The sequence below is a fragment of the Monodon monoceros genome, unplaced genomic scaffold (genome assembly GCF_005190385.1).
Source record: "Monodon monoceros isolate NGI ecotype Baffin Bay Population unplaced genomic scaffold, NGI_Narwhal_1 Super_Scaffold_11, whole genome shotgun sequence".
Lineage (NCBI taxonomy): Eukaryota > Metazoa > Chordata > Mammalia > Artiodactyla > Monodontidae > Monodon > Monodon monoceros.
In genome coordinates, this window is record NW_021703767.1 from 129,893,312 (window position 1) to 129,965,400 (window position 72,089).

At 40.4% G+C, this 72,089-nt stretch overlaps 1 protein-coding gene and 1 pseudogene across 1 annotated transcript; one reads left to right on the top strand and one right to left on the bottom strand.

Moving 5' to 3' along the window:
- Window positions 1–228: 228 nt before the first annotated feature.
- ACPP (acid phosphatase, prostate) lies at window positions 229–39,336 on the bottom strand. The gene is given in 11 exon segments (XM_029214816.1): window positions 229–418; window positions 3,903–4,006; window positions 5,948–6,030; window positions 10,767–10,841; window positions 10,844–10,898; window positions 12,223–12,315; window positions 14,927–15,025; window positions 19,304–19,456; window positions 19,897–19,983; window positions 20,302–20,397; window positions 39,223–39,336. Coding segments are annotated over 11 exon segments (1,149 nt in total).
- A 23,836-nt stretch (window positions 39,337–63,172) lies between these two features.
- On the top strand, window positions 63,173–63,927 carry LOC114891314 (annotated as a pseudogene).
- The last annotated feature ends 8,162 nt before the right edge of the window (window positions 63,928–72,089 follow it).

A 72,089-nucleotide genomic window follows, 5' to 3' on the forward strand; every position in this document is an offset into this window, starting at 1 on the left:
CTTCATTACTGCCTCCTGGGTTTATGTAGGTTGACAAGGTTTATGGCAAGTAGGGGCAGGGCCAGATAAAGAGGTAGGAGTTGCCTGAACTTGAGGTCTCTGAAACATACAATTATTGCCCCAAACCTATTTCCCCCAAAGATGGGGTTGAAGCCAGTTTATATGCTCAAAGCACCAACCGTCTGGAGAAAGGGTATTCTGCCCTCTCTGCAGAGCTCTGTGTGCACCCTAATCCATAGCGTCCTCAGTACCTTCATGGTTGCTCATGGCACACTCTGTGGACCAGTCTTGGGGGATCACAGGGGCAACCAGCTCAGCAAACTTTGTCAGAGGGCAGCTGGGGGTGCAGCCAGGCAGCGTGAGGGGATGTGGTTCATGCTGCGTCTCATTCCGATAGTACATCTCTATGAAGTACTCCCTGGTGGAGGAAGGTAGAGGAACAGGAGGAAAGACCTCTGTTAGTTCTGTGTTGTTGGACTGCCATTGAATTTCTTTCTACTTAGCCTGTACCATGTCAGCTGAAGGACTAGTGGAAGAATTTATGGGAATGAGTAGATATTAGCCAATTTAGCTGTGGGAAGAGGGGGACTGGGGCAGGTGGGCCAGATTGGGAGGGTGGAAATGGGAGGCCTGGTTTGTTAGATGACCAGGGGCATGTGAGGCAGGGACTGGGATGCTTAGTCAGAGAAGGAGCTGAGGGGCAATGGTTGGGGGAGTTGGGGGTGATTTGGTGAACCTTCAAGTAAGAAGTGGGGCGCAGGTGGGTTGTTGGGTTTTCTTTCTCCTATTCTCTCTCTTTCATGCTTCACATTTGCTCTTTCCTTTTCTTTTTCCTCTCTCAATATTTCTTTCAGTCTTTCCCCTGAATGAATGTATCTTCCCTCTCCTTAACCAGGCCAGAAACATGGAACTGAATAATATATAACATATGTGCTTGAATATACAGCAAGACTTATAAAAATGATACCTCAGAAGGAGGGGGTGGGTGTGTATTCGAGTCCTTACATTTGCTCGTGTTGAGGAGGGCTCTCTCACCACTTTATTTTTTTAAAAAAATACACTGTTTAGGGAAGGACCACTGGCCCAAACCAACCTTGTAAAGCTAGTACAAGCTGCCTATGGAAGTCATTTGCCAAAGAGACAGGAGAGAAATTCAAGTACAGTAACCTCACAACTGCAACTTTTGGATGTTGTTATAAACAAGCCTTTCAAATAAATCACTTTAAGAAACCATATAAACAGTAGTAACCACAAATATTCATTTATATGTTTCTAAAACTTCCCTAATATTATATGAATGAGCACTTATATCTTGGAATAACTTTTTCAGTGGCAGTATCCTTTATATCATGATAATATGGCAAAGATGACTAATAGTCCATCAAAATTCATGATTCTCTTTACATAGAATAAAGTTACAGCTGAGAAGTGAGTACACTTCCCAGACTCCCTTGCAGTCAGGAGGCACCAAGTGACTAATTTTAGCTAGTATCGTAGAATGTAAGTAGAAGTGACATATGCCCCTTCAGGGCTGAGGTGCTTGCTAAGCAGATTGTCTTCTCCACCCTCTCATTCTTTCCTACAAGCTCTCTGCAGGTGAGCACAGCACTCTTGAAGACTGTAGGTCCAAAAGATGGAATCCTGGGTCCCCAAATCACCATGTGTGAATCACACCATGGATGAGTCACTTCCTATTGGCCAGGAACATCTGCATTGGACTGTTAGATGAATGAGAAAGAAATCTCCATTGAGTTAAGCTTCTGAGATTTGAGGTTCATCTGTACAGCAGCCAAAATTACCCTTATTAATTAATATATTTGGAAAACATTTTTAGGGGACTCAAAATTGGCTCCGGTGGTAAAGACACAAGTAAAGGTGCATACAAAGAGTTTGAATAAAAGTGTTTCATAAAATATGAAAGTGAGAAGCACTATTTAACTTAGTGAATTATTTTATATAGTATATGATTTTAAGTTTATGTACGTAACCAAAAATGGAATAGTTTTAGAATATATTTAGCTATCTTATCTACAAACTTAAAAGTTTGTATGTTTAAGGTGGATAAAAATCTAAAAATTCTCTTTTTCTCTATTTTCTCATAGGGATAAAGTGGGATCACCTTACACGGAGGATCCCCTAATTTGCTGGTATATACATATGCCTATATTTGTTAACTTGGGTTCTCCTTGTTCCTAATCTATAAGCAAGCAAGTTTAACTTTTGATACTCCTCTGGAGTGTTAAAAAAAATCTTAATATAACAACAAACTTGACTTCTGCCTGTGAGTGACAGTTGGTTACTTTTTTTTCTGTTGTTCAGTGTCTCTTAGTTGAAAAATACCCCACACTTAATTCATAATATGGATTTATTCAAGGTGGTGAGAGAACGATTCAGTGGGACAAAATGCTGCAGTGACCTAAATAAAAGCAGGCTCAGGACTACCGGGTACAGAAATCAGAGAGGAGGGAGGCTCGAGGAAAGTGGGTAGTTTCTTTTGTCTTATCCCAAAGAGACAGAGCCTACTCCTAGAGCTGATCCTGGAATTTTCACTGGATTTATTGACTCTGTGCCTGAAGCCAGTATTGACAGAGCACTTGTCCACAGTCTTCTCATTCCCATTTTCAGCTCTGTTTGGATTTTCTCCATGTTATGGGATTTGTCTCTCCATTCTGACTCTAGATATTTGAGAGCAAAACTTGCTAAGACCACATTTCAGTTCTATTTCATTATGCTTGGCACCCAGTTAGAGGTTCAACAAAGGATGAACTTACCTCTCCCTAACTGTGCAGAACTCACTTTCTTTGTAAGCAGTGAAGATCTTGGTAGAGAATAGGCCTCTGTGTTGCTATTTTTCTACTCTACAAATTCAGGTGGCCAGAAACCTATAGCCAGGACTATAATTTGCAAAAAGAAATGCAGGGTGCCTTGTTTAAAAATTATTAAGAATTTCAGAATGGTGACACTGGGTCATTAAACCAAGCACGGGCTCTTCTGAGCTCAGGGCCCTGTGTAATTGCAGTCAAGATCGTCCTGACTGCGGCTATGGTGAATGCCGTAAGGGGAGAGCAAAATGCACCTCCCCAGCTAACCCTGAAACAAAAATTTGGGGTCCCTGCCCTAACTTAGCCCCTGCCTTGTTCTTATTCCATCAATAATATTCAAGAGGTCTCTTCATCCCAACGAGAATGCCGGTGTCACAGCAGGTACAAATTTTTGGTATGACCTTGGCTATAGTGACCAACTCTTCCTGGTTTGCCCAGGGGTTTCCTGGTTTTAACAATGAAACTTACATGTTCTGGGAACCTCTCCAGTTCTGGGTAAACTAGGACACTTGGTCTCTCTAAACTTGGCCTCTCTAGTGGGCTTGAGCCAAGCCTTGGTCAGCTGGGGAGGGCCACACCAGATTGCAAAGTGGTGAACACTGAGCAGAGGTTGTACTTTAAGAATCCTACCTGATGGATATGTATTGCCAGAAGCTGCATGGATATGTTTGACATCTTTAATTGAAAGAACATTATTTATAACCATCAACAAACTTAATTTTTCTCTTGGCATCTTTTACCAGCCTGTGTTTTCCAAGAGAACAGTGTAATGTCCTCATCCTTCTTAGAATACCTTAATCTTTTTTAAAAAATGGAATTTCTGTCACTTAGGGTGGTTCTTTCAAATTTTTTGTCTACTGTGTCTGTACATTATTTCCCAATAAAAGTCGTCATGAAAACAAAGAAAATGGAAGTCATGACTAAGCAAAGTGTTACTCACCACCATTCTTCCCTCTGAATATAAAACCAAACCAACCAGACAGACAGACAAAACAAATCTTAAGTCAGTAACAACAATAATGATAACAAAACCTAGGGTCCACTGATATTAATTTTGAAAAACACCTCTTAGACACTTACCCCTTCTCAAAGTACAATTCCGTCAAGTGGCAAGACGCATGGGGAGGAAGGATTCCGTTGTAAACATCTAGCGCCATCTGTAGGGCACTCACAGTAGTGTCATGCTACAGAGATTTGAAACAAACATTTTTGATCTTTATCTCTGGTTCAAATTTACAGTCAACAGACGTGTATCAAGCATTTGTAGAGCACCATGATGGTTTCTGATTCAATTAAATTATCCACACCTCCAATGACTTAAGAAGTAGAGAGGTAAAGGACAAATTTTGATTGTGCATCTACTGGGTGCTAGGCAGTGAGATTTACATACATATAATTATTTCCTTTCAAAAGATGAAGAAACTGAAACCCAAAGGAATTAAGTTACTTGGGTGGAATTCCCTGGCTTTCCAGTGGTTAGGACTGTGCACTTTCACTGCTGAGGGCCCGGGTTCAATCCCTGGTAGGGGAACTAAGATCCCACAAACCTCATGGCATGTCCAAAAAAAAAAAAAAAAAGAAGAAATTTAGTAACTGGCTTTATGTCATATATCTCCAAAGTGACAGAAAGTAAAATCCGAGCCAAGTCTTCTGATTTTGTCCTATGCCTTCCCCAGTAGAACATCTCTCTCTTTTAGCCTGTTTCATTGATTTTCATTAAATTTTAAAATAATTTGGCATACATTAATGCTAGATTATATATTTTTTACAGATTAGCATCATCTGTGATTTTAAAGTTGGGGAAGAATATATGAAGTTACAAATGTTTAGACAGAATAAAATGTAAGGAAGTAGAGTGTGTAGCTTAAAAAGAATTGTTAAAGGTTTATCTCGGAATAGCTGGAAGGCATAGGAGACTGGTTTTCAGCCCCAGTTTTGCCACCTATTAGTTATCTAATCTTAAGAAATCCTCAATTTTCATATCTACAAAATGGGCATAACATTTGGTTGCCTAAACTCTATGGCAAAATATACATACTCAAAGGGATTAGAACTGATTTACTAGAGAAAAAGAAAAAAAAGGAGTGACAGATTTATGACTTGCCAAAAGTCACACAAGTTAGAACTGGAAACCAGATTAGAAACTAGAAACACTGACAGAATCAATTAATTTCAGGCCTGCCTTTATCAAAGAAGCACTGCATTCTGTTCCCTCCATGAGCTCGTTCTCTAGTCTATACCATTTAGAACCCCAGATGATAGACTCCCTGTATCCTTAATAATCTCTTCCATCTTCTTGCAGAATGAAACCATGGCTTTCTCCAGCCAGACCACATCTGAGAAATCCTCTGTCCTGCAGAAGTGGATGGGAGACCGACTTAGCCCTCCATGTCCTGTTTCCCTGCTCATCCCAGACTCAAGGGACACCCATTTCAGTGCATAGTACATCTCTAGACTTCTCCCCCAACAATGCCTCTTTCCCTGGCTCCTGCTCCGAGATGGATGCCTTCTCCAAGATCTCTCTCTCTTTCCTTTCTATACCCAACTGTAGCTCTGACTTCAAGTTGTAGCTTTCCTTCCCTTTCCTTCTTATATCCCCTTTACTATCTGAAGTTTCCTCTTGGATGCAGCTGGCATTTCAAACCCAACTGCCTAATGGTACATTCACCTGACCCATGACCACCTCTATTAATGGTTCCACCTTCCTTCCAGTCATTGAGACTTGAAACATTTACCTTCATCTGTGGCTTACCTTCCAGATAATTGCCCTCCGCCCACATTCCAATTCATCACCAAGTCTGTACACTCAGCTTTCCTTGTAATTCTCCTATCACTTTCCCCCTCCTGTTTCTGTTCTGGTTTTAGTTTGGAACAGAAGTGATGTTTCCCTTCTCTGAGGCACCAAAGCACTGGCTTGTATGACACTGCGATTCTGCTTTGCATGGTATTTATGTGCTTACTTTTCTTCTTGTCAGTATTGAACTGTAAATTCCTTGAGAGCCAGAATTATGTATTTAATTTTAAAGAATTTGAACAGCGAAATGATGATGAAGAAGATGAAGGCCCCTCCTGAAAGAACTCACACACTTGAATAAACAGATGCTGAATGGGAACAAAATACTTACTGCAGAATATATAATGAGTTTTCTGTGGTTCAATGGCTGAGTTGCACTCTTCATGTGATAGAGAATTTCTTTGACCAGGACACCTTAAAGAAGATAGATCAACAATTGAGCTGAACCAAATATGGGCTTATATTTTAGTTCATAAGCTTTTTGTTCATTCATACAGAGATTCTCTCTGCCAGGATTCTTAAGACTTAAGAAGAGAGGGCAAGAACTCATTTTGGTGGAGCATCTGCTGTGTGCTAATAGTATGATTTGTATACATTATTTCACTGAATCCTGACTTCTATCCCCATTCATAAGTGAGGAAGCTGAGGCTCAGAGCCATTAAGTGACTTACTCAGCTGGGGAAGGAGAGCTGGATTGGCATGTTAGGACTTTAGTATACCAGATTTTGTTAAAACTCAAGTTAGGAGGTTGATGAACTTGGAATTTCAGACAGGTTTTTACAGATAGTTGTTAGCCATTGCTCTTGTCCAGGGCAGGTCTGAAATCACAGGGTGGCACGCACCTCTCTGTCTTCATCCCTCTGGCAGCCACACCTGTGAGAGGCCAAGGGAGAAAGCAGCTCTCTGGATGTCTGCAAGGGTGCAGACTGTCTTCTGTGGACCATTGCTCCAGGTTACTCTGGGTGTCACTATTAGGGGGGCAGCCAGCACTTTTAGTTTTCATCTGAGGGCTCCATCTGTCATCAATAGAGGAAAGCTTTTGCCCTTTGCGTTTGTTGCTCCTGAGGTGGTAAAAGGCACACAGACACGGCACAGAGTCTCCATCCCATCAGCAGACACTGAGGCTGAGGATACCTCATGGTGCAGGTGCTGTCCTGAGGACGTGCTGCCCCAGGGGCTTCCACACCATCCACCGAGGACTCCTTGTGTCTCTGTTGGTCATCTCTCTACAGTGCATGTGGTGTCCTCACTTAAGGATGACCAGTTTTCTTTTGTAATGAGCAGGGCATTGATGTTAACAGAAGATTATGATACCAGACTCTGTGGTCCACTCAGCAAATCACGTACTGAGCAGCTACGATGGGTGAATCAGACATGGTCCCTGTCCTCAAAAAGCTCATAAAACAGTGAGAAGAGACTGTCTATTGGTCTGTGTACCAATAAGCACAATAAAAAAGGGAGGTGATCTGCTCTTTCCGTGGGTGCTAGGGCTTCCTTGACTAGGAATAGAGGGAACTATAGGCTGCACTTCCCACAGGTCTGCACCTTTCTGCTTCAGGGAAGGTTGCCTTCTGGGAGCCCTTCAGAGCTTAGGCTTGATCTTCGGGCCATGATGGAACTAAACTCTGTGGCCGAGTTTCTGGGAGTCATGACAGCCACCTTCAATCAGCAACTTGTCCCTTGTCAGCAGGTGTCTTTGCAGCAGCTTTCAGTGTTGATGACGGAATAGATCAGCTCTTGGTTCTGGGGTGCTTGTGCAACTTGTCCCAGGAGAAAATAGGGGTAACTATCATAATAATCCACAGGCTCTGGCATGCCAATAGTCATGGTGTTTTTTTGGTTTTTTTGTTTTTTGGGTTTTTTGCGGTATGTGGGCCACTGTTGTGGCCTCTCCCGTTGTGGAGCCACAGGCTCCAGACACGCAGGCTCAGCGGCCATGGCTCACGGGCCCAGCTCCTCCGTGGCATGTGGGATCTTCCTGGACCGGGGCACGAACCCGTGTCCCCTGCATCGGCAGGTGGACTCTCAACCACTGCGCCACCAGGGAAGCCCACTAGTCATGTTTTATAGGAGGGGAAACTGAGGCTCAGAGAGGTTCAGCAACTTGTCCAAGATCATACAACTTGTAAGTAGAGGGGCTGAGTTTCACTGAACTCAGCATGTCCAGCTTCAAAACCTTGGTCTTAATTATTAGGCCTCACTGTAGCTAGCTTCTAAGTTCCCTGGTGCATCATTTATTAAATCTGCATACATTAGACAGAATACTATTGATTTGAAGACATAAACTTCACTTCTCTCACTATTGGGCTATATCAGGAGTTGGCAAACTTGTTCTATAAAGGGCCAGTAGTACATGCTTTAGGCTCCGTGGGCCAGGTGTTCTGTCACAACCATTAATTCTCAAGTGGAAGCACAAAAGCAGCCAAAGATACTACCTAAATGCATGAGTGTGGCTGAGCTTCAACAGCATTTTATTTACAAAAAATAGGCAGCAGCCTGGATTTGGCCTGCAGGCTGTTGCCTGCCGACATCTGATGTATAGCAAGAAACAATTTGCATTAACACAAACAGGACCAGCCATATATCCCTAAATTAGCCTTAGGAATTAGCCTAGAGATTTTCTTGTGTGTATGGGGGTGTGTTGTGGGGGAAGGCAATGGGAGCAGGATATTACTGAACAGTGTCACCCTTGAAACCAAGTGATGGAACAGAAGTTTTGGCAAAGGTAAGAAGATGCCAGTCAAAGTCCTGATGTTCCCTTGTGTCTCTGTCTCCCAGACTGTACATGCTTTCTCTGCAGGGTTGGGTTCAGGTGCTTCATAACAAGCGTGTAGTTGACAAATCTCTCTTGCCTTGCCAGATCTGAACAATATGCTGAGCTTGTGTCTTGGCAGGAATCACTAAGGAAACAATTTCCTGGCTTATCAATAGCACTGGGCTTCCCCTAGAAAATGGGACAGGTGTATGCATATGAGTGCCAGTCCTTATAGAGTCCAAGACCCAGAGACCACCTTAGGGAAGGACTCTGATAGACAAATCTAGTTTAGTGAACTCATCAGATGGGGAAACTGAGACCCAGAGAGGGGAAGTGACTTCCTCAAAATGCAATCTCTAGTAGCCAAGGGAAATAAGTAAAGGAAATATGAAGCAAGCTGCTGGGAAAACCCCCATCTTATATTCGGATACAGGCCCCTGCATTTATTAACAGATTCTAGTCAACCCCTACCTGGCTTTCCCTGCCCTTTTCTTCACCATCTCCTACATCTAGAGAAGTGCTTCTGAAACTTTATTGTACATGTGAGGTATCTAGGGATTTCATTAAAATGCAGATTCAGATTCAGCTAGTCTGAGGTGGGGCCTAGGATTCTGCATTTCTTTCTAGGGGCTTGGCGATGCTGACGTTGCTGGTCCATGGACTGCATCTTTAGTAGTGAGGGGATGAATTCCTGAGCCCATCATGACTAGGTTGGGGAAATGAAGAATCTTGTCTCTACCATCTGATGCATTTGGCCACCATACTGCTGGTTCCTGCTGGTTCAGGAATGAGATCTGGTGTTTATGTGGCCAATGAGGCCCAACTTTCACCCTCTGCATCCTTTGTTGTTTGGTACGTAAGATTGAGTTGGGTCTTGGGCTCTGTTCCTACACACAGTCTGTGTCCTGCCTGCTAATTTTTCCTAAGACACTAGATTCCATCTATGACTCATATCTGGATGCTCTCCCATCCCCAGGGTCTGGGTCTTGTGGTTCATGCCCTCAGCACGGAGTGAGGACTTGTACATTCTCATCAAGTCTCTCTCTGCACTGTGCAACCAGGGCTCTGTAACAGCAGGTCTGCAACACTATCACATCATTCATGACCACTGCCCTAAATTATTTGTCCCAAGGTACTTTGTTCACCTCATATGAAATTACTCCCAACCATCCTGACTTCATACCTCATTAGCTGTTCTAGTACAGCTTACTTCACTCTTTATATGAGCTTTTGCAGCTATAATTGACTCCTCTCCTGGCTGGTGACTTGAATTCTTTCTCTAGCTCTGCAGCCCTGAGTGAACATCCTCCCAGTCTGGTCCAACCCCCAGGATGCTTTGTCTCTGTATTCTCCTGGGGGTCTGCTGAACTTGTCCAACCTCATGGTGAATAGTGTCCGGCAATTGTTGGAGTCCTAATGTGATTGTACTGTTTTCTTCAAAGTCTCTAGAGTATATGACTCAGAACATCTCCTGTGACTTAAATTTTCTTCATTGTTATGACAGCCTGACATAATAGATGTCTTTCTCTCCATCTTTAGTTTTAATGTCTACATTAACAACACAGGTTCAGACCTGTCATATCCTCAGGGGTCTTGGCCTGCCACTCAGCTGCCCTCAGAGCCTCAGCATTTATCCCCATCCTGCCTGATCTTGGCTTCTTTCTTCGACCCATCTATCCTGATTACAAGGGCTGGGCTCCTTCATTATGATTAGAGGTCCTGTTCTACAGAGGGCCAAATCCAGCTGAGAAGAGGCATCACTGAGAAGCAAACATCTTTCAACACCAATGGAAAAATTTAAGCTGTGTCATTAGCTTGTCAATTGCAATAGGTATTAATCTACAGGGCATAATTAGCCTGCAAAGTTTACTTTGTATTAACTGTATTAACTGTATTACTGTATTAACTTTAACAGTGGCTACCACCAAGGGTTTTAGGAAAACAGGCCACTTTTGCTATACCTCCCACTTGAAAAATTCACCCTATAGGCCACCAGACACAATTGATTTTTATGTGCCTCAGATATAAAATCCATGATTCTTTGATCTGGAAAGGATGAAAAGTATCATTTAGCTTTAGCCCAAAGCTTCTGTTTTCCAGATGGGAAAACTAAGGCTCAGAGTGGGTAATATTAATGATCATAAAAACACATAATGTTTGATAGTGTATTATGTATCAGGTACTATTTGTGGTAAGCCTTTGGAATACATACATTCATTTTAATCCTTACTACTAAAGAAGTGGGTATTATTATTGTCCCCAATTTGCAGAATGGAAACTGGTACAGGTGTGATTACGTGTCTAATTCAAGGTCACATAACTTATTAACGGTGGGACCAGGACTCAGACCCAGATCACTTAACCACAATGCTTCTCTCATTTTTAAAATACTTACCCCCCTGCAGTCTAGATTTCTCTTTCTGCCTGTGAATTCCATAGAGGGACAGGAGGGACAATTCTGATATTTCTCCAACTTAGTCATGGTGTCCTCTGTGGCCCAGGAGGGTAAAGTGAAATTGTGAACACCCTGTAGCAAAGACAAAGGAAGAAAATGTATATTTTTATTTCTGACTGTCCTCTTTACTGACTTTTTAATCCCCCTTCCCCCAAAAAAGTACTGGGTCCAGCCTTTCTTGGGAGAGAGGGAGATTTCATGAAAGAGGAGATCAAAGTGAAGTAGCCTACAGAAGAATTAAGTGAGAGAGAAGTAAAAAAAAAAAAAAAAAAAAAAGTAATGTGGCCACAACTTGGAATAGCTCAGATCAAACTGTAGTAAGGGAAAAAAAACCCCAAGACTTGAACCAGAAAGTGGGTTATTGTTTTTATTGAAGACTCTTTTATAAGACTAACAAATCTTCCTTGAAACAGATGCTGATGATAAAGTGAAAATATTGGGAATGTCGCGTGTGCTTGGGTCAATGAACTCTAACATAGAGGGGTGCAAACTGTGTCATTTGCTATCAATATGGAACTATGAAAGTAATTGTCGTCCCCAGACACTCACAATGACCTCAAAATCAGAGGTGTATAGGAGTCTTGTGGCTGGTCAGAATTTTGCCCCAAGATTCAGTGAACTGGCTGGGAAAACAGGATTATAGAGTTTTCCTTTTGGCCAGCAGGTGTAGAATGGTGATTGAGAAAAACATCATGAAGCCTGAAAAAATAGTAATTTATCTAGCTAAAAAGGTTATTTCACATGCATTGTATAGCAAAAGAGAAATTCTTTCCTGATAAAGCAATTTTAATAGCCTGGCTTAAAGTTGGCTTGCTTATTTCTACATACAGAAATCAGGTAATTTTTTTTCTTCTTCTTTCTGTACAACAGTATTGCTTTTTTCATTAAAGTCTATTTAATGAAATGGAGCCCAGCGTTCCTGAGTAACTGAAAAATAAGTTAAGTGGTAAGGCACAGAAAAAGCAATTTTGTCTAAAATTTCTTTTTTTTTTAAGATTTTTTTCTTGATGTGAACCAGTTTTAAAGTCTTTATTGAATTTCTTACAATATTGCTTCTGTTTCATGTTTTGGTTTTTTGGCCATGAGTCATGTGGGATCTTACTTCTCCAACCAGGGATAAAACCCACACTTCCTGCATTGGAAGGCAAAGTCTTAACCACTGGACCACCAGGGAAGTCACTGCTAATAATTTTCTAAAGGGTGTATACATAAATCAGAGAGAGAAGAAGTCAGAATTTTCAAGTTAATATAAAGAAGTCTTGACTTATGTTTCAATGTCAAAGGAAGTCTAAATAATACATCTGTATAAAAGCAAAAGAAAATGTATTCATCTGTTTCAAAATACATAAATCATAAAATCAGATGGTAAGTTAATCTTTGATATTTTTTCTTTTACCTCACAAAATAAAGGGTCGTAGACTTTACTCCAAATTCCAAAAAGGTCCTGGTCATGGTATCCTGTAAATTTTGGCAAGATTTCTATAAAATCCTGAAACACACACAGAGGGAAGAAATTTTTACACCAGGGTTTCTCGACTTGGGCATTATTGATATTTGGGCTGGATAATTCTTTGCTGTGGGGCTACCCTGTGCACTGTAGGATGCTCAGCAGCATCCCTGGCCTCTACCAACTAGATGCCACATCATCCCTAGTCCCTCAGTTGCAACAACCCAAAATGTCTCCAGACATTGACAAAGGGTCCCTGTGAGGCAAACTTGCCCCCATTGAGAACTGCTGTTCTTCACATGAAAGTGCGCCAGTAATACTGGCTAAGTGCACCAAAGACTTTTACAAATGCTAATTGATCATTTCTTATTATTACATTAAAAATGTGGGCACCTGCTGGCTTACTGCCACATGTTCCTGGTTTGTCCTGGAATCAGACTGAAGTGCACTGCATCAAATTCATCTTGGAAGTAGGTGAAGTATAACTCACATGTAAATGAGTGGAAGGTGAGAAGGGAAAGCATGTCTCAGACCAAAGCACCCCAGGAAGACACAACAGAAACTGGGTCTGGTATCTGGCTATAAATGTGGGATTTGGATGGGATGCAAACATTTCTCTAGGTTCTGTATTATTTTTGGATTGTCATTGTAATGAGACCCATTGGTCAGCTGTCTGCATGATGAATTGGTAGCAATTTCTGGGAAGCCTTTGGAAGATACTGTTTGTCTGATGAATAAATTTTCTAGGAAAATATAATTTGCTGATATTAACCCAAATGGATTTCCATAAAATAAACAGAAATAATTATTAAAGAGCCCACAACTTCCCCCAACAAAACAGAACAAAACAAAACAAAAGCTCCATGGCCAGGTAATTTTATTGGGAAATTCTACCAAGCTTTGTGCTATTTTAACTGACCTGGAGCATAATAAAAGAAAGAAAACTTCCAAAAAATTTGTATAAGCATTGATACTGACAAAGAATTACCAGAAAAGAAAACTATTGTCCAAAGTTACTTTGAATATCAGTGTAAAAAATTATATTAACAGATAATTCAATATCATACTAAAAAAAGGGGGGTTTGAATCTAGACATGTAAAGATAGTTCAATAATAGTAAATCTATAAATATAATTAATCTTAGTAATTGATCCAAGAGAAAAATAACTTGATTTTACTAAAAATGTTGAAAAGACCTTTAAAAAAATTAAACACCAATATTGACAAAAACACTCAAGAAAATAGGAAATATAGCTAATTCCTTAACTTGATAAAAGTATGTCTATTTGGTCCAAAAGCCAGAATGCTTAATAGGGAAATACTTCTAAAATCAGGAGTAAGACAAAGATACCCACTACCAATACTATTATGTAATAATGGACTGTAAGTACTGGCCAGTACAAATAGGCAAAATAAATAAGAGGTATAAATATTGGAAAAGTAGACATAAGCCATGATTTTTTTGCAGATCTTATAAGCCTGGAACAAACTTAACAAAAAATATAAAGACCTATATGAAGAAAACCTTAAAACAATCTTGACGATAAGAACAAATAGGAAAATGTATCATGTTCTTGGAAAGGAAGACTCAACAAATTTGCAACAAAGTTGCAAATTCTCCCTAAGTTAATTTATATATTTAATATAACCCCAACAGAAACACTGAAAAGTTAAATGAAAACATACCCATGAAAACTCAGAAAAAGTAGAGAATGAGGGAGAGAATATGTAATATGCTTTAAATATTAAAGCATATAAAATTTTTAATAATTATAACAGTGTGGTTTTGGCTAATAAAATGAAAGAATAATTAAAAAGAATAAAAATTCTAGAAATAGACCTTAGACATATGGGAATTTTAATATGTAACAGCTCAAATTAGTGGGGAAAAGATGAACTACTCAATAAACAGTGATAGAGCAATTAGGTAATATTCTGGAAAAAACTTCAGCAGGATACATACCTCACACCTAACACCAGTATAAACTGTAAATGGGTCCTAAATGTAAAAATGAAGCTATAGTAGAATTATAAGAAAGCATTGCAGACTTCCTTTATAACCAAGGAGTGGCTAAGGCTTTTCTAAATATGACTACAAATATACAAACCATAGATGGCTATATCAGCACACTTACAACCATGTGGCAAAAACACTGTAAACAAGTCAATAGGCAAACAATAAAAAGAGGGCCATTTGTATCCCAGGAAAAAAAAAAGTTAAGAGAGAGAAAGCTCCTAAAACTTTATAAAAAGAAGAAAACCAATAACCCAAAAGAAAAATGGTGAAGGGATATGAACAGAATAGGAAATACAAATGGCTTTTAACTAGACGAAGATACCCAAAGCTCACTCATCGTAAGAGAAAAGTACTACAGCACAGTGTTCTATAATAGTGATGATACTGGTCTTTCTTGTCTCATTCCTGATTTTGGAGGGAATGCTTCTAGTGATACCATCTTTCACTTACAGATTGGCAAATATCCTCATAGTTGTCTACACACTGTTCGGAAGGCTGTGGAGAAACAGGCACTCTTATGTATTTCTGATGGGAGTACAAATTGGTATAACCTGATTGAAGGGTAATTTGATAATATTCAAATTGTCCCAGAACTTCCACTATTTCTGCATACCACTAAATAACACATTTTTTAACCTTATAAGGATGCAGCCTCTTTTGGAATTCCTCTGATTTCAAAGTCTTCCTCTCAAGTTCTTGAAAACGAGAGCAGTTCCTGAAAGGCAGGTATAGCAACTGAGGAAAAAGAGAAATCGTAAATTTTGTATTAGTCAAAAGAACTAAAGAAGCTGCAGCCATAAGGTGTAAAGTGACCTGAGTAAAAGATTCAAATGTGTTTTGAGCTGAATGGAATTCTAAAATTGAGGAAAAACAGATCAATGATCGGCTGGTCTTAAATAGTAGGATATATACCCAGAACTCAAAATCTTTTTCATTTCATGAACTTGCCTAAATAGAACTGTGCTATTGGTAAATATTCACACTTCCCAGTTTTTCCTGGGAAATGATAACAATTATCTTGCTTCCTTCCAGACCTCTTTCATTTCTAGCACTAGATGTACATCTATGTGCATGCGTGCACACACATACACACACACAAACACAAACACAAGTACAGAGAAGTGAATTAGAGGTTCCAGAAAGAATCTTAAGAGATCGATTCACTGAAATACGTTCTTGCAAATTTGCAGACTGTTAAAATAAGGGAACATAATAAACACATAGAAAAATATATTTGAAAACCTATTATGAGGACAAAATAATCATCCAAAAATGAGTTTAAATTTGACAATCTTTTGTGGTTTTAATTATAATCTATAGGCTGGTGACTCCCAAGTTCATTTTGTTGCTCTTACTTTCCATCTGAGCTAGTCCTGTATTTTCAGCCTTTGGTGGATATCACCAGTTGGATGTTCTCTTCATCCTCAAATTTGACATGTACAAACCTGAACTCCACTTCTTCATTTTTAACAATTTCCTTTTTGTAATCTCTCTACTTTTGCCAATGATGAAATTTATCATCCTGCTTCATAGACTAATCACTTTTGCCTGTCTATTTTCAAAACACAGTTGACCTTGAACAATGCAGAGGTTACGGCAGTTAACCCACACACAGTTGAAAATCTGAGTGTAGTTTCACAGTCTGTATCCACTGTTCTGCATCTGGGGGAGTCGACCAACTGGGGATCATGTAGTACTGTAGTACGAATTTATTGAAAAAATTCACATATAAGTGGACCCGTGTAGTTGAAACCCTCGTTGATCAAGAGACAACTGTATATCCAAAATAGACCCCTTTTCTTTACTTTCATTTTCCCCTCCCAGTCCAGACCACCATAATCTATGTTTCAACTACTGTAAGAGATTCCTATGTGATCAGTTTGCATCACAATTCATCCTCCACACAGCAACTACACTAATCCTTTTTATTTTATTTTTGTAAATGCTAATATCAATATTTTAAAAGCATCAATCAGATCATGCCATTCTGTAGTTTATAACTTTCACTGGCTTTCCATTTTACTAGGAATAAAATCCAAACTCATGCCCTAGTGACCTTTTTGTCCTGCTTTCCTACTGCTGCTCCCTCACTCACTCCTCTCCAGCAACACTGGGGGCCTTCTTGCTGTCCCCTGAACACACAGGCTGGGGGTCTCTGTGTTCCCTGCCTGAGACACTCCCCCCACTCCAGCTCTTCTAGACATCCTGCCCAGCCACTATCACATTACCTTGTTTTATTGCCTTCAAGGAACTCACTGCCATTTGAAATTACTGTATTTATTTTCTTCTTTATCATCCTATCATTCCTATAAAATATAAACTCGAGGATATCCAGAGTCTTGTCTATCTTGTTCACTGCTGTGCTGTCAAAGCCTAGAACAGGGCCTGGCATATTAGTACCTACTCAAAAACCATTTTATTTTTGTAAGTTGCTTCCTTGTCACCTTCTTCTGTGTCGCCTTGTCTTACTTCGCCTTCCTTCCCCTGACGTCTTTACCATCTAATTTCAGGCCTTCACGTCCTCACTCCTGCATGACTTCAACAGTTGTTTTCAGAGAGCTCAGTATCTTCCCTCCAAGCCACTGTCAGACAAATGCCCCAAAGCACTGCTCATTGTGTGTGTGCACAGTACTGAAGGAGGTACACAGTTTTTCTACATCCCCTGCTTTACATCTAAATTTCCCTCCCTGGCTTTCACATTTTCCATAGGAGAAATGACACTGTTGAGGGAAAAAGCACAGGACTATTAATTTAAAGGTCTAGGTTTTAATGAATTACTTAACCTTTCTAGACTTTCGTTTTCTCATCTCACATATTGAAAGAATCAGGCTGAAAATGGAATAATCACCTAAACGTCTGTCCAGAATTTTGCAGGTTACAAAGTCATTTCCTTTTCTTAACTGAGGTGGTTTTCACAAATCCCTGTGAAGAATTTAGGTGGGTACTGTTGTTCCCATTTTACAGAAAAGGAAACTGAGGTGCAGGGAAGTTACTCAAGGTCAAGTATCTGAAGTGGTAGGTGGCTCTCAGACTCAGGTTTTCCCAGCTCTAAATTCAGCCCTCCATCTACATCACACTGCCTTTGTCTCAAGATTCCTTCTGGCTATTAAATTTGGATTCTCTAACCTGTGCCTGACACACTTATTCAGTCTTATTTTCATTCTTTCTAAATATGAACTCTGAACACAGAAGGACAACCACTCTACCTTGACTCAAAGCTAAGCTTTTGGGCTGCACTGCTCTCCTTTCCTACCCTCCTCCAAGATCTGGTTCAAGTTCTCACTCTGTCCATGAAGACGAATGACTGCCCTTTGGTAGCTCCGAGTATGTCTTATTCTCTGAATTCCTCCAGCATGTGCAGCTTGTTCTTGAAATCATTGCCCTCCACTTGCATTGTATTCTACACACTTCACAAGTGTGAATCTTTTTTCATCAAATGGATTATAAATTAGGGAAGAAAACTGGCCTCATATTTCTCTTCTATTTCTGTATAGCAGTTAGCAAAGTTCTAGGAATAACTTTGGTTGATTGATTGATTTTGTTAAATTTTCTAGTTGATGTTAGAGAGAATTGTTTTCATCTTAGTAGGTAGCAGGAAGCCACAGGTAGACAATCTTGCTTGTTTCTTTCTCCCTCTTCCTCACTCTCCCTGTTCTTCCTCTTCTAATAGCACCTGCATTCTCTTTACTATGTAATTTAATCATTATCTTTCAAGATTAAAGGTTAGACAGCTACCCTGGTCTATATTGGCTAAATTTGGTGCTTCCTTCCAGTCTTTGTAGAAAAGGCTGTGGTAAAAGTGAAATTTTTTCTTTTTGGAAGAAAATATTCACAAGCTCCTAAGAACACTGATAATCATAATGATTCCCTTCTGATTCTTTGATGGAAAGAGGCATAAATAAATCATCCTAGCTTTTCAGGAAACAGCAGAAAATTTGACTGGAGTAGATTTACCTAGAGTGAGGTTGACTGTGTTAACCTCTTTCTACAAAGCAAGTGGGAAAAATTCTTAAGTCACCAGTTTTGGCAATTAAGTCAAATTTCTTGGTAACCCACCCCAGAGCTCTCTGAGCAACATTCTAGGTCTGGTAGTCATGCTAAGCCTCAGTCATAAAGAGAGGAGATGGTCATGTTATAATGTGACTGCAGGGGAATTAGGAAGGGTTCCTTGTCCCAAACTATTTCCTTCACACAGTCCTAAATTCCACATCTGGAAGATTAGTTAGACTTATTTATTACTATTTTAAAAAATAGCAATACCTCTGAAAAGATAAGAGTTCTTGGTCAGTCCCACCTAGTGTAAATAAATTTGAGAGTTTCTCTCAAACAACCTCATTTAGGCAACTTGGTTTATGGTACTTGTTCTCAGACTTAGCTGTCCACTAGAATCATCTAGGGAGATTTTTTAAAAGTATTGATGCCTAGGTCCCACCTTCAGAGATTCTGATTTATTATGGCATGTGCCCGGGGCATCAGGATTTTAAAAAATTTCCAGGTGATTCTAACAGGCAGCTAACTTTGAGAACCACTAGTTTACACTAAAGGAAACTGCTCTGGAATGAGATCAGCCTGGTTCTAGTCTCAGTAGTGAAGTTTATCAGCTGTGTGACTTTGGATCTATTTTGTTTGACTTCTCGAGCACTTTTTTCCCTGGCTGGAAAAGAAGGACAATAATATTGTCCATTCAAGATTGTTATGAAAGGTAAATATGATGACACATATAACGTGTTGGGCACTATTACGTAATCAGATCTTTCTTTTTTACCCTGCCTAGGAATGGGGATTGCCAAAAGTTGAAAGACTAGCAAAACAAAGTGGATAATAAAGCTCTAAAGAGAAATTCTGTTCCTACTCCCTTCTGTTAGGACTTTCTATGTCCTTTGCACCTTTATTTAGGAAAGAATTAAGACTGCACAGCCCATGAAGTGTCCAGACTCCCAACTCCACAAGTCCTGAGCAGCCTGCCTTCCTTCTTCCAGAACCAATGAAATCCCCGTTTTCCATAATACTGACCCGATCTTCAGAAACCGGGACTGTGTGCACTGGGATGGGCTGCCAGGGTAGGCTGGGATTCCAGACGCTGATACCTTCTGGGGGAAATAGGGCTGCAAGGTTTGTCATAGCACTCATCAAAGCCCGGTCAATATCCGTGCTTCGAACAAAAACCTAGAGTGGGAAAATCAAAGCAGAATCCAATAGAGAGGAACTGCAGGGTTTTTTTTTTTCCTATGGAGCTAATAGTGTATTTCAGAAAGGGCAGAACACCTACACCAAAATATTAGCAGACATTGTGGTAGCATCATGATCATAATACCTATTATGGAAGAGACAATATTATGAGCATGCCATGGCATAAAGCAACCTGGTATGCCAACAGCTGAATTGACAAAAGAGTCCAATCAAGTGGTGGCTACTTGCCAAGCCTAAGTATTTACCGTAGGTGTCCATGTTGAACTTACTTATATTCATACATTTTTTTAAGGAGTACATTTGTAAACAAGACATCTTACTTTTATAAGTTCCTTGAGAAATAGGGAACTTTTACAAATACATTATGCTAAACTATTTCAAGGGGCAAGGTTCCCTCTATTAGCTTCCCAACTTACCTGTTCATGTTTATAGGACTTGTTCAAGAATTTTTCATATCGTTTCCTTATATATTGTCCAAGTTCATAATGCTGCTCCATGCCCAGCTATGGGAACAAATAAAAGCAAAAATTAGTGAAAGTAAGTTCTGTGAAGCTATGTGTCGATCAAAACAGGCAATTCTATACAATTTTCCTACAGTTACTAGTCACTAGGGGTGACTTGATCATGATCAGAAATTGTTGAGGCTAAGCATTAGTGCTTCTCTTTCCACAATCAAAACACATTTTACACTTTTTAGATCCCAGGTAACTGTGCAAAACACTTTCCCAGATATGAGTAAAGTAGTTATATTGTTTCAATATGTAACAATCCCACAGAGTTTCCCATGAGACTCATCAGTAACTTGGTGAAATCCAACCAACCTGAGTGAGTTGGCCAAATCCTTGTGGCCATGAGGATTCCTTAATGGGGTCGTTAGGAAAGGTTTCGATGGGACTTCGGTCTCCGTGCCTAAGAACCTGAAAATAGATTGAGGTAGTAATGTTACAAACTTAACTTAGGTGTTTTGCCTCTTCTCATAATGATAGATTTTTCTTCTAAACCTCTGGTTCTCCACCTTGGCTATTCATTGGAATCACCTGGAGAGTTAAAAAAAATTCTGAGGACTGGATCCCACCCCTTGTGATTCTAGTTTAATTAGTTTGGGATGCATCAGGGTATTAGGATTTTAAAGACCTCCCCAAGTAAATCTCAGGTTAAGAACTGCTGTTCTAAGTTCAGTAACACGTTCTAAAGGCTCATCATCTTGTTATTCACATTACATGAAACACAGGAAAACTGTTAGTGAACTGTTATTGTTTCAGGTAATGTGAATAACAAGATGATGAGCCATTAGGAGTCAGGAGACCCACACGTGGAGACCGGTTTACACATCAGACAGGACAAGAAGGAACACAAAGCTTAGCAAGATCACTTTATTGTCAAAAAACTCTGATGAGAAGTATTTCTTCCTGAATTATGATTAGAGTAATAATAGTGTTAACATTTTGACATATCTTAATAGTGGCTTTAAAATGCTACATACAATTTGTGACCATCTTGAGCCAATGATTTATTAGTTTTTAGGAGGTTAGAGATAAAGGACTTGCCAGTGGAAGATTAAAAAATCTAATTTTCAACAATTTAAGAACACCCTACTGAATTTGTATACATGTCATCATGCTTTTTTTTAACACCTTTATTAGAGTATAATTGTTTTAAAATGCTTTGTTAGTTTCTGCTTTATAACAAAGTGAATCAGCTATACATATACATATATCCCCATATCTCCTCCCTCTTGCATCTCTCTCCCACCCTCCCTATCCCACCCCTCTCAGTGGTCACAAAGAACCTAGCTGATCTACCTGTGCTATGCGGCTGCTTCCCACTAGCTTTCGGTTTTACATTTGGTAGTGTATATATGTCCATGCCACTCTCGCACTTGGTCCCAGCTTACCCTTCCCCCTCCCCATGTCCTCAAGTCCATTCTCTACATCTGCGTCTCTAGTCCTGTCCTGCCCATAGGTTTTTCAGAACCTTTTTTCTTTCGATTCTATATATATGTGTTAGCATACGGTATTTGTTTTTCTCTTTCTGACTTACTTCACTCTGTATGACACCTCACTCAGTTTTGTTTCTTTTTATGACTGAGTAATATTCCATTGTATATATGTGCCACATCTTCTTTATCCAGTCATCTGTTGATGCATACTTAGGTAGCTTCCATGTCCTGGCTATTGTAAATAGAGCTGCAATGAATATTGTGGTACATGACTCTTTTTGAATTATGGTTTTCTCAGGGTATATGCCCAGTAGTTGGATTGCCGGGTCACATGGTAGTTCTATTTTTAGTTTTTTAAGGAGCCTCCATACTGTTCTCCATAGTGGCTGTATCAATTTACATTCCTACCAACAGTGAAAGAGGGTTCCCTTTTCTCCACACCCTCTCCAGCATTTATTGTTGGTAGATTTTTTTTTTTTCTTTTTGCGGTATGCGGGCCTGTCACTGTTGTGGCCTCTCCCATTGCAGAGCACAGGCTCTGGACGCGCAGGCTCAGCGGCCATGGCTCATGGGTCCAACCGTTCCACGGCATGTGGGATCTTCCCGGACCAGGGCACGAACCCGTGTCCCCTGCATCGGCAGGTGGACTCTCAACCACTGCGCCACCAGGGAAGACCTGTTGGTAGATTTTTTGATGATGGCCATTTCACACTGGTGTGAGGTGATACCTCATTGTAGTTTTGATTTGCATTGCTCTAATGACTAGTGATGTTGAGCATCCTTTCATGATTTTTTGGCAATTTGTGTATCTTCTTTGGAGAAGTATCTGTTTAGGTCTTCTGCCCATTTTTGGATTGGGTTGTTTGTTCTTTTCATATTGAGCTGCATGAGCTGCTTGTAAATTTTGGAAATTAATCCTTTGTGAGTTGCTTCATTTGCAAATATTTTCTCCCATTCTGAGGGTTGTCTTTTCGTCTTGTTTATGGTTTCCTTTGTTGTGCAAAAGCTTTTAAGTTTCATTAGGTCCCATTTGTTTATTTTTGTTTTTCTTTCCATTTCTCTAGGATGTGGGTCAAAAAGGATCTTGCTGTGATTTATGTCATAGGGTGTTCTGCCTATGTTTTCCTCTTAAGAGTTTTATCATGTCTGACCTTACATTTAGGTCTTTCATCAATTTGAGTTTACCCCAGGAATGCAAGGATTCTTCGATATATGCAAATCAATCAACATGATAGACCATATTGACAAACTGAAGGAGAAAACCCATATGATCATCTCAATAGATGCAGAGAAAGCTTTTGGCTTGTCCTCACAGTGAGCCTCAGCCGCCCCCCCCACCTCTGCAGGAGACCCTCCAACACTAGCAGTTTCCTTTACACAAGTTGGAAAGATGACTACTCCCCAAATTACAGCTAAAACCATACGACAGCTTGCTCAATCATCTTCAGTCTCCATTGCCTACCAATATACATCAGAAATACATCTACACGTGGAACAACTCCTACAGAACACCTACTGAAAGCTGGCAGAAGACCTCAGACCTCCCAAAAGGCAAGAAACTCCCAACATACCTGAGTAGGGCCAAAGAAAAAAGAATAAACAGAGACAAAAGAATAGGGACGGGACTTGCACAAGTGGAAGGGAGCTGTGAAGGAGGAAAGGTTTCCACACACTGCAAAGGCCCTTCACGGGCAGAGACTGCGGGTGGCGGAGGGGGGTAGTTTCAGAGCTGCAGAGTAGAGCACAGCAACAGGGGTGCGGAGGGCAAAGTGGAGAGATTCCCGCACAGAGGATCAGTGCCGACTGGCACTCACCAGCCTGAAAGGCTTGTCTGCTCAACAGCCGGGGCAGGCGGGGCTGGGAGCTGAGGCTCGGGCTTCGGTTGGAGCGCAAGGAGAGGACTGGCAGCGTGAACACAGCCTGAAGGGGTTAGTGTACCACAGCTAGCTGGGAGGGAGTCCGGGGAAAAGTCCGGACCTGCCGAAGAGGCAAGAGACTTTTTCTTCCCTCTTTGTTTCCTGGTGCGCGAGGAGAGGGGATTAAGAGTGCTGCTTAAAGGAGCTCCAGAGACAGGTGCGAGCCGCGGCTAACAGTGCGGACCCCAGAGACAGGCATGAGACGCTAAGGCTGCTGCTGCCACCACCAAGAAGCCTGTGTGCGAGCACAGGTCACTCTCCACACCTCCCTTCCAGGGAGCCTGTGCAGCCCGCCACTGCCAGGGTCCCAGGATCCAGGGACAACCTACCCGAGAGAACGCACTGCGCGCCTCAAGCTGGTGCAACGTCCCGCAGGCCTCTGCCGCCGGAGGCTCGCCGCGCATCCGCACCCCTCCCTCCCCCAGGCCTGAGTGAGCCAGAGCCGCCGAATCAGCGGCTCCTTTAACCCCATCCTGTCCGAGCGAAGAACAGACGCCCTCCGGCGACCTACATGCAGAGGCAGGACCAAATCCAAAGCTGAACCCCGGGAGCAGTGCGAACAAAGAAGAGAAAGGGAAATCTCTCCCAGCAGCCTCAGGAGCAGCGGATTAAAGCTCCACAATCAACTTGATGTACCCTGCATCTGTGCAATACCTGAATAGACAACGAATCACCACAAATTGAGGAGGTGGACTTTGAGAGCAAGATTTATTATTTTTACCCCTTTTTGTGATTATGTATATGCTTCTGTGTGAGATTTTGTCTGTATAGCTTTGCTTTCACCTTTTGTCCTAGGGTTCTATCCCTCCATTTTGTTTGTTTTTTTACTTAAAAAAATTTTTTTTCTTAATAAATATATTTTTATTTTAATAGCTTTATTTTATCTTACCTTAATTTATTTTATTTTATCCTCTTTCTTTCTTTCTACATTTTCTCCCTTTTATTCAGAGCCATGTGGATGAAAGGCTCTTGGTGCTACAGCCAGGAGTCAGTGCTGTGCCTCTGAGGTGGGAGAGCCAACTGCAGGACACTAGTCCACAAGAAACCTCCCAGCTCCATGTAATATCAAACGGCGAAAATCTCCCAGAGATCTCCATCTCAACAACAACACCCAGCTTCATTCAACGACCAGCAAGCTACAGTGCTGGACACCCTATGCCAAACAACTAGCAAGACAGGAACACAACCCTACCCATTAGCAGAGAGGCTGCCTAAAATCATAAGTCCACAGACACCCCAACACACACCAGCAGATGTGGACCTGCCCACCAGAAAGACAAGATCTAGCCTCATCCACCAGAACACAGGCACTAGTCCCCTCCACCAGGAAGCCTACACAACCCACTGAACAAACTTTAGCCACTAGGCACAGACACCAAAAACAACGGGAACTACGAACCTGCAGTCTGCAAAAAGGAGACCCCAAACACAGTAAGATAAGCAAAATGAGAAGAAAGGAAAACACAGAGCAGATGAAGGAGCAAGATAAGAACCCACCAGACCTAACAACTGAAGAGGAAATAGGCAGTCGACCTGAAAAAGAATTCAGAATAATGATAGTAAAGATGATCCAAAATCTTGGAAATAGAATAGAGAAAATGCAAGAAACATTTAACAAGGACCTAGAAGAACTAAAGGTGAAACAAGCAGTGATGAACAACACAATAAATGAAATTTAAAAGACTCTAGATGGGATCAATAGCAAAATAACTGAGGCAGAAGAGCGGATAAGTGACCTGGAAGATAAAATAGTGGAAATAACTACTGCAGAGCAGAATAAAGAAAAAAGAATGAAAAGAACTGAGGACAGTCTCAGAGACCTCTGGGTCAACATTAAACGCAACAACATTTGAATTATAGGGGTTCCAGAGAGAGAAAAAGAAAGAGACTGAGAAAATATTTGAAGAGATTATAGTTGAAAACTTCCCTAATGTGGGAAAGGAAATAGTTAATCAAGTCCAGGAAGCACTGAGAGTCCCATACAAGATAAATCCAAGGAGAAACAAGCCAAGACACATATTAATCAAACTGTCAAAAATTAAATACAAAGAAAACATATTAAAATATATTAAGACATATTAAAAGAACAAGGGAAAAACAATAACAGACAGGAGAATCCCCATAAGGTTAACAGCTCATCTTTCAGCAGAAACTCGCAAGCCAGAAGGCAGTGACAGGACATATTTAAAGTGATGAAGGAGAAAAACCTACAAAGAAGATTACTCTACCCAGCAAGTATCTCATTCAGATTTGATGGAGAAATTAAAACCTTTACAGACAAGCAAAAACTGAGAGAGTTCAGCACCACCAAACCAGCTTTACAACAAATGCTAAAGGAACTTCTCTAGGCAAGAAACACAAGAGAAGGAAAAGACCTACAATAACAAACCCAAAACAATTAAGAAAATGGGAATAGTAACATACATATTGATAATTACCTTATATGTAAATGGATTAAATGCTCCCACCAAAAGACACAGACTGGCTTAATGGATACAAAAACAAAACCCATATATATGCTGTCTACAAGAGACCCACTTCAGACGTAGAGACACATACAGACTGAAAGCGAGGGGATGGAAAAAGATATTCCATGCAAATGGAAACCAAAAGAAAGCTGGAGTAACAATTCTCATATCAGACAAAATAGACTTTAAAATAAAGACTATTAGAAGTGACAAAGAAGGACACCACTTAATGATCAAGGGATCGATACAAGAAGAAGATAAAACAATTGTAAATATTTAGGCACCCAACATAGAAGCACCTCAATACATAAGGCAAATACTAACAGCCATAAAAGGGGAAATCGACAGTAACACATTCATAGTAGGGGACTTTAACACCCCAGTTTCACCAATGGACAGATCATCCAAAATGACAATAAATAAGGAAACACAAGCCTTAAATGATACATTAAACAAAATGGACTTAATTGGTATATATAGGACATTCCATCCAAAAAGAACAGAATACACAGTTTTCTCAAGTGCTCATGGAACATTCTCCAGGATAGATCATATCTTGGGTCACACATCAAGCCTTGGTAAATTTAAGATAATTGAAATTGTATCAAATATCTTTTCCGACCACAACACTATGAGACTAGATATCAATTACAGGAAAAGATCTGTAAAAAATACAAACACATGGAGGCTAAACAATACACTACTTAATAACAAAGTGGTCACTGAAGAAATCAAAGAGGAAATCAAAAAATACCTAGAAACAAATGACACTGGAGACACGATGACCCAAACCTATGGGATGCAGCAAAAGCAGTTCTCTTAGAAGTTTATAGCAATACAATCTTACCTTAAGAAACAGGAAACATCTCGAATAAACAGCCTAACCTTGCACCTAAAGCAATTAGAGAAAGAAGAACAACAACAAAAAAAAAACCAAAGTTAGCAGAAGGAAAGAAATCGTAAAGATTAGATCAGAAATAAATGAAAAAGAAATGAAGGAAACGATAGGAAAGATAAATAAAACTCAAAGCTGCTTCTTTGAGAAGATAAACAAAATTGATAAACCATTAGCCAGACTCATCAAGAAAAAAAGGGAGAAGACTCAAGTATATAGAATTAGAAATTAAAAAGGAGAAGTAAAAACTGACACTGCAGAAATACAAGAGATCATGTGAGATAACTACAAGCCACTCTATGCCAATAAGGTAGACAACCTGGAAGAAATGGACAAATTCTTAGAAATGCACAACCTGCCAAAATTGCATCATGAAGAAATAGAAAATATGAACAGACCAATCACAAGCACTGCAATTGAAACTGTGATTAAAAATCTTCCAACAAACAAAAGCCCAGGACCAGATGGCTTCACAGGCAAATTCTATCAAGCATTTAGAGAAGAGCTAACACCTATCCTTCTCAAAAGCCTTCCAAAATATAGAAGAGGGAGGAACACTCCCAAACTCATTCTACGAGGCCACCATCACCCTGATACCAAAACTAGACAAGGATGTCACAAAGAAAGAAAACTACTGGCCAATATCACTGATGAACATAGACGCAAAAATCCTCAACAAAATACTAGCAAACAGAATCCAACAGCACATGAAAAGGATGATACACCATGATCAAGTGGGGTTTATTCCAGGAATGCAAGGATTCTTCAATATACGCAAATCAATCAATGTGATACACCATATTAACAAATTGAAGGAGAAAAACCATATGGTCATCTCATAGATGCAGAGAAAGCTTTCGACAAAATTCAACACCCATTTATGATAAAAACCCTGCAGAAAGTAGGCATAGAGGGAACTTTCCTCAACATAATAAAGGCCTTATATGACAAACCCACAGCCAACATCGTCCTCAATGATGAGAAACTGAAAGCACTTCCACTAAGATCAGGAAAAAGAGAAGGTTGCCCACTCTCACCACTCTTATTCAACATAGTTTTGGAAGTTTTAGCCACAGCAATCAGAGAAGAAAAGGAAATAAAAGGAGTCCAAATCAGAAAAGAAGAAGTAAAGCTGTCACTGTTTGCAGATGACATGATACTATACATAGAGAATCCTAAAGATGCTACCACAAAACTACTAGAGCTAATCAATGAATTTGGTAAAGTAGCAGGATACAAAATTAATGCACAGAAATCTCTTGCATTCCTATACACTAATGATGAAAAATATGAAAGAAAATTTAAGGAGACACTCCCGTTTACCATTGCAACAAAAAGAATAAAATATCTAGGAATAAACCTACCTAAGGAGACAAAAGACCTTTATGCAGAAAACTATAAGACACTAATGAAAGAAATTAAAGATGTTACAAACAGATGGAGAGATATACCATGTTCTTGCTTTGGAAGAATCAACAATGTGAAAATGGCTATACTACCCAAAGCAATCTACAGATTCAGTGCAATCCCTATCAAACTACCAATGGCATTTTTCAGAGAACTAGAACAAAATATTTCACAATTTGTATGGAAACACAAAAGACCTCGAATGGCCAAAGTAATCTTGCAAAAGAAAAACAGAGCTGGAGCAATCAGAGTCCTGGACTTCAGACTATCCTACAAAGCTACAGTAATCAAGACAGTATGGTACTGGCACAAAAAGATAAATATAGATCAATGGAACAGGATAGAAAGCCCAGAGATAAACCCATGTCCATATGGTCACCTTATTTTTGATAAAGGAGGCAAGGATATACAATGGAGAAAGGCATTCTCTTCAATAATTGGTGCTGGGAAAACTGGACAGCTACATGTAAAAGAATGAAATTAGAACACTCCCTAACACCATACACAACAATAAACATTGTACTTTTTTGATTGCACATTTAATGTTTGGGGAGAGTAGTCTATACTTTTGCAACCTTGGTTCTTTGATTCTACTATGCTTTCTGAATAGAATACCAAAGCAAACACAAAGCTATTTTATAAGCAAAAGGTAAGGAAAGAAAAAATAAATACGAGATGAAGTCTGCACTGATGTCAGCAAAAATTTTTAATACAGCGGAGAGCTGCATAACACCTTGGATTTTCTGAAATTTCCTGCACTTGTTCACTCTTATTACCTGGCTAAATTTCTCCATTGGAAGGAAAGCCAATAGGCTGCTCTTCTTAAATCCTGTTAAATAGTTCAGCAGACACAGAAGTGTCCTTAGAACCATCTCAGACTTTAGTCATCTTTGAGATGGGATTCCAGGAAAATGAGGGAGGCTTCTAAAACCTGGATGGTGTCTCTGGTGTCTGAATAAAACTTATCTTTTGTCTCCCTGAACTGGTGAGAAATTGAAATCTCAGTAGAACAGGCTATGGCAAACAGAGGGACAATGGTGTGGTGAATCTTAAGAAACTATTTTGGTCAGGTAAGGAATTATTGTTATGAATAGTCACCTCATGGCTGGAAGAAAGGCTGCATACTCTCTGATGAGCACGTACAGTTACTAGCCACTAGGGGTGACTTGATCAGGAATTGTCGAGGCTAATCATTAGTGCTTCTGTTTCTACAATCAAAACACTTTTTACACTTTTTGGATCCCAGATCTGAGTAACTAAAGTTATTATATGGTTTCATTGAATTATAAAGCCCACATTATTTAGTTTCCAGGGTTTCTCAACCTCAGCACTGTTGACATTTTGGCTGTGGGGGCTGTCCTGTGCATTGTAGGATGTTTAGCAGCATCCAAGGTCCCATAGATGCCAGTAGCATTCCCCAGTTGTGACAATCGAAAAGTCTCCAGACATTGCCAAATGTCCCCTAGGGGGCAAAACCACCCCTAGTTGAGAGCCACTGAGTTGGCCAAACAGAAGTTGAATGAGAGACATTGTAGTAAAATAATTTACAACACTTCCTACCAGCCTATAACCACAATAACCCCTCAATACTTTTTGAAGGCTTGCTTTGTCCTAGAAGCTGTGCTAAGTGCTTTTCATACATTTAATCCTCTTATCAATTATACAAAGCAGTTAGTATCATTATCTTCATTTCACAAGCCAGGAAACTGACTTTAGTTAAGTGACCTGCCCAAGGTCAAACAGTATATAAGTGGTAGAGCAGAGGTGAAAACACAGGTTGTGTGAATCCAACACCATCTTCTGAACCCATGCAGAGGCTCACTTCTCTCTGCTCAAACATACCCCTCAGTGTCCCACCAGTGGACGATCTGGAATCTGGGGCTTTTTTATGAACTAAGATTGGAAGCTGTGTGTGTGTGTGTGTGTGTGTGTGTGTGTGTGTGGCGGGGGGAGGGTTATGTTGCATCAGAGGAAACCAAAACCTTGATGTAAGAAGCATCCCCAAATATTATTTAAAAGATAAAACTGAGGTTATGCAACTAAATGACAGCATGGCCTGGGGAGAAAAACAAGTGCTGTCCCCTTAGAGGAATGTTTTAAAGAGCAGAGCTGGAACAAAACCATGGGACATGGGCAAGCTTTCCTGCTCTGTTTTTACAGGTCATTTCCATAGGTTTTCATGGTTTCTGAGGTAGTGGCTCAAACATGCTATGAACTCTATGGAAGGGGTGTTCCACAGAAACACTTAATGAACCATCTCCCACCTCCAGTGCTAGAAATCAAAATGTGTGTGTGTGCTCACACACCTGTGCCTTCAAGCACACGTAGGTAGTATTCTTGAGCTTCTGAAATATCTCCAGTTTACCTGGAGCCTTTGGACTATGCCCAGGCATTTTTTTAAGTCTGTGCAGGGCAATCTTCTTAACTGCTTTCCTGCCATATTTATAACCTCTGTTCTCAGTCCAGCAATCACACTCCAACAAATCCTTTAGAAATCTAAGACTATATTATTAGCAGTAAGACTATTTGCAGTACTGGTGGTAATTGCAAAAGGAAGATATCCAAAATAATAACAACCTCTTATGTTTGTGCTACCCTTCATGGTTTTGTACAACCTGCCATCTCTTTTAATTCTTACAACTCTGTGAGGACAGGTCAGCACTATTGCTGCACTGAAAAAATAAGGAAACGGAGGCTCAGAGAGAGAGAGTTAGCCGTGCCGATCTCCTACTTCCCATTAATGCTAGCCCATTGTTTTCCCCACCACATCACATTCACTTCACCCTTTTAAATCACAGGTAACTTTTTAGAAAAAACCAGGGTTTGGTACCCATGTGACTGATCCTGCTCCCTCGAGCTTGCTAACCAGCTTTGGTGCACTGTGTAGGATGTGGAGACCCTGATGACTGCAGGACATTATGTCCAGTCCCCCTTCCCTGGCAGCAGTCAAGTGCTCTTTTTAAAATGTTAATCAGAATAGTCTCTTGATTGCTTAGAACTCTCTAATGTTCTCTCATTCTTTTACATTTTTCTTTTGCAGAAAATTAGAAAGATATAAAAAAATAGAGATTTTTATAATGAGCCCCTACGAGTTCACCATTTGCTCCAACAATGATCAACTCATGTGTGACCAGTCTTGTTTAATTTATTCCCTCTCACTGTCAGATATTATATCATTTCCCATTACTCTTTGCATAAAATCCAAAGTCCTTACAGTGGCTCACTAGACCCTACCTAATATAGCCCTGCCCAACCACCATGTTCTCCCCTTACAATCTTGCTAAGCATGCTTAGCCAAAGGACCCTCTGCTGTTCTATCCAATACATTGTGTTCCAGCCTCAGGGCCTTCATGTTCCATATGCCTGGGATGTCCTGCTTCTGCATCTCCTGGCACTTTCACTCGGTCACTGAATTCAGGTCTGTCCTGAAAAGGCAACCTCTGCAGAGACGCGTCTCATGAATCAAGTAATGCCTGCTCCATCTCTTTCTCATCATGTGGTTTCATTATTTTTCCTTGATATTTTCTTGTTTTTTTTTTAAATTGTGTGTGTGCATGTGCTTTTAAGTATCTGGCTTCCTCTCCCCATAAACTTCTTTTTTTTTTTTTTGGCGGTACGCGGGCCTCTCACTGTTGTGGCCTCTCCCATTGCGGAGCACAGGCTCCGGACGCGCAGGCTCAGCGGCCATGGCTCACAGGCCCAGCCGCTCTGCGGCATGTGGGATCTTCCCAGACCGGGGCACGAACCCGTGTCCCCTGCATCGGCAGGCAGACTCTCAACCACTGCGCCACCAGGGAAGCCCCCCATAAACTTCTTGAAAGCAGAATCTTTGCTGTCATGGACACCGCTTTATCCCCAAAACAGTGTCAGACACACAGTAAGTACACACACAATGTGCTTTGTTTTAATGAATGAATCAATCTTGGGTTGGGTCCAGCTACCTCTAGGTACATAATGGCTTTCTTTCCAATCTTCTCATTTCACAAGGGCTTTGAGTTTTCATCCCTACTTATCATCAAGGTGTGCTGTGTGTGCTCTTTTTTTCCTCCTTTATTTCACTCTCTTATCTTTCCCCTTATCCCCTGCATTTGTGACTTTGCTTCTAGAACAATGAGTCTGCTTCTAGATTAGATGGGAGTCCAATAAACCATCATGGTGTCCTTCCAGGTTTGGAATTCAAGACACATCACACAACTTTGGGATGATTCTGGAAATTCTAAAAGGGACCTTCGCTCATGGCATTAAACTCCACTCCTTATTTTGTTAGGTATGCTCATGAAAAATCTCTTGATGCACAAACCTTGCCATGAATTAAAGTTTATTTTATTTTCTTCTTTTAGGAACTGAGAAATAACTCTGTTAGTAAAGAGAATTAAAAAGTGAAAGAGTTGGGTAGAAATGAATGAGTCAAGTAAATGAATGCCACTTCAGAGGTAAGAAGGGACGCTGACTAGCTGTGAAAGGACTCAGGGTAGGAATATGCCCTGCACTCACCATGAGGAAGGCTGAAAGGCCTGGCACGCTAATGAGAGGTATCCAGGGCATAGGAGAATACAGAGGCCTGCAGGAGGGGGAGGGATGAAACTATGTGTTATATTGAGTGGAACTGCATGATGTCTCAGAAAAGCTCTGGGCTTGAGTCGGTTAGACCTGAGACCAACACCTTGCCAGATGATCCTGGGAAAATGATTTAACTTAAACTTTTGCATGTCTCGACTTCCCTCACTGTAAAATGAGAAAATCATTATCTCCTATGCAGGAGGATCACGAGAATTAAATGTGTAATATATGCAAAGCCATCATCATAGTACTGAACACATAGGATGCACTCAGTACGTGAGATTTGTTATGTGTGTTACTATTTTTTTTTTTTTTTTTTTTGGCGATACGCAGACCTCTCACTGTTGTGACCTCTCCCGTTGTGGAGCACAGGCTCCGGATGCGCAGGCTCAGCGGCCACGGCTCACAGGCCCAGCCGCTCCACGGCACGTGGGATCATCCCGGACCAGGGCACGAACCCGTGTCCCCTGCATCGGCAGGCGGACTCTCAACCACTGTGCCACCAGGGAAGCCCCTGTTACTATAATTTTGGTTGTTGTTATTATAAATATTATTCAGGCCTTAACTTAGATACTTGTTGTATTCCTTTCCTGCTGCCAAAAATGGGCAGCATATTAGGGCAAATAAGAACTGCCCGTTGAGCAAAGGGAAATATTTCTCCTTCAGGAAATATTTCTATTAATTTCTAATCATCTCTCCCCCAGTTTTATTTCCCTGACTGAAAAGAAAAACTAATTCTTCCTTTGGATTTAGGGTGCTTTGAAAGCTTTCAAGAGCCCATGGTGGCAAGCTGGCTGACTGAAATGACATGAGCCCAATATAATGTCCCTGATCAGTTCACCACATTGAAAATTTGCAAAATGCATTGGCATAAAAGCAGGAGAAGCCTGTGAATGTAAACTTAAGTGACCTTCTACTTGTCCCAGTAGCAACCCTCAGTGCACAGTGGTCTGTCCAGCAAATGTCTCTGAAAAACCTGTAGGTCCCTATGGATGGCTTCACTGCTCTTTGGCCCTGGCGATTAGGGAGCCACAATGCAGGGGAGAGAGATGGAAGGGCTGTTCGTGAGCTGAGGCAAGAACCCTGGTTTTTGTTTTCCAGGGAAGAGTTTTATCTGGTACGGCTTCTATAAGCCAGTCCACAAGTTGGAGATGTGCCACCAGAGAGTTACAGCACCCAGTATACCACAGCTCCTTTCCATTACTATTATGTAATAACAAGACAATGTCACATGCCTTACCGGGTCATTAGGAGGATTCAAAATACAAAATACAAAGAGCCTGGCATCTAGTGGATGCTTACAGTATGGTAGCTGTAACTGTAATTCTTATTTTAATAGAAGTGAAAAAGAGGTTTATAGGACTTGAGAAGTTTCTGTCTGTGTTAAAGGTACTGTTCAAACAACAATGAAGATGAAGACAAATAAAAGGGCAATCAATAATCTATTCTAGCCAAAAGTTAAGAAGGACCAGTAAATCAACCAATTAGTAAGTCAAACAATGGTTGAAATGAATAAAATCTGTTTAACTTCTTGTCACATTTTAAATATATATATTTTTCCAGTTTTTATTGTGCCAGGGGCCAAAAGCTGGGAAGAAAACTCATCAATTTTAAACGAAAAAAGACATGAAAATACTTCATCCTTTGAGAATAAATAGAAAAAATTGACATTTTAATTAACTGGTTATGTGAACATTATAAACAATACACGAGATAATTGTGTGACTGTATATGGTCAACACAACACAATGGTTACAATGTTTTAGGCATTTACCATATAGGTTTCTAAGTACTTTTGTGTATTAAATCAGATAATCCCCACAATAACTCCATGAAGCACTATTATCCCCATTTTACTGATGAGGAAACTCAGACACAGGTAGGTTAAGTTACTCTTCCAAAGTCACACAGCTTGGAAAAGGTTGAGCTGGCATTCAAACCCTGGTGGTCTGATTCATGAACCTGTACTTTTAACCACTGTGCTGTATGGTGTTGTGTAATACATAATATTATAAATTTCTTTGGTATTTATATCCCTTATTTCATTTCTTCTTCTTCTTCTTCTTCTTTTTTTTTTTTTGGTGGTGCCACGTGCCTCGGAGGATCTTAGTTCTTCAACCAGGGAATGAACCCTAGGGCCCCAGCAGAGAAAGTACTGAGTACCAACCACTGGACCCCCAGGGAATTCCCTCTCATATTTCTTTTTAAGAAGTTCAAATGTTTAATGCCTTTCATGTACCCTATCTCATGGTTTCATCATTTTTCCAACAGAAAACAGGGTTATTTTGACTTCTTTCTCTTCCTTAATATCCACAGTCAACCCACAGGGATTCCTCTGCCCTCACAATTTTTAAAAGAAAGTCTTTTTTTCTTTTCCAATTCTACTGCTTTCTGATCCAACTCAGGTCTTCACTGTGCTTTTCCTGACCTGTGGTAGTATCCCCTCTCTATTCTCCCCTCCAGCTTCTCCCCTCTTCAAGCCGTACTTACATGCAGATGTGTGTCTCCCCCAAGACAAAATACATTAGAATTCACAAGTGGGGGAGACTTGAGTACAAACAAGGTAAGCTGTTAGCCTGTGGTTCTAGAGGACATGATAACTATCTAATACCTTAAGTTTTCTTTGCTGAAAAATAATGAAGGATCAACTAGAACCTTAAGGACATTAAGTAAAATAAGCCAGTCACAAAAAGACAAGTACTGTATGATTCCACTTACACAAGGTATGTGAAGTAGTCAAATTCATAGAGTCAGGAAGTAGAACGGTGATTGTGGGGTCTGAGCGGGAGGAGGCTGGGGAATTGCTGTTTAATAGATATGAAGTTTCAGTTTTGCAAGATGAAGGGAATTCTGGAGATGGATAGTTTTAATGGTAGCACAACAATGTGAATACACCTAATGCAATTGAACTGTACACTTAAAATGGTTAAAATGGAAAATTTTATGGCCTGCGTATTTTACCACCATTTTAAAAATGTATAATTAAGTCTCACCTAGATTTTATCCAAAAAGTTGGAAAGTTTCTGTTTTAGACTGGTGACTAACAGCAGCACCTTACATTTGTATCATGGTTCACACTTACATATGTATATCATGCCATTTGAACCTAAAGACAACTTTGTGAAATAGAAATTATAGTTATGATCATTATCGCCAACTTTAAGTTTAGGAAATTTGAGGCTCAGATGGATTAAGTGACCTGTTCTCAATCCTATACCTGGTAAATGATGCTAGAACTTGAATTAATGAAAGTTCAATATTTTCCTAGGTATGGCTTTGAACTTTTATTTTAACACATAGCATTAGAAAATCGGTAACAGTATTAGACTGCCAGCTTGAGCAGTAAATTGTCATTCTGTTGCTTTCCTTGGAGGATTGAGGGAAAACCCAGAAGGTCTGCCATCCCTGAAAGTGTGTGGTGGCCAGAACCACTTTTTACCTAACCACAGTATGGAAGTTACCCATCCCAGTATAGAGATGATGTGCTGAAGATTTGGAGGCTATTTGCCTCAAGGATATTCTATTACTTGAGCAGAAATTTTGCATGGTTAACCACGAAGAATGAAACTTTGTGACTTATCATCCCTTTCTTTGTAAAACCCAGGTAGAATGAGAAGGAATTATTCTCTTTGAGATCACCTGAACTTGTGGTTTTTCCTGGCTTAGGCGAGAGAGAATGCTTTAAAATGGCATTTCCCCATTTATGGGTGGAATAATGATGTATGGGATTACTTTTTAAAAGTCCATTAAGAGTGCATCAGCATGTAGATGAAACAAGGTTGGCCATGAGTGATAATTACTGAAGCTGGTTGATGGGTACCTTGAGACTCACCATACTTATTATTCTCTCTATAAAGTATAAAACAGCAATTCTCTAAGGGTTTTCTATGAGACGTTATGGAAAAAAAGAGGAGGTGTAGTCTGTAGTCAAAATTTAGGAAATATAATTTACTAGATCCTTTCCTTGAAAGCCACAGTAAATATTAGACTATTAAAGACTCTGAAAAGTTCTGCCTTTAAGAGACCTTTAAAAACATTTTAACCCACGTTTTCTTCTCCAATCTGATTTGACAATTGAAACACCTGTTAACAACTTGTCAAACTAGCATTACAATGGATGCACACTGGTGAACCTCTTTCAAAAGAGCATGTGGTGACTCTGTTCATGAGAGAGAACAAGAACCAGAGAGTTTCCTGCTCTTTCTGCCAAGAACAGTTTTTCAGAACCGGGGAAGCTTTGTTTTCTTTTTTGTATCACGGTAGAAAAGCAAAGAAACCGCTTGCTGACTATGAGTGAAGCCAATACACAGGATGGAGAAGCCTCAGCTTCATGTGCTGGGTTAGGCACACGCAGCAGGAACAGAATGTGTCTAGTGATTAAGGGCAGGCTTCTGGGATCATACAGCCTGGGTTCAAATCCTAGCTGTGTGACCATGAGCAAGTTGCTTAATCTCTTTGTGCCTCAATTCCTTCATCTATAAAACAGGGTTAATAGGGTTAATAAGGTTTTTACAAAAATGTTATAGAATGGTTTCCAGATTTAGCAAACAAAAATGCAGCATGCTCAAATGTTGCATGGAAACATACACATACTAAAAATTTATTTGCTGTTTATCTGAAGTTCAAATTTAACTGGGCATCCTGTGTTTTCTGGTAACCTTATTTTATAGGGCTGTTGGGAGGATAATGTAACATAATCTATTGAAATTTCAGAACAGTGCCTGGCACATAGTAAAAAATTAAGTAACTATTGGTTATTGTCATTAATATTATCACTTTAATCAGAGGTACTTTCTTACATTCTTTTTCTCCTAATAATTTTCTAGGGAATTTCCTCGGTATATAATTGAACCATTTAGTCAGATATTCTCTTTAATCAGTTAAAAGAAGACAGTGGTATCTTCCAGCCAAGAAAGATGTATTAAGTTGCCCTTAATCTACCACTAATGGAAGAAATTTGAGGTAGGAAAAATTGTTAACATTAGTCATGTGTGGTAATTGTTAAATTTTTTTAGCTCCTAGAGAGTTACCTTTGTAAGGTTTTTCTTAGGTATTAACAACTTTGTATTAAACTTGTAGTCCCTGAGCACATGCTAACTGAGAGTGTAGATGGAGAAAGGAAACCCACAACAGTTTGGTAGCTAAGGGAAGTCAGCCTGATGTTGTAAAACATGGAGGAAAGAATGGACCAGATGCTGTTAGCTGAGATTTCACTGTAATATCCCAAAAAGGATTTCCCCTCAACCAGCTTGTCATGGTGTTGACAGTACAATTCCTGCAGAGTCCCTACACTTGCTTAGTGCACGTTTGCAAGGAATACACTGGTATAAGTAAAAGTCTAACTCACATGGATTTCCCTATATAAAGTACACAGTGTTCTACAGCTTTTTTTTTTTCCAACACAGAAGCCTGACAGCTGGTGAATCATTCATAAATAAATTGATATATTTCTCTGGTCTCTCTCTCTCATTGCTGGTCTCTCTCTTTCTCTCATTGTTGACTCATAGTAAAGATTTATTGGACTAAAAATCATGATTTGCATAAACATATGGTTATGAAATTTTTCTTTAGAAGGTAAAGAAAGGAGTCCTGAGTACAGCAAGCTGAGAAAAATAAGAACTTCGTGTTTAATTTTTAAGTAAAAGTTGACTTTCCTTGAAATTATAGAAATAAATTTTGGATATTCTTTCAGAAAGAAAATGTACTTATCAGCATACTTTCACTCTACCAAATGAAAAAATGTGATGAAGAAAAAGAGATCAAGAAAGCCTGCAAATTTCAAGGAGAGAGTCAGAGGCAGAGACAGTCAGTGAGCAAAACAGAAAAAAGAGAAATAGAGAAACAGAGAGAATCAAAGACCATGCAGAAAGTGAGAGATATAAAGGAATTAATTCCAAGACAGTAAAGTAGTAAATCCCCTTTGCTTTGCAATCTCTCTCCCTATCTATTTTTTAAGGCGATGCCAACAGTATATTTTCTTTCCTTGACAACACACAATAGCTGCCCCATCCCCCCTTTCCTAACTTGTCACACATACCATGGGTTGGGAAAAACATGATTTTAATGGTCAACCAAACCTATGCTTCAGGAAGTCATCCTACAACTCGAGTTTAGTTTTACTTTTATGCTTCAAAGACTGCTTATAAATATATCAGGAAAAAGGGAAGGGGCTACTTAATTTAGAAAATGACTGTTTTTTGGCTTGCCAACACATAATCATTAAATTGAATGAAGCCAGTTTAGCTTCTGGTGCTAAACAGACCTAGAGGAGGTGTCTCCTGGCCTCGAGTAGCTATCAAAAGGAATCTACATTCAAGGCATTGTAAAGTAAGTGAATAGATAAATAACATTCGTAAAGTAAAAATTAACCAAACCAAACGGGCTTTTGTCAGGACATGTTCGCTCTTCATTATGAGGAAGTTGCAAAACTTGCATATTCAGCTTTCTGAGTTTGGTCTTCAGGAGACTACACTAGGGTAAAGTGAAACCTGACACTTGATTTTCAGACCCTGCTGGTAACAATTTTATAGGAAAAGCAATGAGGAAAGTCTACTCACCAATGTCACAAACCTCAGCTCCTTGGCTCCTACACCTCGGTCCAGCCAGAAGGAAAGCAGGAGGCTAAGGCGAAGGCTTGTTGCCCTGGCTACAAGGAGGGTGGCAGCTCTCATTCTGGGGTGAGCTGCTTCTGGCTGGAGTTGGGACGTGCTGCTTCCAGGGCAAAAGCCATTAGAGGGAAGCTATTTAACCAAGGGATTGAAAGGGAATTGGGAGGAGCCAAGACTCGTGAATAGTAAAATCTCCAGGTGGCTTGGGGTGGGGTTTGGCCTGCGTCTGGTCAGATCATTTTTGGACTGGGTGTTAGAGCTTATGGTCTTCTGGATTTAAGTTAGAACACTAAGGCCCAGAAAGGGGAGAGCTGTTACTCAAGGTCACAGAGCACATTACTAGATATTTCTTTTTTAGTTTATCTTTATCCTTTATTTAGATGGAGTCTGATACAATGTTTGTTTTGTGGCTGTCACTTGGGAAAGGGATAGACCCTAACTTTGGAAACCTCAGGCCAGTGATTCCTAATTTTTTTGGCAATCCAGAATTATAGGGAGAGAAGTATGAAAGGAACTGCAGATACTAACATATATTGAGTGTATTCTCCATCCCAAACATAGCGTCCTTTTCTAAACTCTCATGCAGCCTATTTTTAAGTAGAAGAAAAGAGCAACTTTATTTTGAGAATTTTTAGTCACACTTTAAGATATTTGGGGCTCATCTGAAGTATCTCAAAATTAGGATTACAATTACCTTACCTAACCTGACACAGTTAACAAACAACAACAACCACACACTAACCTACAGCCCTGTACTATTAGTCACCAACTCTGGCCGGGAGTCTTACAGTCTGGGCAAGTTACACCCTTGCTTCTCCAGCCGTGATCTAATCAAGGATGTTACAAAAGAGGATAATCCGGACTGAGAGAATTTAGATTTCCATTTTCCCTCCGACCTGTCAGCCCCATATAGGCTAAAACAGGATTTTTTGTGCAAAGCTGCCCATCGGGATGCTCCCACCTCATCAGAAGAGGGAACAACCCATTCTCTGGTACACTGCACTTGGGAGACCTCTGTTGTTATGTGATCACAGGGTGTCCTAGAATGTGGTACGTAGGAGAGCTGTTGCTTTTTCCAGTGTGGGGAAATATGTGTGGAGAAGGAATGCATGTATGGTTGGGGTTTGATATTTAAGGGGACTTGTGACCCTGTATTTACCATCACATTCTCCACCTGCCAGTCCCCACTGTCATTTTTAATGGGTGAGATATTGAGGACATGAGTGTAGGGAAAAGGGGATGAAAACTAAGAGGTTATCCAGGGCAGAGATGAAGTCACCACTTGGATTTCTGTTACATGTACCAGGCAACCTGATAACAGAAGCTCCAACACCTACTTACCATCCACACAGGCTTAGTTCTGAACCATGTGCTTTAAATTGTGTCAGATACTTGATTCTGTGCAATGTCTTATTTTCTCAAGAATCAGCTGGCTCCTTGTTCTATCTTCTTCCTTGTCTCACCCTTTGATTGATACCTGGCAGTATTCTGACTATAGCGTTAGTGCTTCCTGATAATGGTAACCTATCTGTGCCATCTTGTGCTAGGTTGGATAAACCTTACTTCTGACCCAGACCCTACTTTTTCTGTGTCACATCTTCTGAACTTCTTTTAGCCTTCCAAGTATGAACAACAATAACAGCAACAGCTTTTTATAGAGAGTGCCAGAAAAATGTTACTTGAATTGAACACATAAGTGAACGGCTTTTACTTCTACTCTATTTCAGTCATCATCCTAACTTCTACTTTGATCATCAAATTATAAAGGGAGACAGAGATCATTAATGTAGTTCTGAATACCATGAAGTTGAGGCTGAAAAGTCCTCTAAATTCAGATGGATCTCATTTTAGGATCTTCTTTGGTCTCTTGAACCTTGAATTCATAAGGCCTTTGTAAAGACCTAAAATGTCATCGGGAATGAATATATGAATATGATATTATCGAAAGTGAGACTTGAAAAAATATTGGGGTGTACTTATTGACATCCCAATGAACATGGCAATAATTTTAGTGTCAATAAGTAGCAGAACTTACTAGTGAAATCACTTTTGTCCCTTGTGGTACTCCTTCTGTCATATGTAAAGTGTTCAACCTCTAATTGGGCCAGTGTTAGGAAGTTCCATAAGTGGAGCAGGTTGGGCTCATCAGAAAGCAAACTTCCAGGTGGAGATTTGCATGGGGGAAATTTATCAGGGAGTGCTCTCAGGATCAAAAACAGTAGGTGGAGGAGAAATAAACAGGACTGGGAAGAGAGAGAGGGCCTCAGTTGACGCTGCTAGTAATTCTGAAGCTGTGATGGCCTTTTGGAGTTGTCCTGAAGTGGGGAAAGTAGCCAGGCCTTTAATCCCTGCATTAACCAGTCATGGGAGGCAGGCTGTTCCTGGCAGGGAGTGTGACAGTGGGTTAAAATGACTCTCTTCGGGAGGAGATTCTAGATGGCAGAAGAGTAAGACGTGGAGATCAACTTCCTCCCCACAAATACATCAGAAATACATCTACATGTGGAACAACCCCTACAGAACACCTACTGAATGCTGGCATAAGACCTCAGGCCTCCCAAAAGGCAAGAAACTCCCCACGTACCCGGGTAAGGGCAAAAGAAAAAAGAAAAAAACAGAGACAAAAAATAGGGATGGGACCTGCACCAGTGGAGGGAGCTGTGAACGAGGAAAGTTTTCCACACACTAGGAAGCCCCTTCACTGGCAGAGACGGGGGGTGGCGGAGGGGGAAAGCTTTGGAGCCACGGAGGAACAACAGGGGTGTGGAGGGCAAAGCGGAGAGATTCCAGCACAGAGGAATCGGTACCAACCAGCACTCACCAGCCCGAGAGGCTTGTCTGCTCACCCACCGGGGCGGGCGGGGGCTGGGAGCTGAGGCTCAAGCTTTGGTCGGATCCCAGGCAGAGGACTGGGGTTGGCTGCATGAACACAGCCTGAAGGGAGCCAGTGTACCACAGCTAGCCAGGAGGGAGTCCAGGGAAAAGTCTGGAACTGCCTAAGAGGCAAGAGACGTTTTCTTACCTCTTTATTTCATGGTGCGTGAGGAGAGGGAATTAAGGGCACCGCCTAAACGAGCTCCAGAGACAGGCGCAAGCCGGGGCTACCAGCGAGGTCCCCAGAGACGGGCATGAGACACTAAGGCTGCTGCTGCAGCCACCAAGAAGCCTGTGTGCAAGCACAAGTCACTATCCACACCTCCCCTCCCAGCAGCCTGTGCAGCCTGCCACTGCCAGGGTCCCGTGATCGAGGGACAACTTCCCTGGGAGAACACACAGCCCACCTCAGGCTGTTGAAAGGTCATGCTGGCATCTGCCGCCGCAGGCTCGCCCTGCATTCAGTGCCGCTCCCTCCCCTGCCCCACGTCAGAGTGAGCCAGAGACCCCTAATCAGCTGCTTCTTTAACCCCGTCCTGTCTGGACCGGAACAGACACCCTCAGGCGACCTACACTCAGAGGCGGGGCCGAATCCAAAGCTGAACCCCAGGAGCGGAGCGAACAAAGAAGAGAAAGGGAAATCTCTCCCAGCAGCCTCAGCAGCAGCGGATTAAATCTCCACAATCAACTTGATGTACCCTGCATCTGTGGAATACCTGAATAGACAACAAATCATCCCCAGCTGAGGCAGTGGACTTTGAGAACAATGATTTTTTTTTCCTTTTTCTCTTTTTGTGACTGTTTATGTGTACGCTTCTGTGTTTGATTTTGTCTGTATAGCTTTGCTTTTACCATTTGTCCTAGGGTTCTGTCTGTCCGTTTTTTGTTTTAGTATAGTTTTTAGCACTTGTTATCATTGGTGAATTTGGTTTTTGGTTTGGTTGCTCTCTTCTTTCTTTTTTTTAATTACTTAAAATTTTATTTATTTTTAATAATTATTTTTTATTTTAATAAATTTATTTTATTTTATTGTTTTCTTTCTTTCTTCTTTTCTCTCTTTTATTCTGAGCAGTGTGGATGACAGGCTCTTGGTGTTCTGGCTGGGCATCAGGCCTGTGCCTCTGAGGTCGGAGAGCCAAGTTCAGGACTGTGGTCCACCAGAGACCTCCCAGCTCCACGTAATATCAAATCGCGAAAATCTCCCAAACATCTCCATCTAAACTCCAAGACCCAGCTTCACTCAACGACCAGCAAGCTACAGTGCTGGACACCCAATGCCAAACAAGTAGCCAGACAGGAACACAAACCCACCCATTAGCAGAGAGGCTACCTAAAATTATAATAAGGTCAGAGACACCACAAAACACACCACCGGACATGGTACTGCATACCAGAAAGACAAGATACAGCCTCATCCACTGGAACACGAGCACTAGCCCCCTCAACCAGGAAACCTACACAACCCACTGAACCAACCTTAGCCTCTGGGGACAGACACCAAAAACAATGGGAACTACGAACCTGCAGCCTGCAAAAAGGAGACATAAGACACAGTAAGTTAAGCAAACTGAGAAGACATAGAAACACAGATCAGATGAAGCAGCAGGGTAAACACCCACCAGACCAAACAAATGAAGAAGAAATAGTCTACCTGAAAAAGAATTCAGAGTAATGATAGTAAAGATGATCCAAAATCTTGGAAACGTAATGGAGAAAATACAAGGAAAGTTTAACAACAACCTAAAAGAACTAAAAAGAAAACAAACGATGAATAACACAACAAATGAAACTAAAAATACTCTAGAAGAAATCAATAGCAGAAAAACCAGGGCAGAAGAATGGATCAGTGACCTGGAAGATAAAAATGTGGAAATAACGGGCTTCCCTGGTGGCACAGTGGTTGGGGGTCTGCCTGCCAATGCAGGGGACGCGGGTTTGTGCCCTGGTCTGGGGGAATCCCACATGCCATGGAGCGGCTGGGCCTGTGAACCATGGCCGCTGGGCCTGCATGTCCAGAGCCTGTGCTCTGCAGCGGGAGAGGCCACAAAATTGAGAGGCCCGTGCACTGCAAAAAACAAACAAACAAAAAGAGTGGAAATAAATACTGCAGAGCAGAGTGAATAAAAATGAAAAGAATTGAGGACACATTCAGAGCCATCTGGGACAACATAAAATGCACCAACATTCAAATTATAGGGGTCACAGAAGAAGAAGAGAAAAAGAAAGGGACAATGATTACGTTAAATATAAGTGGATTAAATGCTCCAACCAAAAGACATAGACTGGCTGAATGGAAAAAAAAAACAAGACCCATATATATGCTGTCTACAAGAGACCCACTTCAGACCTAGGGACACATACAGACTGAAAGTGAGGGAATGAAAAAAGATATTCCATGCAAATGGAAATTTAAAAAAGATGGAGTAGCAATTCTCATATCAGACAAAATTGACTTTAAAACAAAAACTATTACAAGAGACAAAGAAGGACACTACATAATGATCAAGGGATTGATCCAAGAAGAAGATATAACAATTGTAAATATTTATGCACCCAGCATAGGAGCACCTCAATACATAAGGCAAATACTAACAGCCATAAAAGGGGAAATTGACAGTAACATCATCATAGTAGGGAACTTTAACACCCCACTTTCACCAATGGACAGATCATCCAAAATTAAAATAAGAAAACACAAGCTTTAGATGATACATTTAACATCATGGACTTGATATTTATAGGACATTCCACCCAAGAGCAGCAGAGTACACCTTCTCTCAAGTGCCCATGGAACATGCTCCAGGATAGATCATATCGTGGGATATCAATTACAGGAAAAAGTGTGTAAGATATACAAACACATGGAGGCTAAACAACACACTACTTAATAATGAAGAGATCACTGAAGAAACCAAAGAGGAACTCAAAAAATACCTAGAATCAAATGACAATGAAAACACAATGACCCCAAAACCTATGCGATGCAGCAAAAGCAGTTTTAAGAGGGAACTTTATAGCGATACAATCCTACCTCAAGAAATAGAATTCTCTCAAATAAACAACCTAACATTACACCTAAAGCAATTAGAGAAAGAAGAACAAAAAAACCCCAAAGTTAGCAGAAGGAAAGAAATCATAAAGATCAGATCAGAAATAAATGAAAAAGAAATGAAGAAAACAATAGCACGATCAATAAAACTAAAAGCTGGTTCTTTGAGAATATAAACAAAATTGATAAACCATTAGCCAGACTTAGGATAAAACGAGAGAAGACTCAGATCAATAGAATTAGAAATGAAAAAGGAGAAGTAAAAACTGACACTGCAGAAACACAAAGGATAATGAGAGATTACTACAAGCAACTCTATGGCAATAAAATGGACAACCTGGAAGAAATGGACAAATTCTTAGAAGTGCACAACGTTCCCAGACTGAACCAGGATGAAGTAGAAAATATGAGCAAACCAATCACAAGCACTGAAATTGAAACTGTGATTAAAAACCTTCCAACCAACAAAAGCCCAGGACCAGATGGCTTCACAGGCAAATTCTATCAAACATTTACAGAAGAGCTAACATCTATCTTGCTCAAACTCTTCCAATATATAGCAGAGGGAGGAACACTCCCAAATTCATTCTGTGAAGCCACCATCACTCTCATACCAAAACCAGAAAAAGATGTCAGAAAGAAAGGCCTACTACAGGCCAATATCACTGATGAACATAGATGCAAAAATCCTCAACAAAATAGTAGCAAACAGAATCCCACAATACATTAAAAGGATCATACATTATGATGAAGTGGGGATTATCCCAGGAATGCAAGGATTCTTCAATATATGCAAATCAATCAATGTGAACACCATATTAACAAACTGAAGGAGAAAAACCATATGATAATCTCAATAAATGCAGAGAAAGCTTTCAACAAAATTCAACACCCTTTTAGGATAAAAACCCTCCAGAAAGTAGGCACAGAGGGAAATTTCCTCAACATAATAAAGGCCATATATGACAAACCCACAGCCAACGTCGTGCTCAACGGTGAAACACTGAAACGATTTACACTAAGATCAGGAACAAGACAAGGTTGTCCACTCTCACCACTATTATTCTGCATTGTTTTGGAAGTTTTAGCCACAACAATCAAGAGAAGAGAAAGAAATAAAGAAAAGAAATCCAAATCGGAAAATAAGAAGTAAACTGTCACTGTTCGGAGATGACATGATACTATATATAGAAAATCCTAAAGATGTTAACAGAAAATTATTAGAGATAATCAATGAACTTGCTAAAGTAGCAGGATACAAAATTAGTGCACAGAAATCTCTTGCATTCCTGAACACTAATGATGAAAAATCTGAAAGTGAAATTAAGGGAACACTCCCATGTACCATTGCAACAAAAAGAATAAATACCTAGGAATAAACTTACCTAAGGAGACAAAAGACCTGTAGGCAGAAAACTGTAAGAAACTGATGAAAGAAATTAAAGATGATACAAATAGATGGAGAGATAACCATGTTCTTGGATTGGAAGAATCAACATTGTAAAAATGACTATACTATCCAAAGCAATCTATTGATTCAGTTCAATCCCTCTCAAACTACCCCTGGCATTTTTCACAGAACTAGAACAAAATATTTCACAATTTGTATGGAAACACAAAAGACCCCAAATAGCCAAAGCAATCTTGAGAAAGAAAAACGGAGCTGGAGGAATCAGACTCCATGACTTCAGACTATACTAGAGAGCAACAGTAATCAAGACAGTATGGCACTGGCACAAAAACAGACATATAGATCAATGGAACAGGATAGACAGCCCAGAGGTAAACCCACGCACATATGGTCCGTTATTTTTGATAAATGAGGCAATGATATACAATGGCAAAAAGACAGCCTCTTCATTAAGTGGCTCTGGGAAATTGGACGGCTATATGTAAAAGAATGAAATTAGAACACTCCCTAACACCATACACAAAAATAAACTCAAAATGGATTAAAGACTTTGGGCTTCCCTGGTGTCACAGTGGTTGAGAGTCCGCCTGCCAATGCAGGGGGCACGGGTTCGTGCCCCGGTCCGGGAAGATCCCACATGCCGCGGAGCGGCTGGGCCTGTGAGCCATGGCCACTGGGCCTGCGCGTCTGGAGCCTGTGCTCCGCAATGGGAGAGGCCACAACAGTGAGAGGCCCGTGTACCGCAAAAAAAAAAAAAAAAGGATTAAAGACCTAAATTTCAAGCCAGAGGCTATAAGACTCTTTGAGGAAAAAATAGGCAGAACACTCTATGACATAAATCACAGCAAGATCCTTTTTGACCCACCTGTTAAAGAAATGGAAATATAAACAATTTGGACCTAATGAAACGATAGATTTTGCGCAACAAAGGAAACCATAAAGAAGACGAAAGCCAACCCTCAGAATGGGAGGAAATATTTACAAATAAAGCAACTGACAAAGGATTAATCTCCAAAATTCACAAGGAGCTCATGCAGCTCAATATCATAAAAAAAAAAACCCCAAACCAGAAATGGGCAGAAGACCTAAATAGACATTTCTCCGAAGAAGATATAGAGATTGTCAACAAACACATGAAAGAAAGCTCAACATCATTAATCATTAGAGAAATGCAAATCAAAACTACAATGAGATATAATCTCACACCAGTCAGAATGGCCATCATCAAAAAATCTAGGAACAATAAATGCTGGAGAGGGTGTGGAGAAAAGGGAACCCTCTTGCACTGTTGGTGGGAATGTAAATTGATACAGCCACTATGGAGAACAGTATGGAGGTTCCTTAGAAAACTGAAAAAAACTACCATGTGACCCAGCAATCCCACTGCTTGGCATACACCGTGCAAAAACCATAATCCAAAGAGTCATGTACCAAAATGTTCATTGCAGCTCTATTTACAATAGCCAGGGCATGGAAGCGACCTGAGTGTCCATCAACAGATGAATGGATAAAGAAGATGTGGCACATATATACAATGGAATATTAGCCATAAAAAGAAACGAAATTATTTGTACTGAGGTGGATGGACTTACAGTGTGTCATACAGAGTGAAATACGTCAGAAAGACAAAAACAAATACTGTATGGTAACACATATATATGGAATCTGAAAAAGAAAAAAAAGTCATGAAGAACCTAGGGGCAGGACGGGAATAAAGAAGAAGACTTACTAGAGAATGCACTTTACGACACGGAGGGGGAAGGGTAAGCCGGGACAAAGTGAGAGAGTGGCATGGACATATATACACTACCAAATGTAAAACTGATAGCCAGTGGGAAGCAGCCGCATAGCACAGGGAGATCAGCTCAGTGCTTTGTGACCACCCAGAGGGGTAGGACAGGGAGGGTGGGAGTGAGGTGCAAGAGCGAAGAGATATGGGGATATATGTATATGTATAGCTGATTCACTTTGTTATAAAGTACAGACTAACACACCTTTGTAAAGCAATTATACTCCAATAAAGATGTTAAAGAAAATAAAAGGTATCAATGTGGAAATTTCAGAGACTTAAAAAAAACAAAACAAAAAAAACCAAAAAACCTCTCTTCTCCAGTGGCAGTTCTCAAAGGAATTGACAGCTGAGTGATGTCAGACAACAAATTCCCGAGAGCTGGGGCAAATAAACTCTGTAGGTCATGAAGGGATATCTGGATGGTGTCGCATACAATCCATTACAATGAACAAATATTTGTAGGAAAAGAAATTCACGATCCTTGGTAGATAAAGAGTTATAAAAGCACCAAGTGAGCCTCTGATAGCAAGAGTCTGGGTTGGAGTGGAGATCCATCAATAGGTATATTACTTGTTCCCAGGTAGGACTGCTGTGTTAAAACTCTCTGACTTGCTACATCCTTACGATTCTATTATTTGGCTCTCAGTGCCTTATGGAATGCTGGGCATGCAATAATATTGACTGATGATATTGATATAAAGGGAAATATTTGTAATCGAGCCTTGTTAAAATGTTAGCTTATTTGAGGCAAAATTTTATATAAGATTTGTTTAGACTAAAAGTTCACCCCTCAACTGATCATTTTGTGGTCTTGTGTGTATGTCTGTTGACCCTTGTCATAAAATAACTATTTTTTTTACATCTTTATTGGAGTATAATTGCTTTACAATGGTGTGTTAGTTTCTGCTTTATAACAAAGTGAATCAGTTATACACATACATATATGTTCCCATATCTCTTCCCTCTTGCGTCTGTCTCCCTCCCACCCTGCGTATCCCACCCATCCAGGTGGTCACAAAACACGGAGCTGATCTCCCTGTGCTATGCGGCTGCTATCTATTTTATGTCCATGCCACTCTCTCACTTTGTCACAGCACACCCTTCCCCCTCACCATATGCTCAAGTCCATTCTCTAGTAGGTCTGTGTCTTTATTCCCGTCTTACCCCTAGGTTCTTCATGACATTTTTTTCTTATATTCCATATATACGTGTTAGCATACGGTATTTGTCTTTCTCTTTCTGACTTACTTCACTTTGTATGACAGACTCTAGGTCCATCCACCTCACTATAAATAACTCAATTTCATTTCTTTTTATGGTTGAGTAATAGTCCATTGTATATATGTGTCACATCTTCTTTATCCATTCATCCAATGATGGACACTTCTCTGGGCTATTGTAAATAGAGCTGCATTGAACATTTTGGTACATGACTCTTTTTGAATTATGGTTTCCTCAGAGTATATGCCCAATAGTGAGACTGCTGGGTCATATGGTAGTTCTCTTTGTAGTTTTTTAAGGAACCTCCAAGCTGTTCTCCATAGTGGTTGTACCAATTCACTTTCCCACCAGCAGTGCAAGAGTGTTCCCTTTTCTCCACACCCTCTCCAGCATTTATTGTTGGTATATTTTTTGATGATGGCCATTCTGACTGGTGTGAGATGATATCTCTTTGTAGTTTTGACTTGCATTTCTCTAATGATTAACGGTGTTGAGCATTCTTTCATGCGTTTGTTGACAATCTTTATATCTTCTTTGGAGTAATGCCTATTTAGGTCTTCTCTCCACTTTTGGATTGGGTTGTTTGTTTTTTTGTTATTGAGCTGCATGAGCTGCTTATAAATTTTGGCGATTAATCCTTTGTCAGTTGCTTCATTTGCAAATATTTTCTCCCATTCTGAGGGTTGTTTTCTGGTCTTGTTTAAGGTTTCCTTTGCTGTGCAAAAGCTTTGAAGTTTCATTAGGTCCCATTTGTTTAGTTTTTTTTTTAATTTCCATTTCTCTAGGAGGTGGGTCAAAAAGGATCTTGCTGTGATTTATGTCATAGAGTGTTCTGCCTGTGTTTTCCTCTAAGAGTTCTATAGTAACCGGTCTTACATTGAGGTCTTTAATCCATTATGACCCTATTTTTGTGTATGGTGCTAGGGAGTGATCTAATCTCATACTTTTCCATGTACCTGCCCAGTTTTCCTTGCACCACTTTCTCCACTGTACATTCCTGTCTCCTTTATCAAAGATAAGGTGACCATATGTGCGTGGGTTTATCTTTGGGCTTTCTATCCTGTTCCCTGGATCTATCTTTCTGTTTTTTGTGCCAGTACCATACTGTCTTGATTACTGGAGCTTTGTAGTATAACCTGAAGTCAGGGAGCCTGATTCCTCCAGCTCCGTTTTTTGTTCTCAAGATTGCTTTGGCTATTTGGGGTCTTCTGTGTTTCAATACAAATTGTGAAATTCTTTTGTTCTAGTTCTGTGAAAAATGCCAGTGGTAGTTGGATAGGTATTACATTGAATCTGTAGATTGCTCTGGGTAGTACAGTCATTTTCACAATGTTGATTCTTCCAATCTAAGAACATGGTATATCTCTCCATCTATTTGTATCATCTTTAACTTCGTTCATCGGTGTCTTATAATTTTCTGCATAGAAATCTTTTGTCTCCTTAGGTAGGTTTATTCCTAGATATTTTATTCTTTTTGTTGCAATGGTAAATGGGAGTGTTTTCTTGATTTCATTTTCAGATTTTTCATCATTAGTGTATAGGAATGCCAGAGACTTCTGTGCATTAATTTTGTATCCTTCTACTTTACCAAATTCATTGATTAGCTCTAGTAGTTTTCTGGTAGCATCTTTAGGATTCTCTATGTATAGTATCATGTCATCTGCAAACAGTGACAGCTTTACTTCTTTTTCGATTTGGATTCCTTTTATTTCCTTTTCGTCTCTGATTGCTGTGGCTAAAACTTCCAAAACTATGTTGAATAAGAGTGGTGAGAGTGGGCAACCTTGTCTTGTTCCTGATCTTAGTGGAAATGCTTTCAGTTTTTCACCATTGAGGGCAATGTTGGCTGTGGGTTTGTCATATATGGCCTTTATTATGTTCAAGAAAGTTTCCTCTATGCCTACTTTCTGGAGGGTGTTTTATCATAAATGGGTGTTGAGTTTTGTCGAAAGTTTTCTCTGCATCTACTGAGATGATCATATGGATTTTTTTCTTTCAGTTTGTTGTGTGGTGTATCACATTGATTGATTTGCGTATATTGAAGAATCCTTGCATTCCTGGATTAAACCCCACTTGACCATGGTGTATCATCCTTTTAATGTGCTGTTGGATTCTGTTTGCTAGTATTTTGTTGAGGATTTTTGCGTCTATGTTCATCAGTGATATTGGCCAGTAGTTTTCTTTCTTTGTGACATCCTTGTCTAGTTTTGGTATCAGGGTGATGGTGGCCTCGTAGAATGAGTTTGGGAGTGTTCCTCCCTCTTCTATATTTTGGAAGGCTTTTGAGAAGGATAGGTGTTAGCTCTTCTCTAAATGTTTGATAGAATTCGCCTGTGAAGCCATCTGGTCCTGGGCTTTTGTTTGTTGGAAGATTTTTAATCACAGTTTCAATTGCAGTACTTGTGATTGGTCTGTTCATATTTTATTTCTTCGTGAGGCAATTTTGGCATGTTGTGCATTTCTAAGAATTTGTCCATGTCTTCCAGGTTGTCCATTTTATTGGCATAGAGTTGCTTGTAGTTATCTCTCATGATCTCTTGTATTTCTGCAGTGTCAGTTTTTACTTCTCCTTTTAATTTCTAATTCTATATATTTGAGTCTTCTCCCTTTTTTTCTTGATGAGTCTGGCTAATGGTTTATCAATTTTGTTTATGTTATCAAAGAACCAGCTTTTAGAGTTATTTATCTTTTCCTTCATTTCTTTTTCATTTATTTCTGATCTGATCTTTATGATTTCTTTCCTTATGCTACTTTTGGGGTTATTTTGTTCTTCTTTCTCTAGTTGTTTTAGTTGTTAAGTTAGGTTGTTTATTTGAGATGATTCTTTTTTCTTGAGGTAGGATTGTATTGCTATAAACTTCCTTTTAGAATGGCTCTTGCTGCATCCCATAGGCTTGGGTCATCGTGTTTTCATTGTCATTTATTTCTAGGTAGTTTTTGATTTCCTCTTTGATTTCTTCCGTGATCTCTTGGTTATTATGTTGTGTATGTTTTAGCCTCTCTGTGTTTGTATTTGTTACAAATTTTTTCCTGTAATTGATATCTAGTGTCATAGCATTGTGGTTGGAAAAGATACTTGATACGATTTCAATTTCCTTAAATTTACCAAGGCTTGATTTGTGACCCACGATGTGATCTATCCTGGAGCATGTTCCATGGGCACTTGAGAGAAGGTGTACTCTGCTGCTCTTGGGTGGAATGTCCTATAAATATCAAGTCCATGATGTTAAATGTATCATCTAAAGCTTGTGTTTTCTTATTTTAATTTTGGATGATCTGTCCATTGGTGAAAGTGGGGTGTTAAAGTCCCTTACTATGATTGTGTTATTGTCGATTTTCCCTTTTGTGCCTGTTAGCATTTGCCTTATGTATTGAGGTGCTCCTATGTTTGGTGCATAAATATTTACAATTGTTGTACCTTCTTCTTGGATTGATACCTTGATCGTTATGTAGTGTCCTTCCTTGTCTCCTATAATAGTCTTTGTTTAAAGTTTATTTTTTTTGATATGAGAATTGCTACTCCAGCTTTCTTTTGATTTCCATTTGCATGGCATATCTTTTTCCATCCCCTCACTTTCAGTCCATATGTGTCCCTAGGTCTGAAGTGGGTCTCTTGTAGACAGCATATATATGGGTCTTGTTTTTTTTATCCATTCAACCAGTCTGTGTCTTTTGGTGGGAGGATTTAATCCATTTACATTTAAGGTAATTATCAATATGTACGTTCCTATTACGATTTTCTTAATTGTTTTGTGTGTATTATTGTAAGTCTTTTCCTTCTCTTGTGTTTCCTGCCTCGAGAAGTTCCTTGAGCATTTGTTGTAAAGCTGGTTTGGTGGTGCTGAATTCTCTCAGCTTTTGCTTGTGTGTAAATATTTTAATTTCTCTGTCGAATGTGAATGAGATCCTTGCTGGGTCGAATAATCTTGGTTGTAGGTTTTTCCCTTTCATCACTTTAAATATGTCCTGCCACGCCCACTGGTTTGCAGAGTTTCTGCTGAAAGATCAGTTGTTAACCTTATGGGGATTCTCTTGTATATTATTTGTGGTTTTTCCCTTGCTGCTTTTAATATTTTGATAGTTTGATTAATATGGGTCGTGGCATGTTTCTCCTTGGATTTATCCTGTATGGGACTCTCTGCTCTTCCTGGAGTTAATTCCTTCCTTTCCTATATTAGGGAAGTTTTCAACTATAATCTCTTCAAATATTTTCTCAGCCCCTTCTTTTTCTCTTCTTCTTCTGGGACCCCTATATTTTGAATGTTGGTGCTTTTAATATTGTCCCAGAGGTCTCTGAGACTGTCCTCAATTATTTTCATCTTTTTTCTTTATTCTGCTCTGTTGTAGTTATTTCCACTATTTTATCTTCCAAGTCACTTATCCATTCTTTGGCTTCAGTTATTCTACTATTGATTCCTTCCAGAGAATTTTTTTTTCTATTTTTATTCTTGCTTTTTTTTTTCTTTCCAGAGAATTTTAAATTCATTTGCTGTGTTGTTCATCATTGTTTGCTTGCTTTTTTGTTCTTTTAGGTCCTTGTTTAACGTTTCTTGTATTTTCTCCATTCTAAGATTTTGGATCATCTTTACTATCATTATTCTGAATTCTTTTTCAGGTAGATTGCCTATTTCCTCTTCATTTGTTTGGTCTGGTGGGTGTTTACCTTGCTCCTTCATGTGCTGTGTGTTTCTCTGTCTTCTCATTTTGCTTATCTTACTGTGTTTTGGGTCCCTTTTCATAGGATGCCAGTTCATAGTTCCCATTGTTTTTGGTGTCTGCCTGCAATGGCTAAGGTTGGCTCAGTGGGTTGTGTAGGCTTCCTGGTTGAGGGGAGTACTGCCTGTGTTCTGATGGATGAGGCTGTATCTTGCTTTTCTTGTGGTTAGGTCTGCGTCTGGTGGTGTGTTATAGGATTTCTGTAACCTTATCATGATTGTAGGCAGCATCTCTGATAATGGGTGGGATTGTGTTCCTGTCTTGGTAGTTGTTTGGCATAGGGTGTCCAGCACTGTAGCTTGCTGGTCGTTGAGTGGAGCTGGGTCTTGGCGTTCAGATGGAGATCTCTGGGATATTTACGTCGTTTGATAATTACGTGGAGCTGGGAGGTCTCTGGTGGACCAATGTCCTGAACCTGGCTATCCCACCTCAGAGGGACAGGCCTGACACCTGGCCAGAGCACTAAGGCCCTGTCTGCCACATGGCTCAGAATAAAAGGGGGAAAAAATATATATATATAAAAGTTATTAAAATAGAAAATAAAAATAATTATTAAAAATAAAATTTTAAAGTAATTTTAAAAATTTTTAAAAAGGAAAGAAAGAAAGAAGGGAGCAACCAAACCAAAAAGCAAATCCACCAATGATACGAAGTGTAACTATACTAAAAAAAAAAAAAAAAGGACAGACGGCACCTTAGGACAACTGGTAAAAGCAAAGCTATACAGACAAAATCACCCAAAGAAGCATATACATACACACTCACAGAAAGAGATAAAGTAATAATATACATATGTTGTTGCTCCCAAAGTCCATTGCCTCAATTTTCGGATGATTCATTGTCTATTCAGGTATTCCACTGATGCAGGGTAAATCAAGTTGATTTTGGAAATTTAATCTGCTGCTCCTGAGACTGCTGGGAGAGATTTCCCTTTCTCTCCTTTGTTCGCAGAGCTCAGTTTTTGATTTGGCCTCGCCTCTGTGTGTAGGTCGCCTAAGTGTCTCTGTTCTTCGATCAGACAGGATGGGGTTAAAGTGGCAGCTGATTAGGGGGCTCTGGCTCACTCAGGCCAGGGGGAGGGATTGTTACGGACTGCAGGGTGAGCCTGTGGCAGCAGAGGCCAGCGTGACATTGCAACAGCCTGAGACACACAGTGTGTTCTCCTGGAGAAATTGTCACTGTCCCACAGTGTTGCGCTGAACAGGCTCCCAGGAGGGGAGGTGCCGATAGTGACCTATGCTTGCACACAGGCTTCTTGGTGGCTGCAGCAGCAAACTTAGCATTTCATACCTGTCACTGGTGTCCGCGCTGATAGCCACGGCTCATGCCTATCTCTGGAGGTCATTTAGGCAGTGCTCTGAATCCCCTTTCCTCACGCATCCTGAAACAATGATCTCTTCCTTCTTAGGCAGGTCAGAGGTTTTCCCGGTCTCCCTCCCGGTTAGCTGTGGCTACTAGTCTACTTCAGGCTGTGTTCATGCAGACAACCCTAGTCCTCTCCCTGGGATTTGACCTCCGAAGCTTGAGCCTCAATTCCCACCACCCCCCACCCGCCCCGGCAGGTGAGCAGACAAGCCTCTTGGGCCAGTGAGTCCTAGTCGGCACTGATCCTCTGTGAGGCAATCTCTCCGCTTTGTCCTCTGCACCCTGTTGCTGCTCTCTCCTCTGTGGCTCCAAAGCTTCCCCCTTGCCACCCCCCCCCATCTCCGCCAATGAAGGGGCTTCCTAGTGTGTGGAAACTTTTCCTCCCTCACAGGTCCCTCCCCCTGGTGCAGGTCCCATCCCTATTCTTTTGTCTCTGTTTTTTCTTTTTTCTTTTGGCCTACCCAGGTCCGTGGGGTGTTTCTTGCCTTTTGGGAAGTCTGAGGTCTTCTGCCAGTATTCAGTAGGTGTTCTTTAGGAGTTGTTCCATATATAGATGTATTTCAGATGTATTTGTGGGGAGGAAGTTGATCTCCACGTCTTACGCGCAGCCATCTTGAAGGTCTCCCCAACAATGATTTTGAAGCAAAAAAAAAAAAAATGTTCCAACTAGCAACTGCCCATGAACACACTTGAAACAGATGAAAAATGGAAAGCCTCAGCAAAGAAATCAGAAGTCTCAGCAGAAGACACCGCAGTGGCCAGGACGGGTCACAGAGCCTTCCCTAACAGGAAGGGGGGAAACCAGTCTTGTCTCTTTTTGAAGACTTCTCTTTCTTCTTGGGGTCTCCATTCCAAGGAATCAGGAAGCTTATATTGAGTCCAATCATCTTGGTGGACACGTGTGACTTTCTTTTCCAAGCTGGTGGGACCTTGTGTAGGCCTTGTTCCCCTGCTTCTTTGTGGTTTCTTTATGTTTGATCTTGGACATCCCTTATAACTCCATTTAACTTAGTTACTAAGTTCTTAAATTAAACATGGATGGACACGGGGGACCTGGGTTGACAGGAAGTCTTGGAGACAGTTCTAAGAGGACGAAATTCCTAAAGAGAAAGAGAGAATAGGTTTGCATCCCAGAAGCCTACTGGGAAGGAAGTGGATAGGCTCAGGAGAGGTTAGAAGGAAATGCTTTTTGTAAGTGCTGAAAATCTCACTGAGTCTCATTGTTAGTGGCCTTATGTAGAGTTCCATCTTCCACATTTGTCTGGAACTGATGGGCTCTCTCCTTCTAGACAAAAATGTAACAAGGGAATGGAAGATGTCATTACCAAGTGGGTCCTCTAACCACCATGCTCAGGAAAAGAGCATGGAAGGCTTCCTATACCCAGAAGCAAATTTTTGGGTGCCAATCATCTTGAATATTGGCTAAGGAAGATAACCTTCCTCTGACCCAGGGTAGGACTGGATGGAGGCTGAGGCAGCGGGATAGACTAGGGAAATTTAGGGCTAATTAGAAGGAAGCACAATGAACAACATAGGGCAGAAAGAGCAGACGTGACCAGGAGTGGTAAGCATCTGGTTTGGATTGCAAAGGATCACCTTTTAGACACTTTCTCCTCCAACCACCAGAGCTTCAATTAAACCATCTGACTCATGATGTGAAAACCCACATAATTCAGCTGCACCATCAACAACAGCAACAGAGACCACTGGCTCTGCAGGACCACTGCTGATGCAGTTTATATTCTTTTGGTCTCTAATGAAAAAACAAAAAGTCTCAACAGGTATTATTTAAATTCCTGTGGAGACTCTCTCATTGTTTAAGGCAATGGTTCTTAAAGTGTGGTCCCTGGACCAGCAGTGTTAGCATCACCCGAGAAATGGTTAGAAATGCAAATTCTCGAGACCCAGCCCCAATCTACTGTATCAGACACTCTGGATCTTAACTCTGAGTCTTATAAGTGCTCAACACCTAGCAATTGAAAGCACATCACCCTCAAAGTTCTGTAATCCCTATGCCCCTTAGCTTTAACCAGGTTACCCTTTTAGAATTTTTAGGAATTTGGGGGGGGCATATTTCACCCCTCTCATGTAGCATACAAAGGAATAAATTGAACAACCTCAGTGTTTCTCTCCTCACCTATTTTTAGAGCTCTTAGCACATAAAATGAAAATAAAAGACTTTTTTTATTAAAGAAAATCCATAGCAAATTGGAAAGCAGCAGATGCCACATTAAGATCAACATCTTGCAAAAGGTATATCCTTATGGGATATACAGATATTTTGTCAAATTCATGGAAAGAGAAGAAAACAGGGTAGAGAGGAGTAGGCTCCAGAGAGTCAGCACCACCTGCTGCTCAGCCTGTGTACATTCCTAGCAGGTGCCCTCATTACTCATTCTTGATAAGGGTGCTTCTCATCCTGAGCACAAGGACTCTCCCAGCACGCCTGCCTCTGACTTCCTTGTGCTCCATCATCTTCTGTTGCCCCAAGTACTGGTCATATTTTCTCTCTTTGCCTCCATTTCCTCCTTCTTTTGTGGGAGTGCCAGTACCTTCCTGTCTATGCTGGGCCAAGGTAGAACACATCTTGGCCCTTCCTACCTCTACTGGCCACCTGAAGACATGTCCCCCGCCCATTACCTTAACTGTGGTTCTCATAAGAGAGAGCTATCTTCACTCACCACTTACATACTCTCTTTTAGCTAAAGAAGGACTCAATTCTAATAACGCCTTTCAGGCGTTATTAATGTAATACTTGGGACATACTTATACTAAAAAAGTATTCATTGTTTATCTGAAATTCAAATTTAACTACGTGTCTTAAATTTTACCTGGCAAGCTTACTTCCAGGGATCAGGGGTTCCCATTTCATTTGCTTAACTCAGGAGAGGCACTTCCTATCAGAAAGGAACAAAAATAAGGACGGGCTTACCTGCACACTAGTCACATATTGATTAAATATTGAAATGACAATATTTTTCATATATAGGATTAAAATGTATTATGCAAATTAATTTCACCTGTTTCTTTTTACTTTTTAAATGTGGCTGTAGGAAAATCTAAAATTTTATATGGAGCTCACATTTGCAGTTCACATTACATTTCCAATGAACAGCTCTGGCTTAGAGTCAAAGCCATGTCAGGGAGACCAAATAATTACCATCAGGCCAGAAGCCAGGTGCCAGCCTGCCCAGAAGGAGTTAGATTCTCCTCATTAGAAGCATGTGTGGCTGAAATGGTTGGGGATGTACAGAATCCTTGAGTGTAGTTTTATGTGCACAAAGTTATAGTTTTCATTGTTTTTCTTTTCTATTCTGACCAAACCTTGGTGGTTTTTGAGTGATTCCAGAACAAATAGGATTAGGACTGATGTTTCCTATTAAGTATATTTGCAGTTGAATTATGACATTAGATTGAGACACAGTGGGAGGAGGCAGGATGGGGCTGATTAAAGATGGTTAGTTGGGAAATGTTCTTGTTCCTGGAAGCTGTGCTGAGTTGTTCTTGTTTACTCCTTCTTTTTCTTCTTTTGGTTTTATGGTTGCAAATTGGTGGTGGCAGGACAGCTCTGATTATATTTGCTAGAGGCAAATGAAATTTTCATCAGCCAATCTCTGTGAGTCTCTTCACTTCTGAAAACTATTTACAGAACTGGGTTCCTGGAAGTGGCATTTTTTTAAAATAACACAATATTTTAGGGTCCCAAAGTTTAGATCTAGGACTTAAATTCTCTTTGATCTCCCACTTTCTTCCTCCCCCAACTGCCTAAGCTCCTTCTGAAGTTCTTGGGAAGTAAAGAAACAGTAGTGAGAGCAAAGCAAATAAAAATTCAAGACCTTATGGAGAGCAAGGGTTTGGTCTATGGTCAAACAACTTGACCTTTACCAAGTTCCATTTGAAATCTATATGTCAACCATGTCAAACTGAAGAATCAGCTCTCAGCTGCAGGATCCACCATCTGTCAGTTTCCACTTTTTCTCCTTAGTCTCACTACCCGCTGCCCAGTTTTCCACATTGCCCTCCACAGACCTTGTTACCTGGTTCTATGATATGCTATCCAAGGTCTCAGGCCGGTGGGAAGGAGTTGCTGTCACATTTAGCAGCTGGCAATCTAGTGAATCTAGTGGTTATTTCATCTAATTCTGCAGACCTCCCCGAAACATAGGTCTTCTTGTTGGCATTGCTGTCATTATTTTGAAGACTTTGTAGTACATGTGTGACATGTATTACTGTAACAGGAACTGATGGCACTGGTGTAGGGGCTATGTGCCAGATTCCATTTTGAGAAGAACATCTCACTTTCCTTGAAGTCTTGATATCTCAGACCCAAAGGAGACTGAGACTGTGTAGAAGGGATGGTGGGTGCTGACAAGGAAATTTGAAAGTGCGAGAAAGTATTGCTACTAGCTGCTCTCTTTCCCTCATGGGGAATCCTAGTTTGTCTAGAGGAGTCTGAGGCAATGGCATCTGGCGTGGAGTTCTGTCAAATGAAGCTGGTGATTTGCCAGAAACTCACCATCTACTGGTCATTGGTCCTTGTCCTGGATGAAATGGAAACTGGAGATGTAATGTAACTTTCTAAATATAGATGCCAGGATAAATAAAAACAAAACAAAAAATTCGGAAGTCTCAGGCTCAGCCCATCATCCCCTATTGCCAAGTGTCAACTATTAGACTCTTCCTTTGCCTTATTTACTGCCTACTCATAATCATGTTACTCACCACTGTGTTTGTGCTATCTTGGGTTTCATCCATAAGGCAGTGCATTTTAACATGTAAAATCAGAGCCAGTAAGGGGAGGGACAAGGTCTGGATCTTAGCTTCATATGTTGTGATGGTGGCTGGAGATAGCAAGACAGGAAAGGAACAGGACCCAGTGGCACTGCAAACTCCAGTCCTGGTTGAAACATGAAGTGGTGGAATGCCCCAGCAGCTACAACAGTGACTACAAATATAGATAGGTGGTTCCGTTTATGTACTGCAGTAAATTGAACCATCCCAAAGTTAATGGTGTAAAACCAAAGTTGTTATGGTCAGGAATTCTGTGTGTCAGGAATTTGGAAGGAGCATGACGGAGATGGCTTGTCTCTGTCTACATTGTCTGGGGCCTCAGCTGGGAGGATTTGAAGGCTGAGGATGACTTGACAGCTAAAGCTAGAATGACTTAAAGACTTGATCCCTCACATCTTGTAGTTAGACTTTAGCTGGGACTGTTGGCCTGAATACCTACACGTGACCTTTCCATATGGCAGCTTGGGCTTCCTCACAGCATGGTGGCTGGGATCCAAAAGCAAGAATACCAAGAGAAGCATGTGGAAGCTGCATATCCCTTTCTGACCTAACCTTGGGAGTAACACATCATTACTTCTGCCATACTCTCCTGGATACCTCTACTCTCCTGTAGAAATTCCAAGTCCCTGGTCAGAATCATGTAGCGGGGACACAGACACCACTTTTCCATGGGAGGAGTGATAAAGAAATTTGGGGTCATGTTTTAAAACACAATATCCTCTGACCACAATTGTTTACATTCCTTCCATGTGCAAAATATATTTACTCCTCCCAAGTCCCTACAGAAGTCTCACCCCATTATGAAATTAGGTTCAGCCTCAAGGTCTAAGTGCAAATGAGGTTCCCTGGGTCTGGTTCCTCAAATCCGGCTCCTTGAGTACTAATCTCAATCTGAAGACCTGTGAACTGAAGAGATTATCTGTCCCACTGTAGTGGGATAGGCATGGGGTAACTGCAATTGACACTCCCATTCCAAAAGAGGGAAAACAGGTTGCACACAGCAGCCACTGAAATTCTCAAATTCTGCAATCCAACAAGGCACATTTGACTAGTTTCTTATCAGGGCTCAATACTACTATCTGGGAATATCAATTCCGTGGCCCTTGACTCTGCTCTCTGGGCTCTTAGTTTTACCCTCAGAGTTACGTTTCCTTGTCCTCAAGAAATAGACTCACAGGTAACGCAAGGAGTTTGGAGAAGGGAGGCAGCTGACACCTGGGCTACTTGTCCATAGGGAGCAGAGCTTTGGCCCCTGGGTTTGGTTTTGGAGCAGGGATCTGGCCATTCCTGGGCATAGAGACTGGAGATACAGTGAGACATTCAGCCCTGGTCCTTCTTCAGGGGACTAGATAGAAATTAGTGTCCAACATCCCTCACACAAAGTGAGGTAGAGTGGAGGATCCAGGTCGATAGCAGAATATTATTATAAGACAAAGACTGAAGCTATTTCAATCCATAAGAAGTAGGTTAAATCAGCAAAAACTTTATGCTTGCTTTTTTCCCCAAACTTATTTTGCTTCCTAAAAGTTAATCAGGGCCCTTTGAGAGCTGTATTCTTCACAGTAATTTTAAAATAATGCATTAACTTGCTGTTTCCAAGTCACACAGTAAAGGAGCTTTAACCTGAAGTAGTTTTCCTTCAGAGCTAGTAGGATATTTTAGTTACCTCCTTACAGTTTATATTTCACATACTCCTAAATAGTATTGAGGCAGGATACTTAAAAGAAAACTAAGATTATCAAATAAAAATAAAAGATCAAAAACTATGTAAACTGTATGCTAAAAATTAGAGTTAATTTATCATTAGTGATTAAATATTAAGTTTGCTCTGAGCTTCATTCCAGAAAAAGCTTTAACACAGCTATGTCTGACATATCTTTGAAAATGTACAAACAGCTATTTGCTTCTGGAAATATTTACTTCCAGTTCCTTTAAAGATGAAATTTCTCTTAGTGTATATAGAGCATTGTTTAGTTTATTCTGAATAGAATGTTTGAAGTTAGAGAGGTCTTGAGAGGTCATCAATTTTGGTTCTTACTGTCTACAGATGAAGGTTGGAAGATCTAAAGAGATTCAGGGCTTTGCTCATAGGTCAGACTGATTGAGCAGAGCTGGGGTTGACTGCTAGCTCCATATTCTTCCCCTTATACCATAGAGGAGAGATTCTTACCTCTGAAGTTTTCAGTTACTTCTAAATAAAGTTTAACGAGAAAAAAAACTATATATTTGCAGTGAGAAGTTATGATTTGTTATACACTGGTCTTATTTCAGATATAAAGGGACTCTAAAGAAACATGAACCAGCATGGCTGGACAGTGGTGAGTACCAGGGGACTGAGGTAGCGGAATCGAGAGAGAGCAATAAGGGTGAGATTGTGCAGGGAGGCCCCAAGGAAGCCAGAAGTCATTCTTCTGGTCACTGCCTTGCAGGGACGCTCCAGAGAAAATGAGAGATTGAGTCTGGATGCCACTACCCTCCACTGAGGTGAAGGGCTTTACAAAGCAGAATTTGATCAGGTCCAAGAATTTCAGCTTCGGTAAACCAGCTGGATCTGCGGCGGCAGCAGTAGCAGCAGGACCGCGTGGCTCTGGGAGCAGCGACCCGGAGGGAGCAGGAGGCGACGCTGGCTGCAGGGATCCGGTGACAGCACAAGAGGTACTAGGTTTTACAAGTTTGCAACATGCATGAGTATAAGCTAGTCGTTCTTGGCTCGGGAGAAGTTGAAAAATCTGCTCTGACTGTACAATTTGTTCAAGAAATTTTTGTTGAAAAATATGGTCCTATGATAGATTTTTATAGAAAGCAAGCTGAAGTAGATGCACAACAGTGTATGCTTGAAATCTGGGATACTGCGGGAATGCAACAATTTACAGCAATGAGGGATTTGTACGTGAAAGACGGACAAAGCCAAAAAAAAAAGGGCTTCCCTGGTGGCGCAGTTGTTGAGAGTCCGCCTGCCGAAGCAGGGGACACGGGTCCGTGCCCTGGTCCGGAAAGATCCCACATTCCGCGGAGCGGGTGGGTCTGTGGACCATGGCCACTGGGCCTGCGCGTCCGGAGCCGGTGCTCCGCAAGGGGTGAGGCCACAGCAGTGAGAGGCCCTCGTACCGCAAAAAAAAAAAAAAAACAAGAAAAACGGACAGAGCTTTACATTAGTTTATTCCATCACAGCAGAGTCCACATTTAATGATTTACAATGTCTGAGAGAACAGATTCTTCGAGTTAAACACACTGATGATGTTCCAATGATTATAGATGAAAGAGTTGTAGGAAAGAAACAAGGTCAACATCTAGCAAGACAATATGCCATCTTAGAATCCTCTGCAAAATAAAATAAATGCTAATGAGATCTTTTATGACCTAGTGCAGCAAATTTATCGAAAAACTCCAGTGCCTAGGAAGGACCGCAAAAAGTCATCATGTCAGCTGCTTTAATATACTATTGATAAATGCATTGCAGCTCTGAGCCAGGTCTGAAAAACTGTTGCTCACTTCAACGGTGCCAGCATTCCAACTTTGTTAAACCTACCAACATGTTAAATTTTCTGTGGCGGAGCACTTTAAGAGGCAGGTGAAAGCTACTACATCAGTTTGCACATTCTAATCACTTTCCAGTATCACAAGAGAGATTTTTACTTATATAATAGTCCTAGAGTATGCAGCTGGTAAAACCAGAGGCTACAATCCAGTATTACTGCTAAGAGACATTTTTCATCCACCAATGTTGTATATGTATGAAAATGGTTGAACACACCCCATACTTTGTATTGGAGAGTATAATGATATAAATCCTAAAAGCACCACTATTTTACCATGATAAAAGAAAGCCCAAAGAGCTCCTATATAGACCACTCCAGATAACTTTGCTTCTTTGATACTTGTAGTTTATTGTAATCTTTTTTAAGAAATTCAAGGTCATTATCATTGTATTTTACTCACTTACCTTGTATTGTAATCGCTTTAACACAGCTATACAGTTTTTTTAATTAAAAGAACTGTGGAGATAGCGATCTTGTCTTTAAAATATGATAGTCCTTTCAGGAAAATGTCTTAGATTAAAGACGTTGCTTTCAATATCTGTTGGGAAGAAAATGTCCAGACTTTTCAAATCTTTTATTATATGTTTCTTCTTTTGTTTACATAGGGAACAACATTTATAGTTGTGTGTACAGTGGGGGTCTACAACAAGAAGTGTATATATTCAAACAATTTTTTAATTTTTGTAAATAATGTTCAGGCTTCTGCAGCTGGAGATTTTCACTGTGACTCCCCTGCTTGCTCATGCATAAGTGTATTTGCAATACCAAATAAACAGGTTTAGTATTTTTGCCTGTTAGTGATTGTTTCACATGTGTAATGTTTTGGTTGAGATGTTAAATGGTGAACGAGTACTGTGGATGTGAATGTGGGAAGTAATTTTAATCATGTGTAATTGGTCACAAGGCCTAAGCTGCAGTCACGATTGCTATTTTATTTAACAATACTTGTTGCCTTGTATGCATTAACATTTGGGTGTACAGATTGTGTGTCTTATCCAACAGGTAGCCACAGTATTTAAACTGACCAACCTAATGTTACGACTACTTTGAGGTGGCCAAATGTAAACTAAAAGCCTTAGTGAGAGGCCCGCGTACCACACACAAAAAAAAGTGGTACAATTTTGTGTAACAGCATCAGTAGTTCAATAAATTTGGATTGCCGTGCAAGAGCTTGCGCTTATTTAAAAAAAATAAAAAAGAATTTCAGCTTCTACATTTTGTTTGCTGACATTTCCTCCAGTAACTAGTTAGGATTCAAGCAGAAAGATAGGACCATGTAAGTGATATAAAGGATTTATTGCAGGGGACAAAACCTCATGCAATTGTGGGAGCTGGTTGAGCAGTGTATGTGAGTCTGCTGCCCTGTGTCTGTGCTGGGCCTGAGGTCACTGAGGCCTGCAGTCCAGAAGGGAAGATGAATGTGAAGCAGGGGCAATAAAGGACAAACTAGAATCACAAAGACAAACTGGAACCCACAGCAGTCAATGTCTCCAAACCTCCAACCTCAACAATGTGGGTGACCTGCTGGCACACTACACTCTAACGCTGCTCATGAACTTGGCCCAGAATTCAGAAAGTTAAGGAGAAGCTCCAGTGGGAAGTGGACAGAGTTGTGAGCCTGGGGCTGCCCAAAGCCAAGGTGGGCCATGAGATTGGTGAGTGTGAGTGGACTGTAGCTGCACCTGCCCTGAAATACGTCACTTACACTTTCACGCCTCCTGCACCTTTCCTGTGAGTGCAGCCCTAACCCAGAGCCATGCAGGGAAGGGAATTCTGGGAGATGTAGTTCCATCTTAGCTAAAGAGACTTCATACCCACCACCACCTCTATGAATTAAATTATCCTCCTTATCCTCCCAAAAACGTCATATTCAGTGTGCTAGCCAAAGGGTTCGCAGGTTGGCTATTTTTTGGAGATTTTTAGGAACGCTTAGAGGGGGGCATGTATGTCAGCAAAGACAATATTTCATGAAAGAAATTAGCAGAGGCATTCGTGGAAGGCCACACTGAAAGCGGTGTACACAGTAACTTTTAAGGACCAAACTTTCACATAAATGAGGCACATCTCTACCTGAAATTGTAACTTCTGAACTAGGACACTGCAATCTGAATAACTTGAAAGTATTTTGTAGAAGAGCTCTTGTTTCACTTAGACAATAAACTGAACCTTGGGAAAACCTAGATTTGATAGAAATAGAGAGGGAAAAGAAAAGAGAAAAGGAGAAAGAGAGTTTGAAAATAAAATACAGCACTTACTATGACCTCAGGGCTAAGTAGAGCAGACAAATTTCCCTTGAAGGTTCTTGAGATATGAACTGCAAAGGCAATTACTAAAAATACCGTTTGGTTAATCTTCCGCTTGACAATTCACTTGGGTGCCCTTTGACTGGGACATTCTCCACACCACCCCACACCGCCACCCTTGCTCTTAATAAAGTTAACATGCACAGTCCCCGACTTTCTTATCCGTCTGCAGGCTTAACAAAACTTGAAAGACTTCCCTAGACCACATGCCACAGAAGAGAAATTCTGGGCACGGGACAGGTGGATTTGCAGCTTTTCTCACGGGGCTAAATCCAGAGGCCATTTCTCCCAGAACAGAAAAACAGAGGCTAATATTAGCTTTATTTTGCTTTGTTGTTAGGTGGATACTAAAAAGGGACTAAAATCAATGTCCCAGTGACCATCTAGGGAATGAACAGCATCACCTGGTGCTGTGCCCTGTTGGGAGCAGTGAGAGGCATTGGGTTTGCTATAGAGGTAGAGTTTATCTTGGTCTGTGAATCAGGCAACGTCTGTTCACTTAGTTGGAGGCTGAGGAGTTTACCATCCAATGAGACAAGTGCTTACATGTTCCTGCCATTTCTACAATATGCGTTTGGTTTTTTGAGGTGACATGCTTCATTAATGAATATTTTCTAATATCAGAACATAGATGTTGGTTTGCATTTTTGGTAAAAAGTACATAACATTAATTTTCTCATTGTAATCATTTTTAAGTGTACAGTTCATTAGTATTAAGTATATGAAACTCTACATTAATTAAAAACGAATTCCTTCCTCCCCTCAGCCCTTGACAAGTACTCTTTTTTCTTTCATTTTTTTAAGCCATTTTATTGAGGTATGATTGTCATAAAAAACTGTGCATATCTATAAAAAAGAAACAATAATTTGATGAGTTAGGAAATAAGTATACACTCATGAAACTTCTACTACATTCAAAGCCATCCAACATCTCACCTCCAAAAGCGTCCTCCTACCCCCTTTATATTTTTAAATTTTTATTTATTTTTAATATAATTTTTCTTTTGTGGTAAGAGCACTGAACATAAGATCTACTGACCTAGCAAATTTTCAAGTATACAGTACAGTACTGTCAACTACATATAGGCCTTATGTTGTACAGGAGGTCTCCAGAATTTATTCTTCTGCTCTAACTGGAACTTTGTACACTTTGACCAATACCTTCCCATTTCCCTGTCTGTCCAGGCCCAGGTAACCACTATTCTATCTACTATCCTATTCTGTGAGTTTATTAGATTCCTCATAAAAGTGGGATCATACAGTATTTGTCCTTCTGTGTCTGGCTTATTTCACTTAACATAATGTCCTCCAGGCCCATCTGCCTTGCCGCAAAAGGTAGGATATCCTTCTTTTTAAAGGCTGAATAATATTCCATATATATATATATATATCACATTACCTTTAGCCATTCGTCAATGGACTCTTGGGTTGCTTCCATTTCTTAACTATTGTAAATAATGCTGTAGTGCACACGAGTGTGATAATATCTCTTCAAGATCCTGCTTTGAATTCTTTTGGATATATAACCAGAAGTGGGATTGCTGTATCATATGCTAATTTCATTTTTAATTTTTTGAGGAATCTCCACACTGTTTTCCATAATGGCTGCACCATTTTACATTCCCACTAGCAGGAGGATGTACAAGGGTCCTAACTTCTCTGCATCCTCACCAACATTTCTTATCTTCTATTTTTTGATAGTGGCTATCCTAATGGACGTGAGGTGATATTGATAGCAAACAGGACCCTGTGGGGCTCCTGGGCACAAAAGTCTTTCTGTGTCCCCCATTTCTTTTCTTTAAAAAAAATATTTATTTATTTGGTTGCACTGGGTCTTAGTTGCAGCGGGCACACTCCTTATTTGTGGCATGCGTTAGTTGCGGCATGCACGTGAGATCTAGTTCCCTGACCAGAGATCAAACCTGGGCTCCCTACATTGGGAGTACAGAGACTTATCCACTGTGCCTCCAGGAAAGTCCCCTGTCCCCCATTTCTTGATTATAGGAAATAAGCTTCATGTAGCCTCCATGATCTTCCCTGACGGCAGGTTCAAAGAGATGCTAATTAGGGAAGGGAGGGGATATGAGATAAGGGAGAAACAGTCAAAAGAAACAATAGTGCAGCCTTGGGGCAGGGTCCAGTTTCCCCCTCAAGGGATATACAGTACAATGTCTTTGAGTTGTTTTGCAGACACTTGCCTCACCACTAACCAATCAGAAGAATGTCCATAAGCTGATCATCCCCTCTTTGAGTCATTACTATAAAACTCCTCACTACCCGCTCCAGGTAAGGACACAGCTTTGTGGGCATTAGCCTGTTGTGGCCCCCTTTGCCTGGCAAAGCAATAAAGCTATTCTTTTCTACTTCACCCAAAACTCTGTCTCCAAGAATTAATTCAGTGTCAGGGTACAGAGACCAGATTCGGCTTCAGTATCTCATTGTGGTTTGCATTTCTTTTATGATTAATGATGTTGAGCATCTTCCACTGAGCCTAAGTATTTATAAGAAAAGAATCTTGTGCAGAATAAAATGAAGAAAAGTTAGGGTAGTAACATTGATGGCAAATCTCATGGCCATGATAAGAACATATTCCCTTTCTTTTTCTTTTAATTTTTAAAATTAAAAAAAAAATTTGGTCATGCTGAGCAGCATGTGGGATCTTAGTTCCCCAACCAGGGATCCAACCAATGCCTCCTGCATTAGAAGCATGGAGTTCTAACCACTGTACCACCAGGGAAGTCCCTCCATTTCTTTTTTATGTTGCACTGTATGTGAAACCTCCCACATAGCTTAGTCATCTTTTCTTCTGTTATTTGAGCACACTTGTACTCTCTGACATGATCCCGAACTAGAAGCTAAGTTTCGAATTTATGAGTCATAGATTGCTGGAACTGGAAAGGATATAAGAGATATTCTAATTACAACATCCCCATTTTACAGCTGAGAAAACTGACGATTAAAAAGTGAAAAAGAGGGGCTTCCCTGGTGGTGCAGTGGTTGAGAGTCTGCCTGCAGATGCAGGGGACATGGGTTCGTGCCCCAGTCCGGGAAGATCCCACATGCCGTGGAGCGGCTAGGCCCATGAGCCATGGCTGCTGAACCTGCGCATTCGGGAGTCTGTGCTCCACAACGGGAGAGGCCATAACAGTGAAAAGTCCGCGTACCGCAAAAAAAAAAAAAAAAATAAGTGAAAAAGAATTCAACTGTGAAGAAATATATTGATATAGAGGAAAAAATCTTTCTAATTACTGAAAAATCTAAATTCTATTTCATCCCCATTACAAAAAAAGTTCTATCAAATCTGGAAATATTGGAAGACTCAGTTTCCTGTGGTTGAGCACATTTTGAATGATTATCACAATTTTTCCAAGGTCTCCGTAAGATGTTTTGTGCTGTAATCCCCTCCTCTTTGTAGGTCCAATGTGACTGAGTACAGGCTTTGGAACTCAGGACAGATTATTGGCTCATATAACTTATAGTTATAACGTACTAACTTTTACTTTTGTTTAAGTTTTGACAATGAGAGTAAATTCACATATGTGATGTCATGATGGTGAAAGGAACAGGAAGTTAGGAATAAAACAGCAGGTCAGCTTAACCATCATTACTGAACCCCCATCTTGTGGCAGGTGCTGTTCTGGGCCTCATGAAGTATATGAAATCTCAACAATATGGACAGGAGCCTCAAGGCCAGTACAGGCCCAACAATTCTTCCCAGAGCATGTCCTGTGTATTAGGGGTCTCCTGAGAAACAGAAACAATAGGATGTATGTATGTATATAAAGATAGTTATGATAAGGAATGGACTCGCATGAATATGCAGGCTGAAAAGTCCCAAGATTTGTAGTCAGCTAGCTGGAGACCCAGATGAGCTAGTTTCAGTTTGATTTCTGATGCCAAAATATTGGCTCGCTGTACACAGTTGCCAAATAGAAATACGGACACAGAATTTAGGAGGAAAGAGAAAGAGTAGCTTTATTTCTTTGCCAGGCAAAGAGGGAACACAGCAGGCTAGTGCCTCCAAAAACTGTGCCTCCTTGGAGAGGGTAGTAAGAAGCTTTTATAGTAATGATTCAAAGAAGCCATGATCAGCTCATGGACATTTTTCTGATAGGTTGGTGGTAAGGTAAGTGGGAGTCAGCATCATCAACCTTCTGGTTCTAATTGGTCTGTAGTCTTTGTTCTTGTAGGCAGCATATCATCATTAATCGTTAACTTTTCCTACCTGGAGGGGGTTTCAGTATCTGCAAAATAGCTCAAAGATATTGTTGTTTGTGTGTCCATTGATGGGGAACCAGGACCTTGCCCCAAGGCTGAACTACTGTTTCTCTTGACTTTGTTTCTCCCATGTCTCATATCTCCTCCCTTCCCTAAATAACAGCTGCTTGAATCTGCCCGTTGGAACTCAGGGAAGGTCATGGAGACTGAATGAAGGCTATTTCCTATAATCAAAGAAATGGGGGCACAGAAGGTCTTTCTGCCCAGGAGTCCCACAGGGTCCTGCTCAGCATCATTCTGAAGGCAGGAAAAGATTGATGTCTCAGCTCAAAGTAGTCAGGCAGGAGGAGGTACCTCTTATTGGATTATTTTTTTAATTATTGAAGTATAGTTGATTTACAATATTAGTTTCAGGTGTACAAAATAGTGATTCAAAAATTTTATAGATTATATTCCATTTAAAGTTATTATACAGACCACCTAGAGGGGTGGTATAGGGAGGGTGGGAAGGAGGGAGACGCAAGAAGGAAGAGATATGGGAACATATGTATATGTATAACTGATTCACTTTGTTATAAAGCAGAAAATAACACACCATTGTAAAGCAATTATACTGCAATAAAGATGTAAAAAAAAGTTATTTTACAATATTGGCTATAGTCCCTGTGTTGTACAATATATCCTTGTAGCTTATTTATTTTATACATGGTAGTTTGTTCCTCTTAACCCCCCTCCCCTACCTTACATCTCTTCTCTTTTCTCTCCCCCTGGTAACCACTAGTTCTTTCTCTATATCTGTGAACCTGTTTCTGTTTTGTTATATTCCTTTATTTGTCCTGTGTATTAGGGGTCTCCTGAGCCTGAGCGTCTGGGAGCCTGTGCTCCGCAACACATACAGTGTTTGCCTTTCTCTATCTGATTTATGTCACCAAGAATATTACCCTCCAATTCCCTATCCATATTGTTGCAAATGGCAAAATTTCATTCTTTTTTCTGTGTAATGTTCCAATACCTGTATCTTCTTTATCCATTCATCAGTTGATGAATACTTATCTTGGCCTCTATATCTTGGCTATTGTAAACAATGCTGCTTCCATATTATGGCTATTGTAAATAGTGCTGCTATGAACATTGGTGTGCATGTATCTTTCTGAATTAGTGTTTTCAGTTACTCTGGATACATATCCAGGAGTGGAATTCCTGTATCATATGTTAGTTCTACTTTTAGCTTTTTGGGGGACCTCCATACTGTTTTCCATAGTGGCTGCCTCGATTTACATTCCCACCAACAGTGTACAAGGGTTCTCTTTTCTCCACATCCTCTCCAACACTGGTTATTTGTGGGGTTTTTTTTGTGTGTGTGGTATACTTTTTTTACGTCTTTATTAGAGTATAATTGCTTTACAATGGTATGTTAGTTTCTGCTTTATAGCAAAGTGAATCAGTTATACATATACCTACGTTCCCATATCTCTTCCCTCTTGAGTCTCCCTCCCTCCTACCCTCCCTATCCCACCCCTCTAAGTGGTCACAAGGC